Here is a 72,089-nt window from a genome sequence, read left to right as displayed (position 1 = left end):
ACGGTCGTAGTGTTTCACAATGGTGAAGAACAGATATCGAGTTTGGTATGCTTGGGAGGACAGTCTCCTTAATATACAATTCAGTTCGGGGTATTAGGTTCTTATCTGAAAAATCTTCAGTCATTTCCAAAAACTGAGCAGCACAACGTAACATAGCAACATTTGATAGATTTATATCAATGTTTACTCCATAACAGAACTTGGCAGCCAGCTCAAATGCCTCTGCTCCACCTGGAACTCCTGTCACATTCAATCTACAAGTTTTTGCATCCTTTGCTTCAAGCAGAAGCTTTTGGATTCTTCCACTCCAAGAAATTAAAGGGAACTGCAAAAGAGCAATGTTCATATTCTGTTGAAGTCTCGATTAAAAGTTCTAGCTTTTCCTTTTTCGCTCTATCAATTTCTTGCAGTAATCCTAACATTTTTTATTTGCATTTTCTTCTACCTAAAAACTTGATTTACGCATAAAGGAGACAACCAATCTTAAAAAAGAACAGAAAAATCTATGTGCTTACTTTGTGTAGAGCAAAACTTGATGTCCCTACTTCAACTGTAAGATCGCTAGAAACGTCAGAGACTGGCCTGCAGTAGGAACAGTGACATGATTGTTAATAGCAGTTAAAGAGCTTCTTCATCCAAGTTTGAAAAAATCATGTAGATACAGAAAATCTCTGAACACAAATATTTTATTTTTGCTAAATCACACCTATTCTTTATATATATAACAATCAACACCTGCAGATAATGTAATCCAATTTTGATACAATTTAGAACGATAAAAATCAAGCATCGGGAAATGTAGGACTACAGAATACCCTTAAACCACTTCTGGAATTCTCTATGATCCTATTCTTATGACGTATTCAATAAAATAACCAGTGCTACATAATTGAACCACTTATAGCACGATATTTGTAGTGCTTGAATTTAGGACCTCTACATGGCGAGATTCTTGTGTTGTGGGTAAGTTCAAATTTCAATTATACGAGATTCAAAATGCAGAGTAAGTTTAAATTTCAAGACTTGTACTTGGACAGCAGAATTTAACACAATTTGCAAGGAGTATACCATTCTATGAAATGTCTTGTGCTCGCACTTGGACGAAGAGTCCTTCTCCCTGACATGCTTGGCTTCAGTTCGGCAACTGCAGCAACTCCCATATTTGCTTCTACCAAGAAAACCAAAAATAGTTAAAACTCGGAAAAATTCAAATCTCCATCTCATAACATACATGAAAGTTGATTCTACCTCCAAGTTCACTAACACCTAATATTGGACTTTATGTGTGTGAACTTCCCCTTTCTCGGTGTGTGTTTGTGCGTGAGCCGCGTGCAGGAGAAGAAGAGAAAGAAAAGGAAGAGTATGTAGAATGTCACATGATCCATGCAAGATTAAAGGGTAGTGATTAAACTTTAACTGAGTGGTATAATTAATTATACTAATTACACACATAAAGTCAAGGTTATTATTATGCAGGTGGACCTTGCAGTTGCTTTTCGGTGAAAGGTGGAGAGTGGCTTTTTCACTACAATGTTTTGCTTTTGTTCTGTAGATATAGGCATGATTCAAGATGAGTTGCAGTGCTTTTGGGGTATGTAATCATGTATACCTACTGAAAGTTACTCAGCATAAAGATTAACTCCATTAAAATCCATATAATTATGTGTGAACAATGATCATCAAAGTAAAAATTAGGCACTCGTGGTTCTATTACTTTACTCCATTCTCTTCCTCGAAAAGTTACTCAATTTAAGCCATCGTCAACCATCAAGATTTTGCACACATGAAACCAAAATTGCAGATACTTTTTTTTCGGAGCCAAACTGCAGGCTACAGGGGACTCTTTGGCTATAACATCGATGAGGGTGGTGTGGATGTCGTTTACAAAAATATGGTTGCAGTTTTGGATACGGAAAAACTGTTAAATTCAGATTATCACACCTGCAAATTTAAATTCTCAGGCATATGTATAAATTTTATACTGAAAATCAAATATTGAACTTTAAGTATACAATTACTTGAGAGGTACTCATGAACTTACAGTCAAGCATGTAATGCTGTACCCGTGGAATAAAAGTTTGAAGTCATCAAGTAGAAATTCGTTTTGAGTGCATATAGGCTTACAATAGATAAGCATGTTCTTCCTTCTCAAGTACCGTTAACGTTAAACTTCAGAAAATGGAAAATTTTATTATGTTGGGTCCCAAATTTAATTTATAGATAGGTATCATCTAAACTGCATATCTTTATGTTCCAAAGCAAAATTTTGAGTAGCATTTTTTTTTTTTTAATTCTGCGGGATGCTTCAACCATCAAAATTTTATTATCTATGCTAAATCAGAAAATTCAGAAATTATCTATGTAAAGTGATGGCTTCGAAAACCAGAACCAATGCTTACTCTGATGTCGTAAGTAATTGCTTTAAGCTTAAACATAGCATGCTTTGGTGAAAAATGATAACTGGCAGTTAACGATACATACAGCAGATAAATGGTCTTTGGAATAAATGTTTTTTATTATAAAATGCAAAATCTGAAACTCATGACCAGATTTATAAGAAACCAAGTAAAATGTGCCCAGACTTGCTGCCTAAAAGCTAAGAGCATAATGCACAAGTAGAAAAAGTAATTCAAGAGTTTTATTAATGGTTCAGTGTGAAAGTAGGATGCGATAGATTTTTATTTCAATCAAATATTGATGGAGTATTGATTCATCACTCCCTCCATCAATTAAATGCTGATGGTCATCAATTAGTGGGGCATGCTTATTTAAATTACTTTTATTTGTTTTACTGATGTTTTTACTATATTTTAGTTCAGTTTAGATTCACTTGTAACATAAATTTTTACACACTCATATATTTTTACATATTTTGTGTTTTAGATAAATATATATATTTTAAAAAATGGGTACTAATTAGCTCCGCTCTGAAAAATTACAATTATGTATTTTTTGGATTGGACAATTTGTTGATCCAATTACCGGTCGATATTTAAACAGGAATAATTTATGGGGAGAAGTCATTCTCTTAATTTTTAAAGAATGGAAGTGATTTTGAGAAGACTATAAATTTATAAACTTTGTTATTTATATAGATTTTTCAATATATAAAATTAAATTAAGACACGTGTCAGAATATGATTCAATAAAAATCTATCCGAAAATCTAAAATTATCAACAATTTTATCAAGAAAATCTGATTATCTATAGTTTTTTATTGCTTTCGAGAATATTATATGTGGGACCGTTAAATAATAGATATTTAATCTATTTTATAAAGTAAGATAACTAATATTATGTATTATTTATTTGATGAATAGTAATTGATAGATTGATGGAGTTTTATGGGTGTATAAAATTTATGAAAAAAAATAATTTTAGGTGAATAGTAATGAATGCATTGATTCAATTGATACGATGATGAAACTAGGCTCTTGGCATAAGTACAGACCTCCTCCTAATTCTGTTCCAAATCGATGTCAAACAGAACCGTTGTCGTGCTGCCCCAAAGCTAAGGTGAAACTAGGCTTTCAACACAAGTAAACACCCGATTACTTTCCGAACCAGTGTCAGACAGAAACTTAAATGTATTACACTAGATTGGTATAGTAGTAATTGTGATTTTGCGGACAGCATAATGTCTCCATTCACACAAATGTAGAGGGGGTATATCAAACATTTAGATGGTTGACTGGTTGTCCATCCCCGTGCGAGATGGTGAACAATTTTATCCAAGGTTCTTCTACACCCCAATTATTTATTACCCAAAAATCAACACGGGTCTCTTCCACGTAATGAAAATATATACAAAGGCTTTCCCCAAAAGTGCCAATGGAAGGATAGTATACACCTTCGTATTTTGGTGGCATAACTTCTCGATATGCGACTTTTTTTACATCAAGAGAAATTATAGTACGTCAATAACCCAGTATAAAGCTCCCTTTGCGCGCACCACCAGGTACTCACTACCAGAGAAAGGAAAATCTCCAATCAATAATTCTTACCCAATTAACACACACCAAAATCAAATACATTTTGAGGGTGTTTGGAAACTTTCATTTCATTTCAAATTAGGGATTTCAAATGACAGAACTTAAGTTATCATTTCAAATTCTCATATTTATACTAATATTTTAATGTTCTGGATTTCAAATGAAATCCAAATCCAAATTCTCAAACAGCTTATTTGATTAAATCCATTATTTCAAATGAAATCAAGTTTCCCAAACAGGCCATAAAATCATTGTCACATTCATCATAGGAAAAATAATAGATCTTTTAAAACCAACAATCTAGGCAAACATCTTGATTTTCTAGTAGATGGGTTCCAGAAAACTACACAATCACCACACGGTCTTAAACAAACCAACCTGTTACAATAACCAGCTACAAATAAAATAGTCCAAAGTTTCTCATCAGGGCAGTCCGTTTTAAAAGACTCAGTGACGGGTTCATTAAGCAGAGAATGTACCGAACAAATCTTAGAGCGCCGTAAAGGGTAGTAGTTTATTTGTACATGTCTACCGGGAGATGATGGTGAGTAAAGTGAGTCATTAGTTGATTTAGAGAGGTGAGTTTTGACGAAATCATCACTAGATATTATAGACAACCATGATTTACAAACAGCCATGCAACCTAAAAAAGTTTTCAGTGGCAGCTTTAAAAATGTATCGTAGATGATATCTTGCGGGAGGCCGGAGTTAAGGTTTTGGTTTTCCTCTGTTGCCATTGGACTCAGTTACGTTATAAAAAAAAATTGAAGGCATAATATTTGAACAACATCTATCAGAGGGGATCCGGGGGTCCTGGTCCCCCTAAATTTCCAAATATCATTGAGTTTTGTATGTTTAATTTTCAAGTTGCTACTATAACCTAGATGGTTGTTAGTGTTGTGGTTTTCCCTCTAAACCAAGGATCGAACCCATTCCCCATTCCCCTACATGCATCATGGTCAACTGGTTCTTCGAACCTTATACTTTTTCATTAATGGTTTTCAAATTTTCAAGTAAAATAAAAAAAGTTTACATATGAAAGTTTGGTACAAAAAATTTTCGGACCCCCCTAAAAAAGATTTCTGCGTCCGCTTTCACCTATATACTAGAGTTTGTATATGTTTGAATACAGCAATATTATATAGGTTCTAAAAGCACAAAGAACATTAGAAAAATCTAGAATATTTTTAAGAACAATGTTATATACAAGGTATTCCTAATCTAGTATCAAAATTGTAATCTAAATTTGTTAAATACAACTGCCAAAATTATATATGATCAATAACAGATGAAAAACGGTAATATCACGAATTTTCCTAATAATAATTTCTTAATAATAAGTAGGATATGACCAGCATACATATTTATGCATACACGAATTAAATCACGCCAAATATGTGCATATTATTCAAGAAAATTTTTGAAAGCAGGTCCGTAGCACTACTCACAACATTTTAGTATTTCATGATTGCTTTTGTGTAAAATTTTAACTATTTCCTTTAATTCTATGCATACGCTATCTTGGTTGTGCACTGGGTAAATCTTACGGGTTCACGCAGTATCAAATTTTTACTAAGTTCTAATATAGAATTTGTCATTTATTTCTACGGCAATAAATTTACTTTTAATTTATTAAAGAAAATAGTTAATTTTTTTTTAACATCAAAAAAGTTTTATCTATTTCCTTTAATAAAATAAAAATAAATTATTGCCGTAGAAATAAATGGCAAATTTTATATTTAAAACTCATCAAAAATTTGATACTTGTAACTGGCATACTCATAAAAATTTGAGATAGTATTGTGTATAAATTCAAGAAAATATTGTGTATGCAAGATTTGGTGCATTAAAATAAGACAAGGTCTGAAACTAGTTAAGGGAAATTTTTTTAAAAAAAACATAGGATTGGTGTTTAGGATTCAAGAGTCTATGAGAGGAAAAAGAACTACAAAGCTAGTTAGGGTCCAGCATCTCTGCAAAACACATTAAAATATCATCAATTCGTCTATTCTGTTCCGGCGCTTCTACTGAAGGCTATCAGCTGCAGAGATAATTTTGTAGCACCTATCAATCATATTCACAGTAGCAGCTCACTAATATGAAAATTAGTAAAATTAAACACACCTCATTATGTTCCAAACCAATGTTAAGCAGAACCTCACGTTCATAATCTCTTTTTGTAGCACCAATCAATCATCTGATGTTAGTCTACTGCAACGGCCAACGCCTGACATGGTGCACATTTTTATTTAACTAAAAAATTTGAAATATTTGTATAAAAGTAAAAATTTTAAATAACCTCTTTTTTTAAAAAAAAATAGAATACACCTCAAAAAAAAGTATGCAAAAGTTTAAGTGAAGGAAAAAGTTAATTTTTTTGGTAATTTCAAGGTCCGTGAAAAGAATATAAAAATAGAAGAGATTTATTAGGTACTTTAGTTATTTAGGAAATTGAGTTAATAGTTAATGAGATGACACAATAAATATTGGTAATACAGTTCCTTAATTAATGAACCCTTAGGCTTAATTTTATAGAGTAGTTCCAAGAAGCTTCCCAAATAGCAACTTATAATTTGTGTACACATACATGCGACTATGAATGGTATATTGTTATTCTTAGAAAGGTTATCAGGTCAATACAAATGTCAAATTTTTTAAAGAAAGTTTAGGATAATATGGCATTTACCTCTCTGTTTCTCCCCCCGTATCTTTCTTGCTTCCTTAGTTCCAATCAATTTACCGCGTTCTTTTTACAGTCCCCTAGTTCTATTATTTATCCACTCAACCAATTAAACCTGTCACAGTTGTATAAATCCTTGAACAAACCCTACAACAGCCAAAACTCACATTATGGAGGGCAATATCAGCAGCAGTAAAAATAGAGGTAGAAAAGAAGGTCCTGTTTATTTATTGAATTTTTTTAAGAGGTCACGGAAGAAAAGTGGTCGTGCATGGAGGCCATTCGGACGGTGGAAGAAATCGTGGACGTTTTCAGAGTCATGTTCAAGTTTTGGTAGTTGGATTGATGATCTTTTGTTCAAGATTGTGTCTGGTTTTGAAAGTGTTGTTTTGGTCTCAGCACTCTGTTGTTTCTTCCTTTGCTGCGGATGTCGCTTTTGATTCGTGACTACGTACGTGTTTTTGCAACATTGTCGACTCTTAATCTTGATGGTAAATTTGATTATGACTTAGAAAGAAATTGATTCTTTGGCTTTTTTACTTTTACAATATTTGAATAGATTTGGACCTAAATTTCACTTGCGTAATTTTTTCAGTTACTGTTAGCACGATGCTCTACATGAAATATAAGGCCATGCATCTTAACAATTTGCAGTTTCCATGTACTTCCAAGGCCCAGCTTAATTTTGCCTATTGTGCTGAGATTCTCTTGGTTCTGGTTTTTGTCTATCTAGTATATCATCCAACACATTCAGTTGATTTCTGTTTTTCATGTAGATATCCAATTAACTAGTAAATCCCAAATCATTACATTGATTCTCTCAAGTCTTATCGGCTTCGGTTTTATATCCGTTAACACATTGCTTGTAAATCAGAAATACCTTCATTTTTTAACTTTTAAGTTAGCAATTTCAGTTTCGTTTAGCAATGGATGTGAGGTTCAAAGATTAAACTTAAATATCTTCTCTGTAAGCAGACACATCTCCTTGACTACCACAACTGACAACCTGCTTGTATAAGTCTGTGAGGCTGGTTGTGTTTCCACACAGTTGATAAAAGAAGCTCGCGTGTCATAGATATAAAATACAAGCAGGGTTATACAAGTATCCATACATAGCCTAACCAGGAGTTTGAAGATATACAAAATCTTGATTGTGCAGAAAATCGGAACGTGAAAGCAAAAGTACTAGGCACAGCTGTGGAAAAAATAAAGAAAAGTTACTAATGAAGACTACATTTATAATCTTATGGAACAGAAAAGTATATGAAAGACCATAATAACACATTCATAGTTACTAATGATAGCAAACCAGCGTCGTCAAATCATCTCTTTCTTGTCAATATTTTTGCTGCCTTCAAAATTAACCATGGTAGCCTATCGTTTATCCAGTTTCCTGAAACAAAACCAATGATTAGACCACTTCCAGCTACTGCAATTATAAATATATCTTCAGATACAGAAAGAATGTCGCCAGAATCATCATTAGCTGCAGGTGACTGCAAAGTAGCACATTTTTTAAATAAAGGAAAATCACTAAGTTCCGGATTCCCAATGTAAGAATTGTTCTCAAATGTCCTGAATTGCGGCCCTTGTGGTATGGCACCAGTCAGCAGGTTGTAATATACAAATAATGCAAGGACATTTACTTGTGCTGCTAATTGCTGAGGGATGGCTCCTGACAGCTTGTTATGTGAAAGGTCCAATGACTCAAACTGCTTTAGGTTCCCTAGTGATGGAGGAATTGGACCAGTAAAGTCATTGTTTGAAAGGTTAAGCAACTGAAGTTAGGTTCCCTAGAGATGGAGGAATTGGACCAGTAAAGTCATTGTTTGAAAGGTTAAGCAACTGAAGCGCCAATAGGCTTCCAAAAGAATTTGGAATCTCCCCTGTGAATTTGTTGCTTGAGAAATCGACGACATTGAAAACATTTTAAATTTTCCAGAACTCTGTTGTCACACCTTTGTTTGCAAGTACAAGTGAGCTTGAAGATCCGCCACTCCAGTAATGTGTCTTGAAATGATATTTGGTTATTGTTTGTTATATAGTTCTGTGTCTCAAGGAAAATATTTCATTACACTCCATTTCTTGACATATTCCACAGGCAAATTACCAGTAAAAGAATTCTGAGAGACATCTATAATGCGCAACATTGGAAACTCAGAATCAATTCCAGGAGATGCACCCCAAAATCTTTTGGCATGCAAAACTAAAACTTGGAGCTGAGGAAGATCCCCCGGTCAAAAGGGAAAGTATCTTTTAACTGATTGTCTCCTAGATCCAAAATACGAAACATTTTACAATTTGACAAACATCTCGGTACTGGACCTTCTGTTTAGCTGGCTGGTTCGAGTGGGTTGTAATTACTTTGTACCTCAAGCAACTGATTTTAGAGGCGTTCATGGCTAATTTTAAAGAAATCGTGTCCTCTCCTTTGTACCTCAAGCAACTGATTTATGAAATGTTGCTCAAATGAATGGTGTAAATAAACTTTCTGCTATGGTGGTCTAATGCTTTTATGAAACTGTGATCTTTTGTCCTTTTTCTGAGTGAATTTCAAACTAGTTCATTGAGCTGTGAATGTTGCTCTGTTTGATCATTAATTTGGTAGAAATCAAACTTGTTAGAATATAACTTCAAATGTGTAGTCCGTACAGTCACTTGGCTCTTTGTATACTACTGGTACAGGAAGGCTTCAGTTCGTTTCTAAATCAATTTCTGTCCCATCTGACATGCAGTCTATGGTTACTTTTACAATTTGGCATTTCCCTTTCTGTAATGTGGTTTCTGTGCAAGTAGTTTGCTTTTAAAGGAGGAAAATATTAACAAATATCTCTCCGGTAACAATGCTTGGTATATTTATCCTAATATCTGGCTTCTATAGCCGAAGTGAAGCATGACGGATGATGGAATACCGCAGGGTTTCTGGTGATTGGACATGGATTGAAAAATGTCAATGCTCTCATCAGCCAACAACTTTCTCCCGCCACCTCTTATATGTTCTTTCTCATTTTTGTCCTTCAAGTTCATCGGTGCAGAATTTCTATGTTACTATTATTTGTACTGGTAAATCATTATGTTATTAATGTGAAGCACAGTTGGAAACTTTGTACAATGTAATAGTAGATTCTCTAGTTGATTGTTGATCTTGTTGCATATGCAGAAGTCACATGATATGGCTATGCTGCATTAGGCAGAGGTCCGAAGCACCAAAAGCACCGGAGGGATCCATGAACTCGGCTCAATGGATTTTAGGTCCGATGGTGTCAAAATTGAGCTAGTGTATAGTCAAGTTTCATACAACAGTTTGAATTAGCTCAGGAAATGAAATTAGAGATCGGTACTATATAGTAAACCGTCCTGCCAGAGTTAAATCTTTGATCTTACCAAAGTGCTCCAGTTGAACATAGTTGAGAATGGCTGGGTCTGGGTGCCCTTTAAAACATTGTAACAAACTACAATATGCAAAATTACCGGTAAAAGAGTTGTGAGAGACATCTACAATGCACAACATTGGAAACTGAAAATCAATTTGATGTAGGAGAATTTTTGGTGCACAACGAGGCTTCAATGAGATGCGAGAAGAGTAAAGGCATGATGATAATTACATGATCACGCTACTGAGGATGCATGCTGACATGATCACGCTGCTTGAGTATATGATCATGCCAAATTAGCATAAGCTTTTAGGGGATTAGAGATTGTGCATGATCATGCTTAATTACCGCATGATCACACTACCTTTTAATTATTATCTATTTTTAAGGTTTGTTTTATATTTCGTTTTAGGGTTTTCTATTCATGTATAAACAATTTTATGATGTAACATTTGAAACAAATTTTTTATTGAAATTAAAATCCTAAGTGTTTTTCTCTTATATTTCTTGTGAATTCAAGAAAATCCTTGTGGATTCAAATTTTGTCTTGTGAATTCAAGATATTAAAGGATTTCCCGTGAGAGTCATTACACGGATAATGTGACGCCCTCATCGGGGTTAGAAAATGAGGACACACACATTTTTAAACTATGAATAAACAAGCATAAACCCCGATTAACTAATAACAGGATCAAACAGGATTAATTTTGAGACAAGATTACAACTAACAACCAGATAATATATATTACAGCCCAAAATAATACCAAATTTACATAATCGATTCCGACTTGAAACCGACAGATAACTCATCGTATCTTTACAAACTTTCCGACTAAGTGCTTGCTCACACACAACCTGTACTACCTGCTCTGGCATCTGGAAGCCTACAACACGGTAGGGGCCACCAGGTACGCTCTTACGAGCAGTGCGCCTAAGTCTGGCCATCATCTTGCTTAACTGCCATGGTTAGAACAAATCATTATATATGAGTATAAAACTCAGCAAGTAACTAAATGACAGTTCTAGGATGCAATAATCAAAATCTATTCACAATACTTTTAAGGCATTCCCTTTTAACATTCTAGGTGGCAGATTTCTATCTTTAGGCTAGAGAAGGTTTATGAAGAAATAGTTTGGCTTTCAAGAATCAAGGTTCAAGATAAGGCGAAAGCCGACATTCATCACAAATCATTAACATGGTCTCAAGGATCTTTCAAATTGGAAGCGAGAATCTATTCATCTTTGGGAATCAATTATATGATTGATAACAATATAAGAATAAGAATCAGGGTTCTCAAAGTTGTATACTAAACAATAACACAATCAACTTTTCTCAAATCATTTCAAATCATTTCATTTTTCAAAGAAGCAATTGCTAAAGCAATGTATTCAATATCTTTTTATAAAGTGATAGGGAACCCTTGATTGGACTACTTCAACTTTCAATTAATGATATTAATACGGGTGATCAACTCGTACCGACCTCCATCTGGTCGTTAAGGTACCTATGGCATAATTTCAGCCTTAAATTGGACTAGCCCCGCTAGTCTCTTATATGACTAGACTAGTCCCACTAGTCTCTTACGTCTCAATCCAATCCATCAGGAATTCATTTGGAAAACCTTGTGCTGGAAAAGAAAGGTTTTACTAAATTCATTTTAACATTACCAAAAATATGAAATTATTCAGACTCTTTCAAGTCGAAACTCATTCTTAAGTTCAATTTCAAGAATTCAAAGAAAGTGAATGAATCAAAGGTACGGAAAGTTCAATGCTAAGGATCTTGATCAAATGATCACAAGGTATACAAGTTAGGGATCAAAACAGTTCCATGGATCATCATGGAATAAGGTAAACAAATGAATGAAGGATCATTACGCAAGGGGGTTCATAAAGGTTCTTATAGGGTTTAAAAGAATTCAAGGTATCAACTGGTGATCAGGATATGAATAAAAAGGTTACTATAAAGGTTTGAACAATAATCATATCAAGTCATTACAAGAACAATAACATGGTTTCTCAAGAATCAATAACAGGCTCAAAAGGAACAATAACATGGTTTCTCAAGAATCAATAACAGGTTTACAAGTGTTATAAAACATCAATACTCTATCATGGCATCAACAATATCCTTTCAATACACAACTTATACAAGTAGGCAGAGTTACTTGCCTAACGAGAAATACTGTGAAAAACACGATCGTCTGCCAGTGGAATTCGCTTTCCTGTTTCACAAGGGTTGAACTACTGCCATCTAGTACACCTTTCCCTTTCCTAGCCTGAATGCCCTCACGCTCCGAATCTACAATCAAAAAATCAAAACCCTAATTAGATTCCCATTCGACGTTCCCGAAACGCTTAATAATTTCCCTATATCGCAACACCCTAAGATTATATATATATATATATATATATTATACTCAATCATATTCATAAAGCACGATTATACCATATACTCGTATACTTTAACCAAATAGCCATCGAATCACATATTGCGACGTAATTACAACATATAGTATATAATCCTTGTATCCAAACTCTATACTCGAGTTAAAATAATAATTATACAATCTCATATCAAGACTACTCAATCCTTCCTTTTATTTCACATTAATCGAACCAAAACCACCAAATAAACCAATTAATCCCTAGTAATCTTACATGCATTTATTTTGTGAAGTCCTATGATCAAATCAACCTCTTTTACACCCTTAACCATTCGGCCCTTACAACCAAACACAGTCAAGTGTACTCAATTACAATCATACATAATCAAACACAAATAAATCTCTTTTTTTTATCGTAGGTAACCCGCGGCCGCTACCCTTCGGGTGCGCACTGGGTAAACCCTACGGGCAAATAAATCTCTTTTAGTAACATGCAAGTACAAGAATCACTTACACAATCAAGTCTCATCCTTTTTAATCCAAATATCGAATCAAAATCATAATCAAAATCAAAAATTAAAACCCTCTTTTAATTATCAAAAATTCAAACCTAAAATCAACACAAACACCATCCAAAATTGACATGCAACCAAGTACTCATTTCGATTATCACTAGTAGATAAAGCAATTAGCATATAAGCCCACAAAATCAACTTAATCATTTTCCAATCATAAGACCCATTCGGGTTTTTAAAAAAAACGAACATGCATAGATCAATTTTGACATGCAAGGCTTTAAATCACAATTTCAACTCATTTTAACCCTTAATTAACCATTCAACACATTTTCTTTACAAATCAAATGAGTTTAGTTTGATTTGATTATACTCAAATCTTACATGCATGCCATGAAACTTTCTTAGAAACAAAGATTTATATTCAATATCAAGTTTAACACTAAAACAAATAAACAACTCATCATTCAAAATCAAAAACCCCTTTTTCTTTTAACAACAAAATTTGAACTAACACCAAACAAAACCAAAGAAAATACCACATATCATCCGCTATACTTCTTCGATGATCATACACTAAGAAATTGAGATTTTCTTAGATAAAATCAAAAGAAGTTGATTTCAAAACTAGCTTAAACACTTACATGTAAAAGGTAAACGGATAGAGAATGAGAAATAAGGAAGATTGATGGTGAAAACTTTGATTTCCAACTAGAATTAAGCTTTGCATGTAAGAGAGAGAAGAAGGGAGTGTATGAGAGAGGAAGAGCTCGGGAGAGAAGAGAGATGAGACAAAAGAGAGAAAGAGAAAGGAAAGTGATAGAATGAAATGGAAATGACCAAATTTCTCTCCTTTTATACTTACAAGTTAGTGGAAAAGAGAAATTACCCTTGTACCCTTCTCTCATTATTAGCACAAAATGCATGCAAGGATAATATGGTCATTTGGTTAAGTTGAATGGAGATAGTGGGGTAGGAAATGACACATCTAACCTTCTCTCATGTTGTGAGTGAAATTGCATGCAAGGGCAAGTTGGTAATTTAAAAAGAATCTAAATTCCTAATTTCCTTTTATCCTTAATCAAAAACGAATTTGATTAATATATTTTTGAATCAGAAAAGATAAACATTCCACGAATATCACTTTTAGAATATTGATCTTGAAATTAGCTTTTCAGCCATATTTTTAAAATAATTTTTGAGCGTACGGTTTATTTGTTATGAATTTTACAAGATTGCGCTCAAAATAGAATTATTACTCAATAAAATCATTTTAAAATACATCGATCATGAAATAAATTCGTCTATCATTTTTATATAGTCTCTAGGACTATTTTGAAGATAATCAAACAAACTTCACACCTTGAACATACTCGGATAATTTTATAAAAATATTTAAAGGTTCAATAAACCTTATTTTAAATCAAATAAATATCTTAAAATCATTTAAAATCATCCAGATCACGTAATCATGCATATAGACAAGCAAACACATGTATTCACACATCACAACTCATACTTGATCACAAAATTTTCCTTTTTATCATTACTTTCCGTTTTCGCGTAACGGGTCGTGCCTTGTCTGACGGCCCCACGCTATGCGTTTTCAGACACGCTTCATAATCATTCTCTTTATATCAACTGACACATCACTTGAATATAATACTCACTTAAATATTTCTATTTCACACAATAGCATAGGGTTGTCAAAAAAATTTGAAAAATCCGATATTCGTCCGAAAAATCTGCATCCGTATCTGATAAAAAGCGGATATTATCTATATCCGAGAAAAAGCGGATTTATCCGTATCCGAATTTGGGATATTCGAATACGAAACTAAATACATATATGATATTTAAATTATATAAATATATAATTGTATATAATTGTATACATACTTTACACATATATATATATATATATTATTTGTATTTAATAGTAGAAAATATTCTATGATCATCGTTAAACGGTAGGGGCAACAAAAAAATTCAAAAAATCTGATATTTGTCCGAAATATCCGCATTCGTATCCGAAAAAAGCGGATATTATCCGTATCCGAAATAAAGCGGATATTATCCGTATTCGAATCTGATGATTGCGGATGCGGATACAGATATAGGTATATCCATATCCGAATTATCCGTTTGATAGCCCCACAATAGCACATAGTTCACATTTAAATACTTTTAATCTCTTTTAAAATGGGTCACGTTCTATCTGACGGCCCGACAACGCAGCTTATCCCCTCAGCAGACTCATCAAACTGGAACGGGTCATCTTACGTTCCCAGTTACTAATATACAATAAAGAAAATTAACCAACAAAATCATTTATCCCTTTATTTAATCACATAATTTATAATTACACCACAAAATTATACTTTATTCACTTAATCATGTCACGAAATTCCCAGTCGTCATAATCTACCCCCTTAAAAGGATTCTGTCCCCAGAATCTAGTCTAAGCAAATAGATGGGGATACTTTTATTGCATTTCACTTTCTAATTCCCAAGTTGACTCTTCTACTAAAGGATTTCTCCACAACACTCTAACTAAAGGTACACCTTTATTTCTGAGTGTCCTCTCTTTCGATCTAAAATTCGAACTGGTTGTTCCACATAAGACAAATCTTGTTGTATTTCCACTGGTTCCAATTCGATCACATGGCTTGCATCAGCATTATATTTCTTTAGAAGAGAAACGTGAAACACGTTATGAAGATGTTACATCTGCGGGGGTAACGCTAATTCATAAGCCACTTTTCTAACTTGTCTAAGTACTTCGAATGGTCCAATATACATGGGACTCAATTTTTCCTTTCTTTCTGAATCTGGATAAACCTTTCCACGGAGATATCTTTAACAACACTTTGTCTCCGGTTTTGAATTGCAAATCTTTCCGATCTTGATCCGCGTACTTCTTTTGTCGATCTTGAGCAGCAATTAGCCTTTTACGAATCACTTTCACTTTCTCTTTCGTTTATCGAATTAGCTCTGGGCCAATTAATTTGTGCTCACCAACTTCATCCCAATATATAGGGGATCTGCATTTTCTTCCGTACAACGTTTCATGAGGCGGCATGCCAATACTCGCGTGATAATCGTTGTTGTAGGAAAACTCACACTACACCATATTTGACCTGTAGCAACACCAAAAAGTGTTAAAATAACCAAAAAATGTTACCTAAAGCCAAATTATTGGCTATGGTTACACTTTTTAAAAATAAGGGGGTGTTGAATTTGAGCTTGTTACAATAGGGGTCTACGGTTACATTTTTTGAAATTTTGGTAACACCTCTCAATGTGTTATAATATAGTACTTACAGTTACATTTTCTATTTATATGGTAACAAGTTGAAAATATAATTACAGTTTTGTTGCAACATACCTAACCCTTTAGTAACACCTAAATATGTGTTGGAATAGACACTTTTGCAACACCATATTAGCTATTGTAACACTCAATTTAATCTTTTGGTAACATTTTTATATCTTATTGTAACATTCTTTTTTAACACTCTAGTATTTTTTTTTTTGGGTAAATGAGGTCTAAGCCTCGTAAAATATATAAAAGAGAAAGAATTTACACGAGTCAATTCTCAAAATTTCTCTTAGAACAGGCTCTAAGAAAAATAAAGAGAAAAAATAAATAAATAAATAAATTACATCAAAAATCAAACATAACTTAAAATAAGAAAGGCAAAGCTAAAAGACTTAACCAAAAAGCCCACTAGCTAGCAATCTAAAAACAAACACCAGCCCACCATCTCCAAAAAAGAGAGCCAAAGACATCTCTGGCCCATATGGCCCAACAGCAACCAAAATTCCATTCGCAGCATCACAAAATTCATCTACTCGCCAGCAAAAGAATACGACCTCTACCCCTATACCCCAATACTTCAATAACCTAACAGCCCTCGTAACAAACATTTAAACAAAATCAGTATTATAGGGAGGCTGAGAAATCAAGTGCATCAGCAAAACAAGATAAAAAAGCAATTCACTCAACTAATACAACTTATAATGATTATGTGATGGTGGTGTTATAGACATCTTGGATTTAATTCTAGTGGGGGTTTATGATTGCACTTTTCTCTGTTTGTGACTTAATTAATAGCTGATATATAGCTCCTTCTTTTTGTACTAAATTCTGCAATGTTCATATTCTTGAATTGCTAATTACTTTCGGCTAGTTCTATATAAAAAACGAAATATATGGGATAGGAAATGGTGAAGATTTGATCCTCTAACTAACCAGAAGTACATGTGACACACTAAAGTGCCAAAGATAACAAGCCAACAACAAGAGACAGAACACAATAATAAAATAGTTTGGGATCTGCAATTTTGGTGATCAGCTTAAAATGTTAAAAATTCGGCCTCAACACCATATACTGACTTACTAAGTTATTAAGAGCAGCGTAGAGAGTTTGATCCGTATTTACACAAACTAAGGCAACCTAGGTTTGTTAGCTTCGAGGTGTAATCAGATATGTAATGAGTTCTAATTGAACTCAATTTTCTACAAATTGCACTAACCTTGGAAGAGGCAATTTCTAGATATTTCGCATGGCATTGCTCCAGGTGTGCTTGTGCAAGATTGTCGATACCTTACCAAAGGTCAAATTCCTTAAAACTGGAAAGAAAATAGATAAACACATGCAGGGATCGGCATGATTAAATCATGTAATAAACTGTCCAGGAATTAAACAAAAGTAATATTACAAGTAGATGTAGCCACTTATCAGATATAAATACTTGAAGACAGATAGTGAAACCATTATATAAGACCCAAACAGGACCACCAATTACCAGTACAAAATCATGACGACCCAAAATCGACATCATACTTACCATCAGAGACCAAGATGCTTCAGCTCCACTACCACGATGATGCACGTACTCATTCTGGTTATCTCTGGCTAAGGCCAAATCTGTCACCTGAAAACAAGGAAATTGCAAGCACTGATCATGTGATCGAGCTAGATAAGAGATCAATTATTTATAACCAAAATTACAACATATAACTCACCATTCCCTCCATCTTTGACGTAAATTGTCCACCGCATTATTGTTTCAGCTTTGTCAAAATAAATCTTCCATGATCATCACTAGCATTTCTATCAAAAAGCGAACGTCGAGAAAGCTTTTTCCTAATAACAATTAGAAAGGAGATGTAGATAAGTTGAGAGTTACTTGAAAACAAGTCAATAGTTTCCATGATATATAGTAGTTGAAACAGAAAAAATACTAGTAAATATACATATACCTGTAAAACTCAGCAAACAGATCTTTTTCACTAACATATGCAAGGAGCTTGACAACCTGTGAAGTCCAGTAAAAATAATTACTAATGATAATGGAAAACACCATTCTCATGACTAAATACGAAATAAACATAAAAGAGACACTGCCTAATATACTTATCCTCAAATACAAGGTACCCTAGGATAATTAAAGATTCAACATTGTCTTTCATGAATGGATCTAATAGTTTCCTTCTAAAATCCTGACATGCTAGAGAAGTTTTGTCACATATGTTTCAATTTTCAAAAATGTAACTAGTCCCTATGTAATTAGTGACATGGTTAGCTGAATTTGATATGTCATAATACATTACTCCGCTGAAGTATGTCACAAAGTTGATAGTCAAGCAAAAGGTTGTCATGTTCTCAAAAGAAAATGCAACTGCAAAATAATTAATTTGATCAACATCAATCGCAGTAAATAAATTATCTTTAGTCCTGAAATATAAAGATCGTGCTCGATGATAGCAATGTGTCTGTTAGATATACTCTGTTTAGTAGCTTACCTAGCACCGGAAATACAGATTTAACTCCACCATGCTTGCCCCTCTATGCTGGCCTTCCTTTCTATTCCCCACAGATATAGTGTATATCTTCAATGGTCCTACCAGATTCCATACCTGTTGGCATTTTGTTTTTGTTAGGCTTTCAGATCACCCCCAATAATAGAATAGTAGACCACCATTAAGGTTCCCTATTACAAATAGCCAAAGGTGAAATTGTTTGGTCGATATAGTTAACTAAATGATTACGCCGAACTATGTGTCTTCATCCTCTTCATACGGCTTGTATAAGTTACACCTATAACAGGATCTCCGTCAATCGGTAACCCAAGTAATAATCCAATATCTTCTAGAGTCATAGTCATTTCTCCAACAATAAAATACACAAACAATTTTAAGTACAAAGACATGCTATTTTCCACTATTAGCAATACAATTGTAAATAACAACACCCAAACACATACAAAAATTACTAATATATGCATACATGCGCTTTGAATCATAAAATTACTAAAAAAGCGCTATACAACTCAAACCTGCTCACTGTGACCTTGGGGAAAGTAAACCACGCGACTACCCACTGCAGGCATCGACACAAGTGGACCAGAACAAGCATGCCATAACTCTTAATTCAAACATTTCTTCTCTTCTTCCATAAAATTCAAACAAACAATAAAAAGAACCATCAATTCACAAAAAGCTATACATATAAATGATGCAAGAAGATAAATTAGAGAAGAGAATAAGAAGAAACTAAGAGCATATCCAAATAAGAAAAATCCCCAAATTACTCCAAGAAGAAAGCCACAATTTTTATAAACTCGAACCCTAATTTCCAAGCTCTAATCTCCAAGATCTGACTCGACCAAGAACCCTAATTAATAAACCCTAATCTCCAAGCTATGACTCGACCAAGAACCCTAATTTCGAACCTTAATCTCCATCGACAGAAGTTGAAAATGAGTTTGTGCTTGAGTGTTTGAGTATCCATACAGTGTTTTATAATTTTAAGAGAGTGTTTTACTTTAATTAAAATGAGCGGGTCAAATTATATCACTTGGGTCGCCCAAAATTTGGTGAAAATTTGGTTGAAAATCGGCCCGCTACTACAATCCCGCCTAAATATTTAGTTAAATGGTAACACTTATTGTAACATCAATGTTAACACTATTTTTGTGTTACAATAACAATTTTTTCATGCCTATGGCAACACCTAGTACACTCTACCGTAACACAAAAAAAATGTTACCTCAGACCTATTTTTAGTGATTTAAGGCAACATTTTTGCTTGTAACATCAAAAAAAATGTTGTTATAGGCAAAATATGGTGTAGTGTCAATCAATGGCAAATGATCGTCCCAATTTCCTTTGAAATCTATTGCACAGGTTCACAACATATCCTCGATCATTTGATTTATCCTTTCACTTTGTCCGTCGGTCTGCGGATGATATGTCGTACTCATTTTCAGCTTAGTTCCCAAATGATCATGAAATTGTCGCCAAAATCTCGAGTTAGATCTCGGATCTCGATCAGACACGATAGATACTGGAACTCCGTGATGCATCACAATCTCGTCCAAATACAATTTGACCAACTTTTCCAATGAAAATCTTTCGTTTATCGGCAAGAAATGTGCTGATTCCGTCAATCGATCGACTATCACCCAAATCGCATCATGATTAGACTTGGCCTTGGGCAATCCTACCACGAAATCTATCGCGATATGTTCTCATATCCATTCAGGTATGTTCAGTGGTTGAAGCAATCCACTTGGTCGTTGATGTTCCGCTTTTACTCTTTGGCACGTATAACATTTACTTATCCATTCCGCAATTTCCTTTTTGACCACCAATAACTCTCTTTTAAGTCCTTGTACATTTTAGTACTTCCAGGGTGAATTGAAAATCTTGAGTTATGCGCTTCCTGCAAAATCTCATGCTTTAGCTCCACAATGTTAGGTATCCAAATACGTGAGTTAACACGATTTATTCCTTTTTCATCCTTTTGAGCTTTAACTTCCTCTCCTGTCAACTTATCTTTCTTGCGGTTCATCACTTGCTCTTGACAACATCGAATCTTTTCTAAAATTTCTGGTTGAAATGTCATTGCATACATGGCTTTTCTTTCTAACTCTAGAATCTGCACTTCTATTTCCAGCTTTTCAAAATCCTTGATCAATTCCTTTGATGAAGCTAACACATTCAATCTTTCTTTGCGGCTTAATGCATCTGCTACCACATTCGCCTTACCGGGGTGGTAAATTATCATATAATTGTAATCTTTGATCAATTCTAACCAACGTCTCTATCTTATGTTCAACTCGTTCTGAGTGAAAATATACTTTAAACTCTTATGGTTCGTATAGATCTCACACTTTTCTCCATATAAATAATGCCTCCAAATTTTAAGGGCAAACACAATCGCTGCTAATTCCAAATCATGTGTGGGATACTTTTGTTCATGCGGCTTTAGTTGCCTTGACGCACATGCTATTACTTTCCCGTGTTGCATTAACACACATGCTAGCCCTTTAGAGCACATGCACCCGTTAAGGGCATCGATTCATCAATTCAATCAACGGAGTTAGTTACTATTCACGCTAAAACAACTTTTTTTCTTTATTTTTATGCACCCGCAAAAGTCAAAACTCCATCAATTCATCAATTACTGTTCATCAAATAAATCATATATATCCAATATAATACGAGAAATATGGATAATCTAAAAATACTATTAAAAGTCGAGGGTTCGTTACCGCCAATAACATTAATTATAATAACTAAAAGTATATTAATTAATAAAATTTTAAATTTTGAATCATTTTGATTATATATTATATTAATATATAATATTTATATTATCAATTTCAAGATTTTAAATTAATTTAAAATTTAAATAATATTAAATTAATAAATATATAAAAGAACTGTGTTTTGCGGGAGATTAGAGGTGGTAATTCGTAAAAGTTATTAAAATTTGATACAGTTGTGTGGGTTCCACCAATTGATAGCTATTAACAACTCCATCAAAAATCAACGGTTTGGTTGATGGATTGATGGAGCATCAATTTTTGATGGAGTAAAAATGGAACCGGTGCATGCTAGTTTTGCAAGCTAGAATTGATAATGCTGATGAATCAATGTTTTACTCCCTCCGATGCATATGCTCTTATACGAAGCATCGTTAAAGATCACAAACTCTCCCTTTTCATCTAGTAACACCAAAACTGGGGCGGTTACCAACCTCTTCTTTAATTCTTGAAAACTTTCTTCGCATTTATCCGTCCACACAAACTTCTCGTTCTTCCTTGTCAACTTAGTTAATGGGACCGCAATCTTAGAGAAATCTTGCACAAACCTTCTATAGTATCCTACTAATCCCAGAAAACTTCTGACCTCCGTATGGGTCTTGGGCCTTTCCCAATTCATTACAGCTTCTATCTTGGCTGGGTCTACTTTAATTCCTTCACTATTTACTACATTTCCAAGAAACTGTACTTCCTTCATCCAAAACTTCATACTTTGAAAACTTGGCATATAACTTTCCTTTTCTCAAGATTTCTAAAGAAATCCTCAAATGCACCATATGGTCTTCCTTCGTCTTGGAGTATATCAAAATATCATCGATAAACACTTTAACGAACTTATCCAAATAATGCTTGAACACTCTATTCATAAGATCCATAAATTCGGCTGGCGCGTTCGTCAAACCAAATGCCATTACCAAAAACTCATAGTGTCCATATCTCGTTCGAAATACTGTCTTGGGTATATCTTCCACTTTAATCTTTAGTTGATGATACCCAGATCTTAAATCAATCTTGGAAAGACAAGTAGCTCCTTTTAACTGATCAAACAAGTCGTCAATTCGTGGTAGAGGGTACTTATTCTTAATCTTCAACTTATTCAATTCGCGATAGTCAATGCACAACCTCATACTTCCATCTTTCTTCTTTACAAATAACACCGGTGCACCCCACGGGGATACACTTGGGCATATTACTCCTTTATTCAAAAATTCTTGTAACTGCGATGCTAACTCCTTAATCTCGACTGAAGCCATATGATAGGGAGCTTTCGATACTGGTTTTGTTCCAGGAGCCAAATCAATCGATAACTCGATCTCTCTATCTGAAGGTAGTCCAGATAATTCATCTGGAAACACATCGGGAAAATCTCTTACTATTGGAATATCCTCAATCCTTACGAATTCTTCCTCTATATCTTTGACATTAGCCAAATAAGCTTCGCATACTTGACGTAACAATCTCCTCGTCTGAATAGCCGTTAGAAACTTTTTCTCTTGTCTTTTCCCCTTGAATATCACTTCGTCACCATCCTTGGTTCTTAACTTCACCTTCTTACTTTTACACTCAATTTGCGCCTCGTGGTTAGACAACCAATCCATTCCTAAGATAACGTCGAATTCTCCTAACTTAAAAGGAATTAAGTCAGCAAAAAAGTGATGACCTTCTATAATCAAATTGGGTTTATGAGGGTACGCAACACATTTTAATATATGAAGAATACTTTTAGTAATAAAGGATCTAGTTGCTCCAGAATCCATTAACACTTTTACTTCTACTGAGTTTATAATGACCATACTTGCCACCACATCCACATCTTGCACGGCATCTTTCATTGTCATGTTAAAGGTTCTAGCTCTGAGTTGAGCTGTTGGTGCTGGGAGAAGCGGCGGTCCAGCAATATTAAGAACATTTGCCTTTTGAACAGGCTCATTGCAGTTTATGGCCATATGGCCCACTTTTTCACACTTAAAACAAGTTAATTCAGGCTTCCTTGCTCCATTTGAGCACTCCGACGAATAATGCCCTTTCTTATTACACCTAAAACAAGTCACATCCAGCTTATTACAGCTCCCCGGGTGTTTTTTCCCACAAACTTTACTCTCATAAATCTGACATCTACTATCCTTCCCCATTTGTCCGGTCTTCTGAAAATGATTCTTTTGAGCTCCATTCCTGGGTTTAAACTTTTGAAACTTTTGATTCAGACCTCCAACATTCTTACCAAACTTCCCTCTAAACTTTGAACTTCCTTGCTCATGCTCCGAGCTCTCAAACTTCCTTTTCCTACCTTCATTTTCTCTTTTTGCAGCTTCACGCTCTCCTTCCATTATCATTGCCCTCTACACCAAGGCAGCATAATTCTTGTTCTCCAACAGTGCCACTTGACTCTGTATCTATGGCCTAAGTCCCTGTTGGAACCTTTTGGCCTTCCTTACCTCCGTATTCACATACTCAGGTACAAACCTAGATAACTCCAAAAATTTCACTTCATATTCTGCCACCGACATATCCTCTTGTCTAAGATCCAGAAACTTCATCCTCAACCAATCTTGCATATAACTTGGCAAATACTTCTCCAGAAACATTCCCACGACAAATATTTTCCTTCAAGTAAAGCCTTAGAAGATTCCCACTAGAAACTTGCCTCGTCCTTAAGGTAATAACTCGGATACTGAGCTTTCTTTTCATCCTTAACTTCTGTTAACTCAAACGCTTTCTCCATTTCTCTTAACCACGACTGAGCTTTTATCGGGTCGGGCAATCCTAAGAACTCTGGGGGATGAACAGATTGAAAGTGTTTGAAGTTTCCAACTTTAGGGGCTATGGGTTGTTGCAAAAGCTGAGCAAGTCGGCTCATCATGGTGGTATCTTGGTTCAGTTCTTGGTCTTGGGTTTGAATTTCTTCTTCTTGGTGATTTGGTGAGTTGGCCATTTCTTACAAACTTGATTAAGCAATTATTTAGCAATACGATAGCATGGCATTGATATATAACAACAACATTTTATTACGAAATCACTTTTGCGGGTTTTAAGCTTTACCCAATTTGCATATGCAATCCTATTACTATATAATTTCTCATATCATTGGCGTTTTCTCATGGCACAGAGTACGATTTTATGAAATTTTAAACATGGTTGTATAGAGACATGGTATACAAATTAGTTGTAAAGATTTCAGGGTCCACAATAGGAAACACGATATATGATGGATTCAACAAGCCAAGGGTACATCGATAAAAAGTCTGATTATGACAAGTTCTGAAATAAGATACAAAAGAAGGGTTAAACAGAGGAAAAACTGGAAAACATCCCCCTATCTACCCCTAACTTCTAACAACCACTACTACAAAGTTTTGAAACACAATACAACATAACAAATAAAAAATGGATCCCGGCATCTGACGAAGTATCCCAAGCCTACTGGCGCTAAAAAGAAACCACAACAACTACGGGCTCCACCAGATGTCCCGCCTGATCGACACAATCATCTAATCATCCTGAATCTCTCTCAACACAACCAACATCCAGCGAATGATCTTATGCAGCCTCCGGGCCTCAGCATCAGCATCACTAGTGGACGGTCCCTCATCCAATCTCCTTCGGGAAACCTGCTCTACCAACTGAATCTTAGCTCTCCACTCCTCCTCCACAACTGAAATCCTCTACCTAAAGTCTCGAATTAACCTATCTACCAAAGCTCCCAACTCAGGAATACAGGAGTAAACAAAGTCTCGATCCTGGGCTAACGTGCCACCAACACTAACAGGCACAATCTTAGGCATCTCAGACTCTGGCTCAGGGGCTAGGGTCTCTGACTCTGGCCTCAAGGGTGATATCTGCATAGGGATCTCACTACTCTCAGATGGATCCTCCTCTGGATCTGAATTAATATACAGGCTCCTCTGAAGAGGGTAAAATGGGGTCCACTGGGGTACTAGTCAAACTAATCTCTGAATCGGAATCACTACCACTATTGGGATCCTGAGAGAAAACACAAAACAGCAACCAAGAAATAGCATTAGGGCTAAATACGACTTCCAACTGTCTCGCACCCTAACTCAAGTTGCCACTTTAACCTATTCACTTTTCTTAGACTATACCTAATAGTCAAACTAAACTCTATATGAGTCAAACACTCTCACGATATAGATATAACCCAAAATACTCTTTGATCCTAACTTGTCTCAGGGACTAGATCCTGTAGCTCTGATACCAACTTGTGATGCCCTCAATCTCGGGGTTAGGAAATAAGGACCCACACACCTTTAAACTATGAATAAATAAGCATAAACCCCGATTAACTAATAACAGGATCAAACATGACTAAGTTTGAGATCAGATTACAACTATCAACCAGATAATATATATTACAGCCCAAAATAATACCAAATTTACATAATCGATTCCAACTTGGAACCGAAAGATAACCCATTGTATCTTCACAAACTTTCCGACTCAGCGTTTGCTCACACACAACCTGTACTACCTACTCTGGCATCTGGAAGCCTACAACACGGTAGGGGCCACCAGGTACGCTCTTACGAGCAGTGCGCCTAAGTCTGGCCATCATCTTGCTTAACTGCCATGGTTAGAACAAAGCATTATATATGAGTATAAAACTCAGCAAGTAACTAAATGACAGTTCTAGGATGCAATAATCAAAATCTATTCACAATACTTTTAAGGCATTCTCTTTTAACATTCTAGGTGGCAGATTTCTATCTTTAGGCTAGGGAAGGTTTATGAAGAAATAGTTGGGCTTTTAAGAATCAAGGTTCAAGATAAGGCGAAAGCCAACATTCATCACAAATCATCAACAGGATCTCAAGGATCTTTCAAATGGAAAGCGAGAATCTATTCATCTTTGGGAATCAATTATATGATTGATAACAATATAAGAATAAGAATCAGGGTTCTCAAAGATGTATACTAAACAATAACACAATCAACTCTTCCCAAATCATTTCAAATCATTTCATTTTTCAAAGAAGCAATTGCTAAGGCAATGTATTCAATATCTTTTTATAAAGTGATAGGGAACCCTTGACTGGACTACTTCAACTTTTAATTAATGATATTAATACGGGTGATCATCTTGTACCGACCTCCATCTGGTCATTAAGGTACCTATGGCATAATTTCAGCCTTAAATTGGACTAGCCCCGGTAGTCTCTTATCTGACTGGACTAGTCCCATTAGTCTCTTACGTCTCAACCTAATCCATCAGGAATTCATTTGGAAAACCTTGGGTTGGAAAAGAAAGGTTTTACTAAATTCATTTTAACATTACCAAGAATATGAAATCATTCAGACTCTTTCAAGTCGAAACTCATTCTTAAGTTCAATTTCAAGAATTTAAAGAAAGTGAATGAATCAAAGGTAAGCAAAGTTCAATGCTAAGGATCTTGATCAAATGATCACAATGTATACAAGTTTGGGAATCAAAACAGTTCTAAGGATCATCATGGAATAAGGTAAACAAAGGAATGAAGGATCATTACGCAAGAGGGTTCATAAAGGTTCTTATAGGGTTTACAAGAATTCAAGGTATCAATATGTGATTAGGATATGAATACAAAGGTTACTATAAAGGTTTGAACAATAATCATATCAAGTCATTACAAGAACAATAACAGGGTTTCTCAAGAATCAATAACAGGCTCACAAGGAACAATAACAGGATTTCTCAAGAATCAATAACAGGTTCACAAGTGTTATAAAACATCAATACTCTATCATGGCATCAACAATATCCTTTCAATACACAACTTATACAAGTAGGCAGAGTTACTTGTCTGAATTCGCTTTCCTGTTTTACAAGGGTTGAACTACTGCCTCCTAGTACACATTTCCCTTTCCTAGCCTGAATGCCCTCACGATCCGAATCTGCAATCCAAAAATCAAGACCCGAATTAGATTCCCATTCGATATTCCCGGAACGCTTAACAATTTCCCTTTATCGCAACACCCTAAAAGTATATATATATATTGTGACGACTGAGAATTTTGCGACGTAATTAAGTCAATAAAGTATGTGTTATGTGATGTGATTATAATTATGTGACTAAGTGATGATTAATTATCTTTTCTGTATATTAGAGTATGGGAGCGTAAATAAAAACGTTCCAATTTAAAGAGTCAGCTTAGAAGTTAAGCTGTGGTGTCGGGCCGTCAGGTAGAACGGAACTCGTCCTAATAAGGAGTTAAAGAATATAAAATGTGAATTATGTGTGATTGAATGAAATGAATGTGTGAATAAAGTATTTCATCCTAAGTGACGTGTTGATTGATAATGATAATGAGAAGCGTAATCGAAACGCTGAGCGTCGGGCCGTCAGGCTGAACGTGACCCAGTACGCGTAAAAGAGGATAAAGATTAAAGAAGGATAAATTCTATGATCAGACCTGAGTCGTTACATGATTGTATATGTGAGATTGTTGTCTGTGTGCATGACTATGTGTTCTGTGACAATTTTATGAATTTTAAATGGATTATGTGACTTAAATAAAGGTTTAATTAACCTTTGCGCATTTTATAAAATCATTCGAGTAAGATAAAAATATGGGATTTGTTCTGTTATCTTCATAGTGGTCCTAGAGACTTTTTAAAAATGATGAGTGAATTTATTTGACTGTCTTTGCATTTTTAAATTGATTTTATGTGGAAATATTATTATTAAAGCAAGCTTGCGAAATTCATATATAATCAACCGTTTGCTCAAAAATCTATTATGAATAATGGTTAAAAAGCTAATTTCGAGGCCTACGTATTAAAATTGTCATTTTCAATAATTCTTGATTTCCCGAGAGAGATATATTTTATATTTAAATTTTGTTGCATTTGAGTAAAAAGAAAAGGGACAATGAGCATAAAATGGAATTAGTAAATTACAAGTTTGCCCTTATTTTTAGTGGTATATAAACCCACTTCCCTTTCCCCTTTTCTTTCTTTTCCTCCCGTGCACTCACTTCCCCTTCTCTTTTCTTTCTCTCTCGAACACTCTCACTCTCTCTCTCGGCTCTCTCCATCTCTCATCTCATTCACTTGCATGCAACCCTCAAATCTCATCCAAACTCAAAGATATTGCTACCTTTAGACTTTATTTTCGGTATAGTCTTCGATTCCTATTTGCATGTAAGTGTTTATAGAAGTTTTGTTGGTTAATCACTATGATGGTGTTCAAGGAAAACGATTTCTTGATGCAAAACCATGAGAGTGAATTCAAGCACTTTTGTGGTCATAAACTCGAGAGGAGACCCGTTATGGGCTCTCTCAAGTTCGACCACCACCGGTCATGATCCAAAGGAGAGCCGGTGGAGTTTCTATGATATGATAATTTGATTTTAGCTTTACATGTTATGGTTTCTTGAAAGCTTGAAGAAGGGCTTTGTTTTTTTGTGTTGAAACTCGAATATGTGATTGATAAAAGGATTCCATTGATTTTTTTAGGAAGTAAATGGATGTGTGTAAATGATTGTTGCTTAGAAAATCAAAAATTAAGGTTTGCATGTGAGTTTTTAATTCTGCTATATGCTAATTAAAAGAGGAATTTGATTTTTGTAAGTTGATCTTGGTGAACACTAAGCTTATATAGCCTAAAGAGTGATTGCATGTTAGTTTTAAAGAAGATCAAGTGGTGCATGTCAATGTTTAGTCCTTGAGTTGTAAATCATGTTCTTGCCGAATGGAAAATAAACTTAAAAGGGGATAATTTGGTGATTAAGTGGATGCTTGTTGATTGAATGAATTGATTAAAGCTAAAGTCACTAGGTAATGTTTGGTTTTGGTGTTTAAGTGAATGGAATGATCTAGTTAAGGACTAAAACAAGTGGGAAATGTGATATATAACCTTGCATGTCAAAATCCATTCTTGCATGTTTGATTTATGGAAAACCCGAATGGGTTCTAAGGAATAAAAGAGGAATTAAGTTGGTTTTTGTCAATTATATTAACGGCTAGTGAGAACTTGATAGCATGATAAAGATGGGGTAGTGTTTATGTTCGAATTTTGATGATTAAAAGAAGTAGTTGATTTTGGCTCTTAATGTGTTTGTGATTCGGATTTTTGATTAAAAAGGATGAGGTTAATTGAGTAAATGACTCTTGTGATTTGTATTAGTTGTGCATGATTATATGAGATTGAAATTGAATATATATGGTTGTGTTTTGTATGTATGGTTCGAATTAAAGAATAAAAGAAAAAGAAAATTTAATCGTTCGGTATTAAGAGCTATAAGTGATAGCTATGGTAGTAAAAAGAGTTATGTTAGTGTAATTGAAAATAGCCAAGGTTAAGCAAGTACGCTTTGGTTGTTAAGGATATAAAAGTTGCGAGAAAGGGTTTATGTTATATGCTATGTGCTATGTGCTTATGTGTATAAGCTATATTCGTATACTCGAGTCAAGAATATAATCGAGTTACCGTATAGAGTGATCGTTCCGAAAACGAGAGTTGAGAATCTGATTAAGGTTTGGTTTTATTGTAGATTCGGAGCGTGAGGGCATTCAGGCTAGGAAAGGAAAGGGTTTACTAGGTGGCAATAGTTCAACCTTCAGGAAAGCAAATCCAGGCAAGTAACTCGGATTACTTTTGTAAATGGTTATAAAGAGAATGTTGTTCATACCATGTAGAGTATTGAACTGTTTAATTATGAAACCCTGATATTGATTTGAAGTACCCTTGTTCTTGATAATCTGTTATTGATAAGCTTATTGATTCCACCCTTTGATAATCTGTCCTTCCTGTTCAAATTATGTATTGAGCCATGAAATATATTGAACCCACTTATTATCCTTGTTAACCCTGTTTAATGATACCCTGTTCTTCCTGATCACCCTATTGATCCCTAAACAAATGTTGATCCTTCTAACTTAAGTGTTTTGTTATCCCTGATACAGAATTCTTATGAATTGTTCCTTGCGTATCTTTGAACCACTCCCTGAAATTTGTTTCCTTAAAAATCTGAATTAAGAATGAGTTTCGACTTGAAAGAGTCCGAATGATTTCAAATTTTTGGTAATGATAAAATGAATTTTAGAAAACCTATTTGTTTTTCCAACTCAAGGTTTTCCAAATGAATTCCTGATGGATTGGATTGGGACGTAAGAGGCTAGTGGGACTAGTCCAGTCATGGTAAGAGGCTAACGGGGCTAGTCCAACTTAAGGCTGAAATTATGCCGATTGCTACCTTAAAGACCGGAATGGAGGTCGATACGGGCTGATCACCCGTATATAATGAAATGGAAAGATAAAGTGATCCAATCAAGGGTTCTAAATGATTATTTAAAAAGGGAACTGAAACTTTTAGTTCAGTAAAATGATTCTTGAAAATGGAAATGGTTTATATTGCTTTGAAAAGAGTTGATTATGTTATTGTGAAGCTTAAAGCTCGAGAACCCTGATACTTGAATTTGTTGATCATATGATTGATTCCATATATTGAAATATTGTTGCTTTCCTCTTTTGAAAGATCTATTCTGATCCTTTAATGATTTGTGATGAATGTTGGCTTTCGTCCTGCTTTGAGCCTTGTTCCTTGAAAGCCCCACATTATCCTTCAAAACCTTTCCTTAACCCAAAAGATGGAAATCTGCCACCTAGATCAAATAAAGTAGAATGCCCTGAGTTTGGTAAAGCATATTGTGATTTGATATTGCAGAACTGCTACATAGTTACTTGATGAGTTTTATACTCATTTGTTTTGTTTTAATCTAACCATGGCAGTTAAGCAAGAAGATGGACAGGCTTAGGCGCACTGCTCGTAAGAGCGTACCTGGTGGTCCTTACCATGTTGAGGGCTTCCGGTTGCCAGAGCAGGTAGTGGTAATTATGAGTGAGCTCGCGCCTAGAAAGAAGCGTTTAAAGATACAATGGGTTATCTGTCGGTTCCCAGCCGGAATCGATAATGTTTATTTAATAATATTTTGGGTTTGTAAGTTATATTTTGTGATTGGTAGTTGTAATCTTGTCTCAAACTTTATCCTGTTGATCCTGTTAGTAGTTTAATCGGGGTTTATACATATTTAATTATTAGATTAGAGGAGTGTGAGTCCTCATTTCCTAACCCCGAGATTGAGGGCGTCACATATATATACTCAATCGTATTCACAAAGCACGATTATACCATATACTCGTATACTTTAACCAAATAGCCATTGAATCACATATTACGACGCAATTACAATATATAGTATATAATCCTTGTATCCAAACTCTATACTCGAGTTAAAATAATAATTATACAATCTCATATCAAGACGACTCAATCCTTCCTTTTATTTCACATTAATTGAACCAAAACCACCAAATAAACCAATTAATCCCTAGTAATCTTACATGCATTTATTTTGTGATGTCCTATGATCAAATCAACCTCTTTTACACCCTTAACCATTCGGCCCTTACAACCAAACACAGTCAAGTGTACTCAATTACAATCATACATAATCAAACACAAATAAATCTCTTTTAGTAACATGCAAGTACAAGAATCACTTACACAATCAAGTCTCATCCTTTTTAATCCAAATACCGAATCAAAATCATAATCAAAATCAAAATTCAAAACCCTCTTTTAATTATCAAAACTTCGAACCTAAAATCAACACAAACACCATCCAAAATTGACATGCAACCAAGTACTCATTTCGATTATCACTAGTAGCTAAAGCACTTAGCATATAAGCCCACAAAATCAACTTAATCCTTTTCCAATCATAAGACCCATTCAAGTTTTTAAAAAAAACACACATGCATAGATCAATTTGGACATGCAAGGCTTTAAATCATAATTTCAACTCATTTTAACCCTTAATTTAACCATTCAACTCATTTTCTTTACAAATCAAACTAAACTCATTTGATTATACTCAAATCTTACATGCATGCCATGAAACTTTCTTAAAAACAAAGATTTATATTCAATATCAAGTTTAAAACTAAAAAAAATAAGCAACTCATCATTCAAATAAAAACCCCGTTTTCTTTTAACAACAAAATTCGAACTAACACCAAAAAAACCAAAGAAAATACCACATATCATCCGCTATACTTCTTCTATGATCATACACTAAGAAATTGAGATTTTCTTAGATAAAATCAAAAGAAGTTGAATTCAAAATTAGCTTAAACAATGTAATTACATGCAAAAGGTAAACGGATAGAGAATGAGAAATAAGGAAGATTGATGGTGAAAACTTTGATTTCCAACTAGAATTAAGCTTTGCATGTAAGAGAGAGAAGAAGGGAGTGTATGAGAGAGTAAGAGCCGAGAGGGAGAGCTCGGGAGAGAAGAGAGAAAAAAGAGAAAGAGAAAGGAAAGTGATAGAATGAAATGGAAATGACCCAACTTCTCTCCTTTTATACTTACAAGTTAGTGGAAAAGAGAAATTACCCTTGTACCCTTCTCTCATTATTAGCACAAAATGCATGCAAGGATAATATGGTCATTTGGTTAAGTTGAATGGAGATAGCGGGGTAGGAAATGACACATCTAACCTTCTCTCATGTTTTGAGTGGAAATGCATGCAATGGCAAGTTGGTAATTTAAAAAGAATCTAAATTCTTAATTTCCTTTTATCCTTAATCAAAAACGAATTTGATTAATATATTTTTAAATCAGAAAAGATAAACATGCCACAAATATCACTTTTAGAATATAGATCTTGAAATTAGCTTTTCAGCCATATTTAAAATATTTTTTGAGTGTACGGTTTATTTGCTATGGATTTTACAAGATTGCGCTCAAAATAGAATTATTACTCAATAAAATCATTTTAAAATACACTGATCATGAAATAAATCCGTCTATCATTTTTATAAAGTCTCTAGGACTATTTTAAAGATAACTAAACCAACTTCACACCTTGAACATACTCGGATAATTTTATAAAAACATTTAAAGGTTCAATAAACCTTATTTTAAATCAAATAAATACCTTAAAATCATTTAAAATCATCCAGATCACGTAATCATGCATACAGACAAGCAAACACATATATTCACACATCACAACTCATACTTGATCATAAAATTTTCCTTTTTATCATTACTTTCCATTTTCACGTAACGGGTCGCGCCCTGTCTGACGGCCAGATGCTAAGCGTTTTCAGACACGCTTCATAATCATTCTCTTTATATCAACTGACACATCACTTGAATATAATACTCACTTAAACATTTCTATTTCACACAATAGCACATAGTTCACATTTAAATACTTTTAATCTCTTTTAAAACGGGTCCCGTTCTACCTGACGACCCGACAACACAGTTTATCCCCTAAGCTGACTCATCAAACTGGAACGGGTCATCTTACATTCCCAGTTACTAATATTCAATAAAGAAAATTAACCAACAAAATCATTTATCCCTTTATTTAATCACATAATTTATAATTACACCACAAAATTATACTTTATTCACTTAGTCATGTCACGAAATTCCCAGTCGTCACAGATTAACACTGGCTTTTCCTACGCTTCCGTGCTATTTCAGTTGGCATCAGAGCAGGATTTTTCCTGCCATTTTCTCTAATTGATTCGTTACCAAAGAAGATTTTCGGGAGGTTACGACGGCTTTAACCACGGCTGTGAAGGTTTTCACAAATTGAGTGGATACTTTGTCGAACCAAGTAAAAAATAACATTAACAATGTAGAAGAGAAAGAGAAGAACAAAGTCGAGACAAAGATAACAACAACAATGTAGAAGTGTTGTTGCGATTTGGTGGGATAAGTTGGTTATGTAGAGGAAGAGACAAAGAAAGGAATCGATCAAAACATGGAAATGAATTAGACCTTTGATGATGGGGAAGTTTTTACTAGAGAATTATAATTATAAGATTCATAAAGAGCGTATACAGATGAATGATACAGTTTAACATTATTAACTCGATAATACTTACAATATGTTTAATGTTTGTCCTTAACCAAAAAGGGTAGCTTGTTGTGTTTCAAACATGAGGATGATATGGTAGAGTATTATGGACTTGATGATAATGTGTCAGATGAATGTTCTCAATCAAAAGAGGATAATCTATTGAATATATAGGTTGAAGAAGGAGGTGAGACAAGTGGTGATAATTTTGTATCTTCTCAAGTGGGCCAAGATGACTCAGTGATAAAAAAGATAAGAATAAAGATGTAGAAGAACACATTAAATAAGGCCTTGAGAATGTTTATGAAGACGAGAATGAGGGTGTTTTGAAACGTTTTTGTTAAAAGTGTGTAAACAATGTCCTTGAACACTGAATGTAGATGATTTACAACGTGAGAGTTAACTCCATCATTGTGTAATGTGAGCCCCCAAACATTCGAGATTGTAGTAGATTATGAAATTTATGAGAACTTGAACATGATGTGGGTGGTTCATGAAATTAAATTACTTCCATAAAGTTATTTAGCATCATTTAATATAATTTGGGATAATCCATTGGTTGACACTTACGTTAGTAAAGAATTTGTTATTGACATTGCTAGTTTGAAGTACAAAGATGTTGTGGTTTAATATATATATATATATATATATTCATGTGAGTTAATATTAGGTATAGCATATCAATATGATTTGAATTATTGTCACAAAAGCTGTGGTGTGATAATTGACTTCAAAAGTGATAACATGGAATATATCTTGTCTCCATTTAACAATAAATTTGTTTTGAAGTCATCATATGAATGCACATTAGTTTTTGGTACAATATATAAGTTTTGTAATGTTGATTTTAAATTTGTGCTCACAACATTTTATCATGGTTGGTTCAAACTGGTTTTAGAGATACCCTTATGCTTAAAAGTTATTTTAATGAAGGATGTGAAGTACAAAGTTACAACAAGGTCATTGCCTTTAAAAGTACTGCCATGACGAGACAAATAGCAAGTCGCGTAATTGTTATTCTAGATGAGAACTCGAGGTCAAGTTCTTTTGAAGTGGAGGTTTCAGATGTAGGAGGATTTTTGGTGCACAACGAGGGTATAATGAGACACGAGAAGAGCAAAGGTATGATCGCTGAGGACTGCATGATCACGCTACCGAGGATGTATGATTACATGATCACACTGCTGGACTACATGATCATGCCAAATTGGCGGAAGCATTTAGAGGATTAAAGATTGTGCATGATCATGCTTAAATACTGCACGATCACGCTGCTTTTTAATTATTATCTATTTATAATTAGGATTTGTTTTATTTCATGTTAGGATTTTCTATCCCTGTATAAACAATTTTATGATGTAACATAAAATAATTATTGAAATTAAAATCCTAAAAAAAATTCTCTCATCTTTCTTGTGGATTCAAGAAAACCCTTGTAGATAAGAAAAATGGTGATGCCTAATTCACTGACCATAGTATGAGGAGACTAGCTTCTAAGAAATTTTCCAGAGCTAGCCTAATTATTATCAAGAATGATACACATGGTGCATGCCAAAAAAAGATCTGTCAAAATTATGTATGTATAATTAGCTATGTACTAGCTAGCTAGATAGGTTTCTAAAAATTGCAAATTTAAGTACATAGAAAACTAGTTATGCATCAAAGTCTAATGCAAGAAATAAACTTGACGAGGACACACCTTCGAGGGTTACTTAAATATTTAGCATGAAAATTCTTCTCCACATTTTATTTTAGTACCTTATACGTAAATCTTAAATTATTGCTTACTGCCCAGAAGAATTTGATGAAGGGATTGCTCAGAGCATCTTTAATGCTAAGAGCATCTCCAACCCATTATAATATTTTGAAGTAATTTCTAGATCAAGATAGTGTAAAAACTACACTATTTTCAAATTCTACTTAAACTCATTGACACTAAATTTTACACCATTCTTGTACTAAATAGATTGTTATATTACTAAAGTACAAAAATAAAGTTAAAAGTAATAAAGTGACGGAATACAAATGAAACAAATTTATTTTAGTAAAGTCGTAAAGAAGTACAAGGCCAACGTGAGAATATATAAAAATTCTAAAAATTTAGCGTAACATCAAATTTGGTGTAAATTTAGGTGTGACACCAAAATGGTATAAGAACATAATGCTCCAATATATAGATGAAGCGAAACATGGAATGAGTGAAGGCTTCGAAAACCTAAAACATTGCTTAGTGCACTAAAATAAGTGATTGATATAAACTTAAATTAAACACAACATACTAATTTGGTAGAAATGATAACTGACAGAGTGACAGTTAATAACGATACTATATATAAATGATCTTTGGAATAAATGTTTTTGATTACAAAATGCAAGATCTCAACTCATGAAAAGATTAATTAGAAAGGAAAACTCATGAACAGATTTATAAACTATAAAGCTCCGGTAATATTATAAAAAAAATAAGTAAAATAAGCCCGAACTGGTCCTACTTTCTCACTCGTAGCTTCCCCCAAAGACTAAGGTAAAACTAAGCTCTCAGCATAAGTACACACACCTCAAAATGGATATAAAGAAGAACCCTTGTTGCTTCCCCAAAGCTAAGGTGAAACTAGGCTCTCAACATAAGTACACACATCTTCAAATTCTGAACCAGTGATTTATGATTTTGAAGACAACATTATGCCTATATTCACACAAATGGAGATGGGTTTTATATAACAATCTGTTGGCAGTGTTAGTAGTCCATTCCCATAAAAGATAGTGAACAATTTTGTCCAAGATTTTTCCGCACCATAATTATTCATTACCCAAACATCTACACGGATCTCTTTATGGACATTATAACTTGCAGAAAGGCTTTTGACAAAAGTGCTGAAGGTTGCATGATATGTACCTTCTGCGTATTTCATTGGCAGCAAAACTTCTCGATAAGTTCCGGTTTTTATATTAAGAGAAATAATTATCCCCTCTTTAAAATTACCATTGTGCATAACAAGAACAACAACCCAGTAAAAAGCTCTCTTAGTGTACACCCTCACATACTTATGATTATCATCTAAAGAAAAATCTTCAATCTTTCTCCAAGAATCTGACTTGGTACTATAAACAAACAATGAACAATTGATCTGACCCCAACACACCCCAAATACATTAAAATCATTGTCCTGATCATTATAGCAAAAATAATACAAAGTCATACATCTTGAAGCTATTAATTTAGGCAATATTCTTGATTTCTTAGTAGACGGATTCCACGAAAATACAGTAAACAAACCAACTCATTACGGTAACCCATTACAACATTTCAGAGTTTCTTATTAGGAGGGTCAATTTTAAAAGACTCAGTGATGGGTTTATAGGCAGAGAATATAATGAACAAATCTTAAAATTTGGTATTGGTTTATCATTAGAATATTGTTCTGTGAAGAGATGATGATGAGTAAAGTGAGGGTCATTAGTTGAATGAAAGAAATAATTTTTGATAAAATCATCACTAGAAATCATATACATCCATAATTTATAAACCAAAATACATCTTAGAAGAGTTTTCACCGGAAGCTTTAAAAGTGTTTCGTAGATGATATCTTGAAGAAGGCTAGAGTTTTCATTGGTTGCCATGGGATGGATTCTAGAAGTGGGCAACAATTCATTACAATTTTAAAAATAATTATTAATTTAATGATATTGATTATACACTGGAAATTTAAATTTTCGATTATATTAATTTAAGATTATAAAATCTGAAGTAGGTTGATTTTTAAAAATTAATTAGATCCTGTAAATTTTATTAAATTATGAAATTTACTGAAGATTACTTTCATGTGAAAGATAATATACATTGATCAACATTACATTATTTGAAAGAAAACTTGCAATGTGATTTTCGCGAGCAATGCCGAATTTAGCACATTCATTAGAGGTGCAAGAATGAAAAAGCTCCGCAAATTCGAAATATCAAGATGTGTTGTTGTTGCCCTCTAGTAGCCTTAGGGATGGCAAAATAATCCGATCCGACGGAGACCCAATCCGAAACCCGAAATTTTGGATTTACCGAACTCGATTTTTTGGATTTGGATTTAATTTTTAAACCCGAAAATTTTTGGATTTGGATTTAGATATTAGGTATACCGATCTGAAACCCGAAACTCTATCCAAATCCGATCCGAACCCGAAATCGGAAAAAACCCGAATTATTATATATATATATTAATTATATATATATTATTGGAATTTTAGATATTAAACATTATAATATTATAATATATATATATTATAATATAAATTATACATATTATTATATAATTTTTTAAGCATATATTTTTATATTTATGTTAAAAATTAACTAATTATAAAGTTTAATGAAATATAATTATTCAATCATTTAAACGGGTGATAAGGTTTATAAGGTAAATAAAACATCTTTTAGTGATAAATCTAAAAAACTGGTTATAATTGAGTTGATTTTTTAAATATTATCTATACATATAATAACACAATTAATGATGTGGTGGAGTGGTTGAAAATGACACGTTAAAATTCCTTCTATACAAGTCGCGTGTTCGATCCCAAACACTTGCAATATCAATAATTATACAAATTTACAGATTTCGGGTTCGGGTTCGGGTTTCGGTATGAATATCCAATTCAAAAAAATTTTGGATTTCGGGTATACCCGAATCCGATCCGAAATATGATGGATCGAGTTCAGGTATTCATTTTTGGGTATTTTTCAGGTTCGGGTCGGGTTCGGGTATGGATAAAATTTTCGGGTTTGGATAAGGATTCTGCATTACCCGATCCGATCCGACCCGATTGCCGTCCCTAAGTAGCCTCACCAAGTATATTAGGCACCTACACGGCAAGAATGTGGGGCTATGGAGAGAATAATTTAACAAACAATGAAGAACAATATTCTCAACATTGATCTTACCATGATCCAACAGTATATAATCAAATGGTATCAAATAAACCACACTGAAGTTGCATTTGTCATGATTGTCGTTGAGTAATTGAGATGCAGTTGAATCAAAGGTATCGTGGAGTAATTGAGACGAATTAAAAGTATCACTGGGGAAAACAGAATCTCTGATATATTCAAGACGAATACTCAGAAATTCTTTGACAAGCCCAATTATCACAGTTGATATCATAAAAAAACTTAGTTGGCCGACTAGCAACCAGTGACAACAAACTTACCGATAAAACAGCCAAGTCAGGAAATTGCAAGCAAATAAGGTTTATGCACCACATAGTCATAGCAAATATACAATTCAGTCCAAAGTTAGTGCCCAATTATCATAAGCTCATATAGAACCAAAAATTATAATTATGGTTAAAAAAAATCACAAGAAAAAATAGTACCAGACTACCGATTAAAAAAATCTATTGAAGTAAAGATTAGAAGAGCGTCAAAAATAAAAAAATTAGAACAAACATGTAATAATTGATTTAAAATTGTAGTCAAGCATTACCCATTATTTTTGTACCCGATTCATGACTAGAAAGTTTTTCTGACACTTTATTCGGGTTAAAACTCAGAAAATGAAAAATATCAAAATAAGAAAATTTATTGATTGGGCGATCAACTTTTTCGAATAAAGTAAATTTGTTGCTTGAATATTGCATTATTTTTAAGAGAACGTGCAATAATTGTCGAAAAAAATAGCAAAAAAAAGATTTATCGTTGAAAAAAATAATAAAAAGCGAAATCCTTGTTTATTCTTAGGGAAAATAAATTCATTAGTCCTTAAACTATTAGGTTTTTTTGGTTCAAGTCCTTAAACAAAAAACCTTATTTCTTAGGTAATTTAATTTCCTAATTTTCTAATTTAGGTCATTCCGTTAAGATCCAACTAAACGTCCGTATATATTTTGTGTTTTACGTGTTTAGACTCCAACTGTTCAATTTTTATTTTTTTACACACGTATTCACGACGATTAAAAACTCTCTTTAAACAACTAATTAAAAGACTAGGATTTTGCTTCAATCATTTTGGTAAAATTTTAAACACTTTCAATCATCAATCTATGTATGTTTTTTTAACAATGTTATTGTATGTTCTTTCATCTTTAATTCATTTTTTCCTAATTTTTTAATTTAATTCAATTATGCAGCAAATGGATTCAGGAGTTAAAATGGAGATTCATCATGGTGGCGAGTTTGCAGAAAAAGATGGAATAAAATACTATAATGGAGGTAAAGTTTAGTACACTTGTAATTAGGATTTAAGTATTCTCTCTCTTTCTTTGTTTGAGAAATACGTAAGTAATGAGTTAGGCTATAAAGATTTCAAAATTTATTGGCATAAGTGTGGTGCACTGTTTAATGAGTCAGGTTGTAAAATTTTATGGAATGATGATTGTGTCTCAGATATATGCACATATGCATTACACATTGGGTCTATTAATATATATATTGATCATACATCTGAGACTGAGGAAGACAATTATAGTACTGATGATTTTAGTGATGAAAGTATCGATGAAGAAAGTAGTGAGGACAACGATGAAGAGAGTGTGTACGGAGAAAAAATAATGAAGATATCTCTAGCAGTGAGGATGAGTAGTGGTGTGAAATAAGAAAAATTAAAAATCTAGTTAAACAAGTTAAAAGAAAGCCAACAGAATTAACTAGTAATGGTGAAGATAACCGATATTTTGAAATTGATTATGAGACTGACTCATTTAATGTTGCGGAACTTGAATCAACAGATTCTAGTGATTTTGAGGTGGAATCTGTGCAAACCAAGAAACTAAAAAAATTAAGAAGCGGTAAAATGTATACAACATTTAATCCTAAGACTCCAATGAAAAATATAAACTTTGAACCTGGATTGTTGTATACAAGTGTGCAAGTGCTGAAAAATGTTATTATAGACTATGCAGTGGAGCAATAAAAAGAGATAAAATATAGTAAAAATGATCTTCAAAGGGGTTCATGCAAGGTGCAGGGACAATTGTCCTTGGTACTTGTTTGCAAATAGAACTGATGCAGATGGAGCATTTCAGGTTAAAAGATACACTAAAAAACATAGTTGCGTAATGGTATATAAGAATAAGATTGTTAGATCTGATTGGATTGCAAGAAGATACGGAAGTCAGATAGGGCTAATCCCAAATGGAAACTTAGAAATTCAGCAACATATAAATTAATTACATGGTCTAATAATTACAAAAAATCAATGTTGGTTGGCAAAAAAGAGGCTCTTGCTGAGATTAATGGAGAACTGACAAAACAATATAAAAGATTGTATGACTATGGTAGTGAAATTCTGAGGTCCAATCCGGATAGCACAATCAAGATAAAGGTTGAGAAACCAGACTTGAATAGTCCTTCCATATTTCAGAGACTGTATATTTATTTTGCCGCATTGAAGGAAGGATTTGTCAAGGTTTGCAGAAATGTAATAGGTTTAGATGGTTGCTTTTAAAAAAGTTATGTGAAAGGTGAGTTGTTATCCGCGGTTAGTAGAGAGGGGAATGATCAAATGTTCCCAATAACTTGGGCCATTGTAGAGGTTGAATCAACGGACTCTTGAAAGTGGTTTATTAAGCATTTAAAGGAAGACTTAAATCTGGATAATGGTTTTGGATTTACTCTAATGACCGGTCAACAAAAGGTATAATCATATTTATTTATTTAATTACTTGAATTATATGCTTACTCTAATCCGGAAAATGACTGGGTGTCACCTTCTCGAGGTGGCATCCTTATAACTTCAGATTTCATCATCCTCCGTATAGGGACTGAAATAATCACAAAGTTGGTCATTGATGGGTTTCAACCCTTGAATCTAAGGGGGGTGTATAGCCTTTGCACGATTGTTGAATTCCGCATCCTTGATTATAATCTTTGAATCCATATCCCGGATCATCCATGGTTTTTGTCATAATGTTAATTCGTAGCAAATGTGTTTGACTTTTGCGCCTAACAATGATGCATCTGATGTGCTAATTTATGAATGTTCTGCAGAAGACCATGCAAGTTATTTATGATGTTGCGGGAGGAAAGCTCGGCTTTGGAGCTCAAGGGTGTGCTTAATTAGCCTAACTACTTGTCTTGTTAATATTTGTAAGATAATACTTGAATGATTGGAGTTACAAAAGTAGAGTAAATTCTATAGAAGTAAAGTGTATACATTTTATCTATAACTTAAAACAGTTACTTTGATTAAAACATCTGGTACAATGTCCTTATTTTCTAAGTTTTAATATTTTTAATGTTCCTTATTTGACGGTTGTTGAGCCTACCAACTACTATTTCTTAACACTCTTTCTTAAACTATTAGATTAGTTTTAAGGTTTAAAATGTTGAACGAGTGCAACATAAGTATAAATAAGATATGTATGAATATGTTTGAATCATATGCCACTGTGAAGTACAACAAAAATCATTTTAAGGTTTAAAATGTTGAACGAATGCAACATAAGTATAAATAAGATATGTATGAATATCTTTTATACTCTGCATACCCATTTTAATGAATTTTTATTTGAAGTAACATGTCAATTTTTACACAAATAATACATTTACATCTTTTAGATATTACCTTCTGTTTGTACGGCTATAAGGGTGACAATACAATACTAAATGTTAAAATTTTATTTATTAAAAAGAAAAAAAAGGATGATAAAGATAATTAAAAGTAAACGGCCGTTTGTTAGGATCTTAACAGAAGGATTAAAATCAGAAAAATAAAAAGTTAAATAATTTAAGATAGCGGGTTTTTTGTTTAAGGATTTTAACTAAAAAAATCCAAATAGTTTAAGGACTAATGAATTTATTTTTCCTTATTCTTTTTTTAGGTAAATTATATTCCCTTACTCTTATTCTCTGCGTGTGTAAAAATTAAGCAAAGAATAGTTTCATCTCAAAACACACAAAGCACAAACACACACTAATTCAAATCTCGAAAATGAAATTAACAAAACTTATCACTCACCTCAAACACTACAATTCATCTTCAAACAAATACACACACAATTTTGTATCTATTATTCAACCTCCATTACACACTCACTCTCCAAACCCTAGCTTCACGCTTCCCAAGAGATGGCACGGCAGTCATGTTCATCGCGATCGCCGATCTGAAGAAGGCGAGAAGATTTTCCGGTTAGGTCTCGCCGCCGATATCGGATTAGCTGTCGGAAAAGCGCTCACGGGTTATGTCTCCGGTAGTACTGCGATTATTGCTGATGCTGCTCATTCTCTTTCTGATGTGGTAATCATTTCTCTTAGTGTATCGTGTACTCGATAAATTGTTAATCCGGATGTCAAATTAGTAATATCGATAATTTTATAGTGGAATAGTTATGTAAGTTGTGTAGTGTATATTTAAGGTCGACTTAATTATTTTATATCTCGATATTGAATAGTAATGTAAGTAGTCTAGTGTATGTTTAAGGTCGACATCTGTAGTTAATTTATGTCATCAAATTTATTGATCTCGAATTAGATAAATTGATGATCTCAATATCTGATTAATAATATAAGCAGTCTATTGTCTATTCGAGGTTGATTCGATAATCTGATAATCTCGAAATTGAATAGTAATATAAGACTTATTGAATTTCGTAGTGCCCCAATCACTTAAACTATTGAATTAATTATGATTTTTGCCTATAATTTAATTTTCATTCATCCGGTTTTGTAACCGAAACCGAGCCGGTTAAAACCAAACCGGGATTTTTAAACCGAATCCGAACCGGCGGTTGCGGTTTTCGATTTTAGAAACTGGAGATATATGGTTGCGGTTTCGGTTTTGACCGGAAACTGAGCCGAACCGGCCATGCTCTCTAGTGTAGTGTATATTTAAGGTCGACTCAAAAATTTGATATCTCTTTATTGAGTAGTAATATAAGTAGTGTGGTGTATATTTGAGGTCGGCTCGATAATTTGATTATCTCAATATCGAATAGTAGTATTAGTAGTCTAGTATGTATTCAAGGCCGACTCGATGATGAAATAGTAATATAAGTAGTTTATTATGTATTCAAGGTCGATATATGTAGTTAATTGATATATTATTGTTTTTTAGCATTTAATATAATGTTGTAATTGTAGTCCGTAGTCGAGAAGTCAATAATCTCAATAGATATTAGTTTTTCTCGGTTCTAATATTATAAGTGTAGTGTGTATTTAAGGTTGATATCTGTAGGCGACAATTAAAAACTCCGTAACTAATACTAGTTCCTACTTCCCGTCCCAAATTAGTTGTTCTTTAGCGTTTCGAGCTATGTATTATATGCACCTTAAAATACGTGCAGAAAGTCAAAGGGACAACAAATTAGGTAAGGAGGGAGTAGTTTTTCTGGTTCTAATAAAACAAGTGTAATGTATATTTAAGGTTAATAAATTAATAAGCTCGATAAAGTTGGCAAATATGTACATAAATTCTTAAACCTATATATGCATTTATTTCGTTTTGGTTAGGTTCAGTAGGTTACTTGAAGATATGTTTATCATGAATTATTGCGAGAAAGTGGACTGGAATTCGTTTGAATGTAATATTAGTTGCATAAGATAGTAAGAGTTAGTAATATCTTTAGTCCCTTTGGCATTGTGTCGCTCCAGTATGCCTTGCAATATACATATATCTTGATCTGTTCAAGGTTTTAGGTTAAATTGGTTACGAAGAGACGTGCTTGGTACGAAACTGTTGGTAGAAAGGCTAGTAGAATTTGCTTGTATAATATTATGGAAGAACTTTGGTTGCGTCAGTCAGCAAGTCACAGGATATATGTTCATAATATATTAAACAAAGCAGTGTTTTGCTAATATCGTTAGAAAACAAATGCTGATAGCCGATAGGCAAATGGTTAAGTCAACTAGGATCTGTTCGGAATTGTGGTAGTTAAGTGATAGTCTATAAGTGCTGTTATGGTGTCTTGTAAATGCTGGGGTCTGGGAGTAGTTAATACGCCTGGCATTTTAATATTTCATTGCTCCAGCATAAATTAGCTAAGTTTAGGTTTTAGAGGAGGTGATTAGATTCTTTATTTGCTAAATAAAGAATATATTTGCATGTATTGTTTATGAGAAAATGTTGATAACTTGAAGTCTAACCTAAATCGTTTCATGACAATGTCGCTCTAAAAAGTTTCTTTCAATTGACATGGTTGAACAGTAATTCAGCATTGGTAGGGTCTAGGCGCAGCCTCTAAAAGCCAACACCCAACAAACACCTTTAACAGTTTAAGGGCCTTGTCAATTATATTTATTACATTTTCCCTGACATAAATCCTTTAAATTGTCTACGTAAGCTATGATGTACAATTTTTTACCAGTATAGTGTAAAAGAAATGACTATGCTGAGATATGTAGTAAAATGATTTCAATTAGGACAAGGATCACATTGATATATCTATAAATGTGTCATGCGTGTGTGTGTATCCGTGTCTGTGCATGCGCATGTGTAATCTCTATAAAATCTTTCAGGATGCATTTTATTTAGCATGCAATCTTTTTTCTTGAAAAAGAGGACAGCCTCTAATTTATTGAACAGTAATTTTTGTTTCTATTCCACAAACACCTCTGTGAATGTTGTTTCTCTTCAATGTTTGCAGGTTCTTAGTGGCGTTGCCTTGTTGTCATATAAAGCAGCGATGGTTCCCAAGGACAAAGAACACCCATATGGTCGCTTTTGATCTGTACCTACATTCTGCTACCCTTTATATTCCTGTAATTATATCATATAATGATAATAGTTATATTTTCTGATCATATATGTATATATGGGTTGCGATCAACTTAGAACCAATCCTTAAAATAGAACCTTAGAACCATTACAATATAAGGCAAATTCTGGTGCAGATGCCTAAATTTTTAATACACTATTATGATCTAAACCTATATACATGTTTTTTGCATCGTTGTGTATGCTTAAAAATGTTTTCAAAATATAATTGTGGATTTCTGCTGTAGAACCCTAACAAATAAGGCAAAGTTCTGCAGTTGAACTCTTACCTAAGATGTGTAGGTTCTAAGAGTTCTAAGAGGAGAGTGACTTCTATATATATATATAAGTGCATGATTAAAGTAAACCTACTGTGTCCCGTAAAAGAGTTTGCATCCTGATGATGTCTAAGTATATGTAACCCATAGTATTAAAGAGTTTGCATCCTGATGATGTCTAAGTGTATGTAGCCAATAGTATAATTTAATACCTTTCAATCTGTTTAACTACTTAAGTACTTAGTTCTTGTGTTGACAGAGTTTGGTGGGCCCTCAATGTATTATCTTCTATAATCATGTTTCACTTTTATTGTAGAAAATAGATAATCTGTTGACAAAAGGTCTCCACATAAGTGGGCATGTGTAAGGGTCAAACTGGTACACAGGTGTGATGGCTTTTAAAATTTCTTTTCCTTCTCTTACAGGTCATGGCAAATTTGAATCACTAGGAGCACTTGGAATTTCAAGTGTGCTTTTGGCATCTGGCGGAGTTATTGCCTGGCACGCATTTGATATTTTAGCGGTATAGATCTCTTCCAAAAAGATATGGAAAATATTACTAATGTATCATCGTCTTTTATTTCTTGAATTAGTTAATCATATTTTGATTTCCGTCACCTATTTGTTATTATTTTATCTGCAGGCATTGTTAACAGCAGCACCACAAATAATTGATCCGTCGGCTCAATCACACATTCATAGCCATAGTGGACATCATGGCATTGACATGAGTCACCCTGTATTAGCAATAAGTACGATGCTGGTATCAATTTCAGTTAAAGAAGGGTATTTGTCAACTAAACCTCTGACTTCATAATATAGATTTTCGTATCTCTAAGTTTTAGTGTGATAATGAATGCAGTTTCACTTTGTCCTATTTCTAGTGTTTGATCTTGATTTACTTGTTTTTGTTCTCTTTTTACCTCTAGACTATATTGGATAACAAAGAGAGCAGGAGAAAGGTCAGGTAGTGGGTTAATGAAAGCAAATGCTTGGCATCATCGTGCAGATGCTGTTTCATCCATAGTTGCTCTCATTGGTGTTGGTAATGACTAATGACCTTCATCCCCGTACATGTTTAGAAAAATTTTAGAATATATGATCTATTGGTTGATGTACTTACAAGGGATATTTACTAGTGTTTGTTATCTGCATCTACGTTAGTGAGTGGAAACTTGAAGTTGAGACAAGTACAAATGATATGTTGCTAGATTTGATATTATTTGTTTGAATAGCTGAAATACCAATAAATTTTTTAAAATGTACTAGAAGTTAATAAAATTTCCACTGACATTCAGTTCATAACATATATTTTTGAAGTTTATATTATAGAAAAAAATGAGTGCTATTGTAGGAAATTGGAGTGTTCAAACGATTTAGTGGAAGATATGGGAATATGTATTAAGATAGTTGGATGTACTGAGTGTATGCTGAATGTAGATGTATGTACCTATGAATATATTGAATTGAACTTGGGAAAGGAAAGCATAAATACTTAGATGTGAAATGCCTATCATCTGCTGGTTGAGACTGTTTGATTTCGTGCACCAATGTCACAATGACTATTTTAAGGGATTCTAAATCATATATCTGGGTCTGTATGTGAGAAGTTCTGCTTCTGTCTTCAGTGTTTGTGGTGTTTATCTATGTATAATTTGCTTTGGTATTATATACCATTTTTTGCCCCTTTGGCCTTTCCAATTCATAAGCCTCCTATTGTGGTTGAAAGTTGCTCCTTTCTGATGAGGGCTTAGTTACTTCCATCAGGAGGATCAATTGTTGGGGTGAAGTTCCTGGATCCTCTTGCTGGACTTGTTGTCTCAGGCATGATTATTAAAGCTGGACTTGAAACTGGTTATGCAAGGTATTTTTTATCCGTGGTTCTTTTGTTTAATTATTGCTACCGTTTGGCTGTTGTTATAAGTCAATTTCTGTTCAAGGATGATATACCAATACCTTAAACTTGCAATTATAAACCTAATTTTTTAGTTCATTGTTAATCTGTGAGATTGATTTTTCTTGATAGCATAAATAATGCCGCTAGCTTCTTTCTATATTCTCTGTTAAGACATTGTATGGGAAGTTAGTTTTTACAGCCACCTTAAAAGTAAACAGAGGTATTACGTAGTGAAACATTTGTGTAGCCAAATCAGGTATCCTTTTAGTAGTTTCTTTTTACTGTTTATTATAGCTGTGTGATATGAATCCTACCGCTATAAAAGTATAGCTAACAGTTGAATTAAGAGTATCTAGTATGTACTAATTAGGCTATGACAGATTATAATTAACAGCTGTCTATACTCTGTATCTGGATTTATAGTGTATTGGAACTGGTGGATGCTGCAATCCCAGCTCAACTTCTTGATCCCTATAGGCAAACAATTAAACAAGTCGAGGAAGTGAAGGCAAGTCAATTTAACCCCTCCTCCTAAGGAAAAAAATGTCATGTCCAGTTCTCTGTTATTGCCATGTTTTTCTAAATATATTACTACCTCCGTTCATCTTAATTTAAATTTCTGATTGATATAAAAATATATAAAATATAACTATTTTCTTTTACACCTTAACATGCACGCAAAGTTGTTCAGGGGCTATTTTTTTGCAACTGAGAAAGTCTCAAGTATCTACTTTTTTTTATTATTAGCACTATGTTTAAATGCTAGCTTAGCTGTTCTTTGTAATCTGTAGACCAACATGTGAAACTAATAAATTTTGTTATCTTTGCTGAAAGTCTGAAACTAGTAATTAAGGTCTAATATAAGTTGTGTTTTTAAGCTGAATAAATACTAAAGAATTGTATTGATTCTGGGAATAAAAGGTGGATGCAGTCCAATAATCGAAGTTGTACTTCATCTGTATTCTTTCAAGCTCTAGGGTGGAAAATGAGTAGTTCACCCTTAGTTTATATGAGCCTGATCTTAGATTAATAAATCTTTCTCTTCCCTAACATTAATATTATATTTTTGGCATTTGATTTGTGTACCGACATCCTGCATGACATTTGATGTTCTGGGTTTTTTTTTTATGCTAGCGCTTTTGTCTTTAAACGGGGTCAAGAGTGTGGATAGAGACGGGGGAGGGAGGGGTAAACTGCGTTGCTAGTATGATTTGAAATTCTTATGCTTAATTTATTTAATGATTATGTGGTGTGTTTTATATGGAGAGTCGGAAACTTATGACTCAATTTAAGTTGAAGGATGTTCACTATCTACAGTTTGCTTTGTGGTCTGTTGTAATGCTACAGGGATGCAATCATTTAAGGGGAAGGAGAGCTGGTTCATCAATGCATCTTGATGTAAATATTGAGGTTGTTCTAATGTTGTATGATTTATTCTTCACATACCTAACACTTTCGATTTTATGCACTTGTGACTTATGTGCTATTTTTTCTAAATTCTACAGTGGTTACTCTATAACCTCGCAGGTTGATCCATTTTCTAGTGTTAGTGCTGCACATGAGGTTGAGGAAAATGTTCGTCGTGCAATTCTAGAGTCCCATCCTGAAGTAGCTGAAGTTTTTATTCACATAGGTATACAAGTTTAATCTCTGATGTCACATATAAGTTCATCATGGGTTATTATTTCTATTCTATTTTTAAGTGGTTCTATTATGTTTTTTAATTGTTTTCTTATTGTAGAGAGTTCTAAACAGTCATCTCTTACACATGGTTTGAGATTGCATCAAAAGCTAATTTAATAATTTATCCGATGGCCAACGTAGCTCGCTTAGATTTGAAATGTTTATTTCTTATAGATGACTGAAACTGTGGCTAATAATGTATTAGATCTATTTGAAAGGCACCTGATCTATGATTGCTTGTGACCCATTCTAAAATTTGCTCATTCCGTCATTCGTAACCTTCTCAATGCTGCCTTCAGTACCTAAAAAAGGGGTATGGAATACGAGTGGGCTTGTAATATAGACCATAGCCCAGCTGCATTCTCGTTCTTGTATACTGTTACATTCTGACTCTTCTATATTTACTGATTCACCACTTCTAACTTTGACTATCAAGTAGTACTAATTTGATTTGTGTTCCAGTTTGAGATATAGCTATATTATTTGCATCCATTTTATGGTAGAAATAGCTGGTGATTTATATTTTTTCTTATATGTGAGTATATTTTTCACTAATCTGAATTGCTACAAGGGCTAAATTGACTTTTTATATCCATTTTATTCAAAATAGTGAATTTTGAGATAGTTTTTTTACTTTGACTAGCCCATGTGAAGCATTGGGTTTCATGGTGTCGTAGAAAGAGGTCTATAGGATTATTTCAGTGATAAATTTTTCCCTTTAATCATTATTATTACTCTATTAAGCATATCTATTTATCTTATTTTTTTCTTTGCAGAGCCTTGGCTCTCAAACATTACACTTGACGTAAAAGATCAGCAAAATGATATGAAGGGATCATATCATTTAAAGAGTAGTGTATCTTCCAAAGATAAAGATATTGAAGACATCATCCATGGATTGTTAGCAGCAAAATATGCAGAGGTATATCTTTCTATCATCTGGAAACTTCGCCTCAAATCGCATCATGTATATAATCCATTATTTGTTAATGTAAAGGTGATGATCTATTCTTACTATATACTGTAACATTTTAGTTTAATCTTTGCATAATCTATGAAAGAATAATGTTATATACTTTAAAGAACGCATGATATATCTGAGAACCAGCCTAGTAATTCCACTAGATAGAAGAGGATAGAAGTTTAGTTACCCAGACTCTTCATTTTGCTTCGAGTACCCGTATCAGACACTCGACTCTCGGACATGGGTATGGACACTTGGACACTTATTTTAGGCCAAAAACATGTAAATTTTTCAGAATATTGCCGAGTCCGACACTTGGATACGAACTCGTATCTGACACGCATACCCGAGTCCGGGTAACATAGGACAGAAGTAGGGGTGTAATCGAGTCGAGTTGAGCCGAATACTGCCAGGCTCGGCTCGACTAAAATAGTTCGGGCTCGGGCTCGACCGAGCCTTTAATTTCAAGTTCGAAGCTCGGCTCGTAAAAGGTTCGGTAGGCTCGAGTTCGGCTCGAAAGCTCGAATTAATTCATTAAATATTAACAAAAATTCGAAATATGATCGGTTCAGCTCGAGTTCGGCTCCATAAAAATAAATAATATATAAAAAATATTAAATATTTACATAAAAATATATTTATAATAAAAAATTAAAAATAATAGAGGCTCGATAAGGCTCGTGAACCTTACGAGCCGAATAATTTGAAGCACAAGTTCGGGTCGGTTAAAAATTAGAAAAGCTCGAGCTCGAGCTCGGCTCGATTATTTTTGAGCTGAATCCTAATTTTTTACGAGCCGAGCTCGAGTATCTGAAGAACAGTTTGGCTCGTTTACACCCATAGATAGAAGTAACAATACTTCATTTTGATTACTAATTGTTCATAGCGGATAGAAGAGCCTCAAAACTATTATTAGTCCAAAAACAGGGTTTTCTTTACTACATCAAGTATTACTTTGTAATAGTAAAATGTGATGATAACTACCACATTTTGAGTCAAAATTTATTTCAAACCCCACTTCAACAAATTGAATTTCATTAGGAAACATGATACAACTGTGCAGTTTCACAATTAACTACATCCTAAAAAGTAATTTTGACTCAAGTTAAAGTTATGATGGAGATTTGTTTGTCCTGGTAATTAATAGGAAGATCGTAGAACATCTGTAGCTTCCGTGTCCCTCATAGCCTCAGCACTCTTTCCCTAATTCCCACATACTGGTCTTTAAACGTTGTAAGGTTATTGTTTTCCATACACACTAGCAAATTACTGTTGACAACTTTGTGATTTTGCATGTACTCAGCAAATGGCTGTTGAACACATAACATCTCATATTCTGCAAGGCAAGACTTTACTTCAAGTAGAAGTATCTATGCCACCAGACATGTTAATTAGGTAAAACTCAAATAAATTGCATCTTTTGAATTGTCAAGTCTCTTCTGCTCCAATCTAGTATATTTTCCTTATCTTTTGATATTCATTTACAGAGATGCAATAAAGTTGGCAAAAGATGCAGAGAGACACATTAAACCGGCTGTCTCAGATGCTGTGCAGGTCTGCTTTCAGTTACAACTTGGTAGTGCTATCACCGAGTTTAACAGTGAAATGTATGATAGTAACAGAGAGGAAAAATGAATTCATCAATAATAGCACTTTCTTTTTCCTTGGCAAATAGCAGCCCTTTGTTTAGAACAAAAATTATTAAGCAAATCATATAGAATGTCAAAAGTACTGGGTCCCTGAGATGGCAGAATATCATGTAAGCATCATAAGCAGTAGAATGCTGCATTTCGCAACTGGAACTATGCAGTATGAACCATCATTTCATATTATTAATTATTAAGCAGTTTATAATACTGCATCATAAGCAGGTAGAATGTTGAGCATCTTTTCATATACTAAAGCAGTTTATATTACTGCACCCAAACTATGTTGGAACTGTTTTGTTATCTCTACCGCCCCGAGATTGTTTCTATTTTCAGTAAATCAAGCTTGAATCTGATTTAAAACTTATCTTCCTTTTAAAAGATTGCTCAAAGTTGAATTAAACAACTTTTTCATCAGTTGGGATAAATATGAATTTTTTGCTTCGCAGGTAAGAAATATTATCATGTTTAAAAAATTGAAGTTTCTTTTAAGATGTGGGATATATTTTTCGTAGTTAAAACTAGAGCCCAGACTTTAGTTTAATTGTATCTTTCAATGGCACACGTTTTTTTCAATTTTTAAAATGAATCCATTTTGTATAACAAATTAACGAAACTCACTTTTATCAAATACAAACAAAAACTAATCACCAATATATAAACTAAAAAAATTGGGCAAGTTTTTAAAGTCAAGGTTAACAATTATATCAAACCAAACGACCCAATAAAATATCACTCAATCAACGGGAGGTTTTATATCCAAAACTGGATAAAGATCATTGAAACCCAAAAAGGATTCTGAGCATACAACCCAAAACATAAACCCTAAAACACAAAATTACTACCAATTGAATATTAATCTAACCTTAAATTCACGAATTAATATAATTACAGTTAAATATTACTCCCTCCGTCCCCCTTAATTCTTTACATTGGGGGACAGGGGCTAGGCACGCACTTTAATGCTCTTATTAAATATAGTTGCATAATTTTTTTAAAATATTTTTTCTTTTAAATAAAAATATAATGTTAAACTTTTATACAAAAAAATAAAAAAAATTAAAAATAAATTACGGAAGTATACTTTATAATTGCACTAAAATACGTGTCAAGCGTAAAAAAATGAGAGAGACAGATGTAGCATTTATTTTTATTTATTTAAGTAAAAAAAATTATTTATAAATAAAATTATTATAACTTGTAAGTATTTATTTATTTATTCCTTTTAAATCTCTTATTCATTTTAAATTATAAATTACTTATTTTAAAATTTACTTAACAGGCGCTTTATTAACGGAAAATCTTTATTAATCAGCTTAAAATATCACAAATCCTTCCCTTCAAAATAAGTGCAACTTTTACCACACATCAAAATATAATAACATATATTTATCAAAATCCAGTATCCACAAACCATCGCCATCAAAAAGTATAGTATAAATTTATATGGTACAAATACAAATTTCAATAAATAAATATGAAGGTAACTGAAGAAAAGAGAAAGAGGAGAAGCCATTGGTCAGATAATTGTAGTCTGTTATTTAAATCGACATGATATTTATTCCGTATAATCAATCCTCACCCCAACAGCTTCTTTCTTCTAAGTCTAACAAATACTAACAGATTCATTGTAGAACAAGACACATCTTTCTCAAAGTATTCTACGATCTTACAGTTACAGCTTCTATTATACAGAATACTTTGAGAAACATGTCTAATTCTCGAGAGAATCAAAACAACAAAATCATGTAAAAAATATATGTATATTAAAATGAATAAAGAGGAGGCTCAGAAGGATCCATTGGTAAAATTTTCTCAATCAAAGAGTGGAGAGAATGAAATCCCCTCAGAAAATAGGTAGGTTTTCATCATCACTGCCTCCTCATTACAAATATTATATCAGAAAACAAAAATCTAAAAAAAATGAGAAACCAAAAAATAAACGCAAGTAATGTTGAAGTGTTGAATCGGCCCTCAAACTCCTGGGTGTTTTGATGGGAGTCTTTGTGTGTGCATATATAGTTTCGATTAGGGTTTCGATACGCACGTTTAGTGAAATTACTGGAACATCCTTGGGCTTTGTGTTAATAAGTGCTGGGCCCAATTTGTAAGTGCCAGGCCCAATGGCCCATGTTGGCATTATACTTTCGTGTTTAGTTTTTAAAAAATTGGACAAATGTTACAAAACTATTGCAGCTTTATTTACGGAAAATAATTATATATTGTAGCGTGGAAAATAATTATATATTATAGCGTGGCAAGTATTAATCTCTTCTATATATAAACAAGGGTATAATTTCATGAGATTAAAAAGTCTCATTTGAAAAAACTAAATTATTCATGAGATTAAAAAGTCTCATGGTTTGTGGGAATCAAACTCAAGTTATTTTATTCAACTATACAACCTCTTACCACTACACCATATTGTCACATCTGTTTTTTTATCATATTATGTATAATATGTAACTGTGCTAAATTAATATTTTATTTAACTTTAAAGATACTTACTTGAATTCCGTAAAAAAAAAGATAATTAGTTGAATATTTGTACAGTTAATTTTAAAGAATTTAATTTCATATATAAAATTAGGCATAGAACATAAATGAATTATTATCTTATTTATTAATCATTTTTTAGTTTGAAAATATATCTCACATATTTTTAACATATTTTTTATTATAAAAAGTAATTAAAATGTACATATATAATTTTTAAAAAAATATTGAATATAGAATCGCTTATATATAAATAATCTATATTGGTATTACATATTTAGATAAGTTCGAGTTATAATGAGTCAATGCATTTTAGAACTTGACCCATTATTCAAAAAATACTCGAAATTTGACTACATGACTCGGCTGAAAAACATCATCATATTCTACTTTTAGTAATATTTAAATTACAAGCTCGACGATAATATCTTACCAATAATGTGAATTTTTTTAATATCTTATGTTAATATAAATTAATGTGTTTGAGGTCTTTATAGGATCAAGTCAATTGATTATTTATATTAAAATTACTAACTTCACTGGTAACGCATTATTATTTTTGGGATTTGTCCAAATTTTAAGAATATTTGAAATTTGAAATTTGAAATGAGATCTCACTAGATTTGTTAAAACTATGATTATATATTAAATCGATTTATTTTACATTTTTCACTTAAAAAAACTAACTTTTTAAAAAGAATTCTTTTAGATCAACAATATCCATTGATCAATATAATATCGTACAAATATTTTGAATTATTCAAATAAAAGTTATAGCTATACTATATTGTAGCATTTGATTCAATACATTTTATATTATTTAAGAAAAAAAACATATATTGTTCAATAATTTGAAGAAATTAACCAGTTCAACTGATATTTATAAAACTTTACCGAACTGAAAATTTTTAATTTTAGAAGAATAATATAAAATGTTATCAAATTATTATATGAAGAAATATTAGAGTCGTAATGAAAGAAACTTAAAAACGATTTAAATAACGATATAAATACAATTGTTCTTTCGAATTCTTGAAAAAAATCATGAATATCAATAATAAGTCTTAAAAAATATATAATTCATTTTTATGTTACAACCATGATTGATACCCGGTTGCGTAAAAAATAGATATGGATTGTTTGTCAGTTATAATGTGAATACCATATATAAATTATAGAAATTTATTTCTTACATAATTTTAATTTTTGAATAATTATAAATGCATGTTATTTAAGTAATCAATTATCTCACTAGATGTTAATAATGATTATACATGTACATAAATCAGATATTTAGCATATAAATAATTAAAACCATAATAATTTACTAAGAGATGTAACATACAATAATTTACATTCTAACACACACATACATGTAACTTAATATTACTTTGTTAACAGTAGTGTAAATAAAAAACAAACATTTTCCCATACATATATACGTTGAATTTCAAAAACTAAATTTTTATTAAAATCAACTTTAATATTAACAATAATATAACATTTACATTATTGTATATTATGATTGCAAGTCATTCTGACTTCAGTTATGCATTTTTTATCCTTTTAAATTGAGTAAGTTAATTGTAAGTTAGTAGTTAACTCAATAATAATATAGAGCAGTACATATAGTTTATTTAAATAAAATTCAAGATTTTGGTCAACTATGTATTCAACATATATGTTAATTTGTAGCTTTTTATTTGTAAACATACTAACGAGATTAAGTTTAATCGTTTCGTTTTAAATGTACACTTACTACCCTGTTTATATTCATTCATTAAATATAAAATAACAGATAAAAAAAATATAATATAATAATAGTTGAGGGGATATTCACTCATAAAAGTGAGGAAGTATTCAAAACTCCTAATGTCATAGGGGGGCATGGAGCTTGTTGAAGAGAAATTTTATCTCCATTTTTTCAAAATTTGACTCAAGAGCCTATATACAAATATTGTTGGAGTTGCTCTACAAACATTATAATTGAATGATGCATAAAAAAATTCTAGAAAATGACATGTGCCTCACACGGGTTATTATGCTAGTTATAGTTAAAAAAAACCTACATATATATCTTATTGAAAAAATCTTATACTATTTTTTTTTACTTTAATGGAGGTGTGATTGCCTCCTAAATTTTTTTAATTTTATTTTGGCGTAATTTATTAATCGATGATCTTCTACTTTAAAATTCATCCTGATATTTTAGAGAAAGGTAGTGCAAATGTTTTTAAAAAAAATTATTTGAAATATGCAATTGGCGAGTTCATATCTTTCTTTATAAAAGTTGACTCTACCACACCATATAGTTATATAGTTAGCCAATCATAGATTTTTTTTCATAATTTTCATCCAATCAGAAGCCATCATTTCAATTTCGAACAATAAAAATTCACGAAATTATTTCTTTTTTCAGAGACTTAACCATGATGTTAACCATCTCGGGTTAGTCTTAAATCACTCTAATTAATGTTTACACTTTTATCATTAATTCAAATTCAAAAACATTTCCTTTTTGACTTTTAAAAATCACTTACAAATTTAACAAAATCATTTTCTTTTTAAACTTTTTACCATTACTAACAAATCTCTAATTTACAAATCTACAATTTCGGACTTTCTCGTCACTAATAAATCTATATAATCTTAGAGGCTACTATTACCCATATAAAATTTATCCATAAATTTACCCATGACCCATGATCTATTTTATTTTCTTACACATAAAACTTTATATCATACACGTATCCATGGATCTTTTACATAAATATTCATCTCAACCCATTAACTTACCCCTGAACTGCTCCATGATTATAACAAATTAGCAACTGTATCTTATCATCATTCTAAATCAATTTTCAAAATTCAAAATTATAAATCATTCTATCTCTCAAGAATAGCGTTACACACAATTAGTTTTTTCTTCTTCTTTTTCCTTCTCCTTCTTCATTTTTATTCTCTCTCAATATTCTGCTTATCTTGCTTCTCTTCTGTTTATATATTGATGTATACACTTTTCTTAGAACTCTTTCAAGAATGGCGAGACATACAAAATCATTAATATATTTTTTTTTCTTTTTCCTTCTTAGACTTTTTTCTTTCTCCCAACTTTTGTCGCCTTCTTTTTTTACATATTTTTGTATATGTGTGTGTAAATTGTTTAATTTGTGCAGGATGAAACGTATGTCAGGATTAAACCAGGTAAAAATTCTTAAATGGAGACAATTATATTAATTTTGTTTATGGGGTTTATATGTTTAATGAAATTTCTAAAAGAGATTTGTTTTTAATTCTCCGCCTTAATTTAGATTACTTGAAATTTAAATTGATGATAAAGATGTTTTGATCATTTGTGGGTCAGTTACGGATATAGATCCACCCTCGACAAATTCATCCTCGAGATCCTCACTTACAGGTTTGATTTTTTATCAAAGTTTAATTGCAATTTTTGTGGCCATGTGGAAAATGAGTAACTTCTGTGTGTTGTTTTCTTTAGGTTTAAAACATAGGATTTAGAGTAAAAACTCAGAGAATGTTCATCCCAACATTTATAATGCCACCGTGGTTGGCTAATGTACTATTCTTACTATTTTCCTGGATTTGCTTTTATTTTATGTCTGATTCAAGTGTAATAATTTAATTCATTTAGATGATTTTATAACTCCGTTTAAGACATGTTGTCAAGACGCCTCAAACCATACTAATGCTACATCAATAAGTAAATACTTATCAATTTCGACATGATTGTTGTCTGGTAAAATGTAACGTGCTTAATTTGTTTCCTCTATGCCTTATTACTTTTTACAGATATTGGTGACGGATATAATTGATAAGTAATCTCCCTTCAAGCCCAGAGTTTGATTCACTTTTATCTGTTTCCCGTTTTAAAGCCGGGAGCGGTTCTGCTTGCCCATCGTCTCCTTCCTCTCAAACCATTACCAGGTCATACAACAATGATGTATGTAAATATTTCTACTAGGAATTCTTGATTTAACTGTTTACATATGCTTTCTTTATATCTTATTTTAAAATACTTTTCATATTTTTTTGATTCAATTGTAGTTATTATTCAAAAGTATATTTTTCAATCACAATGATCATAAGTTGGGTATATGGATCTACTTAATTAGCTAAAACTTTTTTAGACACTAAGTAATGATTTACTATCTAGAGCCTAATGTCTCATCTGTTTGAAGCATGACTTTTGTAGTTTTTATCGATATTTATAAATTTTATAATGCAGGTGTAAATGTACAAGTTTGTTGATTATTTTCTCGGGCAACTTCTATTGTCTAACTTTGTATTTTCTCAGATTTCTGTGTCTTTATCTTCTTGGATAATTTTTCAGTTGTTTTTGTAATTAAATATGATTTATGCCTATATATTTTTCGAACTATATGTATCTGTGTTGATTGTAATTGGTCGTGATTGTGGAAAGATTCTTTGCTTTTGAAACAAAAGTTTGCATATGTGTTTACAATTGTAGGTTTGTTTGTTTTCTTTCTCTAACTCATTTTTTTCCTTATGTATATTTTATTTTTCATTTTTGTTATTTAATTTATTTTTTTCAGATACACATTCATGTTACTTACTATTTTCATATTTATTTCAGGCCTTGATATGGCAAGGCAATGGAAGTAAAAATTTAAGATTTATATAATAACATGATATGGCGTATCATCATATTCGTCATTCATCATTTATATATTATTTTATCTCTGCACGGCAGAATATGACGTATCATGATAATGCCAAATATTGTTGCTCAAGAGTTGATGCTTGCTTAGACTGTTGGCATTCGATGACTGTTGTAGTTAAAGTTCTCGACACTTCCCTTATAGGTTTGTACATAACGTTTTCCAATTCAGTCAAAGATTATTTGGTATCAAAGTATAGTTTATTTTGTTTGGATCTATCTATGTTTAAGTTGTACTACTGAATACATAATATGAGTTTTTCTGTAGTTATGTGCTTATAAATTTCCCTGCCCCAAGTTGGAATCTGGAATTTCTTGGAAGACATTATTAATTTGAGTGTTATATTATTTTAAAAAGGCAGCAATCTTCTATGTAGCAATTGACGTTGTCGTTCATACTTGCAGACACATTATTAATAATTTTTCATCACCAACTCAGATTGTAAACTCAAATGCACCAACAATTTAGATTGTGAATCTTAAAGAATTAAGCGAGAAAACAACATCAGATTTTTTAAAGGTATTATTATTTACAGTGTTAATTACTTTGTTTTTATATTAATATTGTACGTTAAACTAATGTTTCATGTTTCAACTTCTTGGTGCATTTTGTGATTGAATTAATGGGCATTCTATGTTATACTGCCACTAGGGGAAAGATCATAAGTGAGAAAGGTGTAGGGACTTTATTGTTTGTTACAACAAGCCTCAAACAGTGCATTAAACAGCGGGTTAAATATTAAAGTGATCACTCAACTGAACGCCATATATCAGTTTAATCATCAAAGTTAACGGGGTATCATTTGAATCACTTAAGTCATAAAAAATATCATACATATACCTCAAAATACGTGCTCAAAAATTAAAATTTATTTTATGGAGTTCTATATATTTTTCTCGAATTTTATTACAACCAAATGAAAATGTATGAATTCTAGTATTTTCTATAATATAATAAGATTTTTTAAAATTTATCTACTATTTATTTTTAATTTTGTAGTCATTTGCTTTATTTAAATAAAAATAATTAGTAGATAAATTTTTAAAAATCTCAAAAAGTCATCTAAAATACTATGAATTCATAACTTTTCATTTGGTTGTAATAAGATTTTAAAAAAATATTTAGAACTCCATAAAATAAATTTTAATTCTCGAGCACATATTTTGAGGTATCTATTTGATATTTATTATTACTTTAGTGATCCAAATGATACCCCGTTAAGTTTGATGATTAAACTGATATATGACCTTAAGTTGAGTGACCACTTTGATATTTAACCCATTAAACAGCTTAGAAAGTAAATTATCTGAAGGGGGTAAAGATCCAGATCCACAACCATATTTTAGAATGTTCCATGCCACTCAAGCTCACACAAATGCGCAGATGAATAAATTTCTTTCTACAATGGTTGAGTGGTATAAATTTGCTGACAATAGGAAGAAAATTGTCAATTTTTGTATATATATATGTGTGATTTGTGATTTGTTTAATTTATATAATTATAAAAATTTGTGCAGGATGAAGGGATAATGGACCTTACATAAATTGTTTTGACAATTATATTTGAGGTTTGTGTGTGTATATATACATATGATACATTAAGGTTTGTGTTTGTTTATATAGATATGATATTTTATGTCCCTTCTACTTTTTTGATTTACTATGGTATTTTGATTTTTAAATGATGTTTTTCCATCCTGTAAGAATATAAGTTTGTATATGTGTATATATATTTGTATGTGGCTATGAATTTATGAATGGATGTTGAGTTTAAGATTTATGTGGTTATGCCAGACTATTTTTTGAGTCACCTAGGAGAATTGTGATGCTGCTCAGGAGGAGGAGGATAAAGGGAAATCCATAGAAGTAGTTGATGAAGGTATTATATTATTTTTCTGGTTTTTGTTTGTGTCAGTGTATCCAGTGGAGTGTTTGACACATTTTTAGAATGTTAAGTGTCATGTTTATAAATTCATTTTATAGTCTGCTGGAGTCTGGATGGATCCTCTTATCATACAAAATACGAGGATGATTGCAAAACCATGAACTGATCTCGGCCTTATGTCCTGTTCACGGTTGAAAATCTGAAATATAAAATTGTCAAATGGGTACAATGTGCATTTTTCTCTCTGCATTTTGCCTTCATATGTTAAAATTTCCCTGTGGTATATCTTGTAGTAAGAAGCAGTTGCAAAATACAAGATTCGCTTAATAAATTTATTGGACAATTAATAAAGTAAGGCAAACCTCTAATTTAGTTGATGAACGGGATGGTGGTATCCATAGATCACCAAAAATTGACCAATTAAATTATAATTTGACAAATCCACAAGGTGGAGACAGTAACTTGAATAACTCTTTTGTAGATGGTACATCTGGTATGTAGGAGATTGATCTTGAGGATCCCTTTGATATGTGTCATGGTAAGGATCTTGTTATGCCCAAAAATTGGTATAAACAATATTCAGATTGAGATTGATAAAATAGGCAAAATTGAAGGAGAAACGCCTAAAATCTAGGAAAAGATAAGATTGACTTTCCATAAAAGAGAAGGCGCGCCCTAAGAACGCGCCCCATTGATTGAGTAGCTGATTAACAATTATGATTATCATGTCTTAAAGGCACGCCCTCAAACATAATGAAGGAGGCGCACCCAATTACTGAAAAGGGGGGAGAGGAATTCCTTGATTGGAATCTGTCCAGTGGTGAGCCTTAGGGCGCGCCCTAGGTAAGAAAGGCTCCTTGGACGGATTACTCCGACATGATTACTTTGACAGACTCACACCTTGGCTTAGACAGAATTAGAGCAAGCCCTAACGATGAATAATTTAGGGCGCGCCCTATGATGTAGAATGATAAAGGAAGAGATCAAAGGCTGGTGACACAGGGCGGCGCCAACATACATGAATGTTTGGGCGCGCCCTTAACTTCTACTTGGCACACAAATACATCTTTGACATGTAACTTGGACGCACTCTTTAGAATAATCAAGGAAGATGGAGAATGTTATTACTAACCTATTTGATGCAGGTACTCTATTGAAGAACTCATCCCTGTAGCACATCTACGAGAAAGGCGGTGTCCATGATCAGAGACCTCCAGGGGTATGCCTGGACTGAAGGCCTCCTCCTGTAGTCAATGGGTGTCCTCATTGGGGATGTGAGGTAAAATTTGGTGTGTGCTTTGGGAGCTTTGTCTCTGTAGTCAACGGGTGTCCTCGTTGGGAGACTTCGGAGTATCCTGCACTTTGCACCCAAAAGCTTGGGATCACTTGTCCTGCAATCTGGTAGGGGCTCCTTATGGGGGACAAGGATGCGTCTAACATTTAGCGTGAACCACAGTTATACCTGCGTTCGCGGACTAGAGAAACAGCTGGTAGCGGAGAGTTATCCTTGGCCAGGGAGATGCCTTATCCGTGAAGTCTCGAAGCCACGGACGAGCCTTGGGCCTTTGTGGTTGGGCCTCATCGGCGGACATTCCTAAAGCTAGTAGAAGACGGTTTTCAGTGGGTTTCCTACTGGGCCTCGGGATGAGAAATCTAAGCCCGTTAGGTTTCTTGTTCCCCAAGAACTACGTGGGCTTGATCCCCTATAAATAGGGGTACGTAGGCAAATTGTAAGGGGTAAGAAGCGAGAGCGCAAAGGAGCCACCACTAACCCTAAGCAATCTCAGCCCCCAATAATCACCACCACCAAACACTGTTCATCTCTTCCGACGAATACTGTTCATCGGATCCACCGATTACTGTTCACGTTTCCGACGAAGAACCGCCATCACAGATCTTATTTCCGGCTACGAACCTCAAGTTTTGTTGCTCCCAAATTCCTCCGTCAACAAATTGGCGCTAGAAGGAGGGGCTAATCAAGATCTGAATCTGGGAGGAAAGATGTCTCAATATCGTGATGGAAGTTTTTATGATGGAAGTTCCGAAGAAGATTCTGATCACGGCTATGAATATGAACCCTACGTTCCGCCAATGACTGATCATCCTACGCCGGACATTGGGGGATAGCCGCCTGTGCTCATCAGCAACGCCGACTTGTTGGAACAACTGTATCGCATGGGCGATGCTTTGTATGGTTTCGATTCAAGGTTGAGCACCATGGAGCGACGCAAGGCCAGGAGGGGTCTTCGCCGTGACCGTGCAGCTCACGCACCTGGAAAATCACCCATGACTGATAGGGATGCCTTAGCCGGCCATGGCCACACCGAAGGAGGATGTGTGCCGATAACCCCGCGACGTCTGGACTACTCCAATGACACATCCCCAATCATCGAGCTGTTGGAAGAAGATGTTGATGGTTGGGAAATTCTGCGGGCGGATAACCAGGGAGCCACCCATCCGCACCGGTCTGGACGTAGTCTCGAGGAACGCCGACAGGCGGAGTCGATGCCGGAGAATCAGCAACGGGGCTTCGCAGCTTTGAAAGATCACTTGGGGATCCGCTTGGGCGATGATGATTTAAGAATGGTGTTACTTGAATGGCAGAAAGAAGCTGATCGTGGAGATGTGACGCCCCATGATACAACGTGTGTGCCCCTGAATTCCCAGGAAAATCGGGAGCGGCACCGCGATCCAACGCGTGTGCCCCTGAATTTCCAGGAAAATTGGGAGCGGCACCGCGATCATGAGAGAGCTCCTCCCCGCAGATCGCAGGATCGATATGGGCATGGGTATGGAAACGATCGTTGGAGAAGGCCTCAATGGAGAGGAAAAGGTGGAGGCTGAGGTAGATACTTAGAGGGATACCGTTGCGACAATTACCGCGGTCACCTTGATTCCCGCTGAAATAACCAAGCAGATAGCTATGACTATGCGGAACATGATGATCGCAGAAATGTAGAAAACTATGATCGCGGTACGGCTCGGGGCCGCGGCCAAGGTGAAGAAGAGAATCGAGGGAGAAATCAAGGACGAAATCCTGAAGTAATTGTGATACCCGAAGACGCCCAGAATACGAACCAGCAGCAAGCCCCTCCCGAGGGGAATCAAGTGGAGGTACCTCCATTACAACCCCAAGGTCCGCAGCCTCAAATGCAGACCATTCCAGGCGTGGGAACTTTCAATGTGGGAGATCTAAAAAGGCTACTTAACCACCTGGAAGGCAGGGTGACGACCACAGCTGAAATCTCTTCCCCATTCTAGGTGGCAGTAAGAGAGGCACAGTTGCCGGCCGGATATCGCAACACTACTAGCGATCTCCGTTTCCACGAAAACTCAGATCCGGTGGAATTCCTGGCTCGTTTTAATATAGAGATGGATGTGTACCAAGTCCCGGACTTGGCTCGATGCCGTCTCTTGGCAGCAACCTTTAGAGAAAGTGCCCAGCAGTGGTTTCAAAAGCTCGGGCCAGGAGTGATTACTTCATGGGATCAGATGAAAACTCTGTACTTAACCAAGTTCCAAGCCGCGGTGAGATACGCGCCCTCTGTCACAACTCTTACCAATGTTAGGCAAAGGGAAAATGAAAGCTTGACATCGTACTTCAAAAGGTTCAACGCTGAATCTACTAGCGTGAGGGGAGCATCAGACGAAGCCCTGAAAAGCTTCTTGATCACAGGATTAAGGGTTGGCTCGGACTTTTGGAAGCACTTGCAAGGGAAAGACCCGGCTACTCTAGCAGATGTCTTCGCTTTGGCAGAATCTTTTAAAGCTATAGAACAATATCTGGCAGAGGTGCAACCGATTTCACAGTCAAGTCAGAGAAGCAAAGGAAGGAAGAGGGATAGGTCTCCAAGCCCAAGGTACAGAAGAAGTAGTCGAAGCCCAGACCGGGTAAATACCGCAAGCACGAGGAGGGGATGGAGTCCTCCCTCAAACTATGACTACAGGACAAGCCGGTACACGCCTTTGGTCGCATCTATCGAGCATATCTACGAAGTAAACAAAAATAAAGGGCTATTTAGAAAACTAGAAGCTTTATCATCATGGCAAAGCAAAGACAAGAAAAAATATTGTGAATACCACGAATCATCTGGACATAACACGAATGAGTGCCGACATTTAAAAGATGAAATCGAAGCACTTATCAAGGAAGGATACCTTGGAGAATGGATAATCAAGGAAGTAAGGAAGCACAAGAATGACATAGCGAAGGAAGAAGAAAGGCGAGCCCCGCGCGGGTCGAACAATGATACCCAGGAGGAAAATAAATTTGTCAGGGATGGCAGTATCCGAACAATCTACGGGGGAGATCCCGGGATGGAATGCAGCAACCGAGCCTTGGCAAGATATGCCAGGGACGCCCGGTTCAGGCCTCTCACGGACATTCATAGGGTGGAAACTCGGCCGCCCAAAGTATTTAAGGGTGAATCCATGGATATCACCTTCAGAGAAGCGGATGCCCGATGGGTACATCATCCCCACAATGATGCGCTGGTTATTTCCATCCAGATCGGAACCAAGAATGTCCATAGAGCCTTCGTGGATAATGGAACTACCTGATCAGGATATGTCGGGGGAAGACTCGTGGGTCTATGGCTTTTCAGGCGCAGGAGTTAGAGTCATGGGATCGATTCGGCTGCCATGTACTTTGGGGGAAAGCCCATTATCGGTAACGAAGATGCTTGAATTTAAGGTCTTGAATCAGGAATCGTCCCACAACTTGTTGTTGGGACGACCTTTTCTGCGGGAGATGAGGGTTATCACCTCAATCCACCACCTAACCATCAAATTTCCAACGCCAAATGGGGTGGGGAGTATAAAGGGTTCTCAGTATGACTCTCGGGAGTGCTACAGGCAAGCCATGAGAGGCTTTAGAAAAGACTCCCACGCCGAAGATACTTCGGACGTAGATCAAGAAAAAAACGTTAAGCAACCAATCGAGGAAATCCGAGTCCACTATTATGTTGGGCAAGAAGATGAGCATCCCTCCGGGCTGCCCCCAACAATGTTGTACTTGGAAGACACAATCAGACTTGAGATGTTGGAAGAAGAGGAGGCAATGGACACCATAGTCCAAACAGATTTCAATGGGGAACGGTTAGAAAGGAGATTCGATGTCTTGCAAAGCCTCGAACAGGATGATGCCCTTCCCCCTGAAGGAGCACCCTTACCCGCAAAACATACCAAGGAAGTTGATGCCCCTGCTATGCAAGGCGCGCCTTCTAAAGAAGTCGACGCTCCTCCTAAAGGGGATGCGCCTTCTCTACAAGACAATGAAATCCATGATTCTCCTGACCTGGATCTTGCGATACCAATGCCGATGGAAAAGATGGGCCCAGCAGAAGATACGATCGAAATTCCCGTCGATGAAAAAGATCCGAGTAAGGTTTTGAGAATAGGATCCCAGTTGGCACCAAGGTTGAAGGAGGGTCTTTCAATATTTCTTTTGGCGAACCTTGATGTATTTGCATGGAGCCATTCTGATATGGTAGGCATTGATCCAGAGATAATGTGCCACCGATTGAATATCGACCCCAAGCATAAAGGGGTTTGACAAAAATGAAGGGCCGTAAGCGGAGAAAGAGCTATAGTCCTAGCAGAGGAAGTAGAGAGGCTCCTGGACGTCGGACTAATCCGGGAATCCTTGTACCCAGAATGGCTAGCAAACCCGGTGTCAGTAAAAAAGCCCAACGGCAAATGGAGAACATGCGTAGATTTCACCGATCTGAATAAGGCGTGCCCGAAAGATAGTTTTGCCCTACCAAGAATTGATCAGTTGGTCGACGCCACGACAGGACATGCTTTGCTCAGCTTCATGGACGTATACTCCAGGTATAACCAAATCCTAATGTATGAGCCTGACCAGGAGCACACCTCTTTCATCACTGATAGAGGGCTCTACTGCTATATCGGAATGCCATTTGGTCTGATTAACGCCGGTGCCACTTATCAAAGATTGGTAAATAAAATGTTCAAGAAGCAGATTGGGAAGACGATGGAAGTGTGTGTGGATGACATGCACGTAAAATCAAAAAGGGCGGAAGACCACATCGCTGACTTAGCTGAAATGTTCCATATTCTGAGAAAATATAAGATGAAACTAAACCCGCAGAAGTGTGTGTTCGGTGTGGAGTCGGGGAAATTCTTGGGATTCATGGTCAACCACCGGGGGATTGAGGCTAACCCGACAAAAATCAAAGCTGTGCTAGACATGAAATCTCCCACCAGCGTCAAACAAGTACAGAGTCTGACAGGAAGGATTGCGGCCCTGAATCGATTTGTCTCAAAGTCATCGGATAGGTGCAAAGAATTCTTCAAGGCAATCAAAGGAAGGGGGAAGGATTTTCCGTGGACTCTTGAGTGTGAAGAAGCTTTTCTGAAAATCAAAGAGCAGTTGGGAAATCCTCCGATGTTGGCCAAGCCTGAAGACGGAGAAACATTGATTCTTTATTTGGCGGTGTCTGAATATTCCATCAACGCGGTATTGGTAAAGGAAGAAGCAAGCCACCAGTGGCCCGTATACTATGTGAGCAAAAGGTTGTTGGATGCGGAAACCAGATATACCAACATGGAGAAACTAGTGTACACTCTTATTCTTGCAGCACGAAAGTTAAGACCATACTTTCAGGCTCACCGAATAGAAGTTCGCATCGCTTATCCGCTTCGGCATATTCTACATAAACCCGAATCATCAGGAAGAATATTAAAATGGGCAATGGAGCTAGGACAATTCGATTTGGAATATTATCCTCGCACGACAATCAAGGGACAAGCGCTGGCTGATTTCATACTTGAGTTCGATGCAGAAGTTGATGATAAGGCCATAGTGTTGGCAGAATCGACCTCGCAAGGAAGTCATCAGGATGAAAAGAGGCAGGAACTCCCACACCCTTGGTGGATATTACATGTGGACGGGGCCATGAACAACAATGGATCAGGTGTCGGGATTTTCTTGATCACTCCGGAGGGACACCATTTGATGAGTGCTATCCATTTCAAGTTCTATGCTACTAACAATAATGTTGAGTATGAAGCCTTGATCAACGGTCTGAAATTAGCTCTGGAGGTAGGGGCCGTGAATCTGATAGTTCGGAGCGATTCCGAATTAGTTGTGAACCAGGTCAACGGAGGTTTCCAAGCCCGGGGACCGCGAACGGAGCTATATATGAGATGTGCGCAACGCCTACTGAAAAAAATTTCAAATGCCAGGCTAGAAAGCGTTCTGGCGAGAAGAAAATAGTAATGCGGATGCTTTGGCCAAGACGGGTTCACAGATGGACAGCGTTCAACTTGGACAAATCCCTTTGGGAATCCAAGAAATCCCAAGTATTCCGGAGGTGGAGGAGTTTCAAATGCAAGAAATCCCACAAGAAAGCTGGATGACCCCCATTCATAACTATATTCAGACAGGAGCTGTATCAGAAGATAAACTACATGCTCGATGCCTTCGGTACCAGGCCGCAAAGTATGTCGAATATGACGGGTACTATACAAGAGAGGATGTAAGGCGTATGTCATAGCCTATTTGTATATTCGAGGATTCAACTCAACTCAAATAAGAATGTAATAAGTAAATAGTGGATCTACCGTCAAAGAGATCTCGGAAAGTAATATCTGTCAAAGGATTCAGAAACAAGGTTCATCTACAGACTTGAGGAATTAATTCACTGGAAGAAGTTCAAGAAATTGATCATGCCTCAGTGATATAAATCAAGATTGTGGATTTAATCAAGTGACAGAGATCTCGTCAGGGTATCAGATAATTACAAGGATTTAATCTGAAGAAAATCAAGTATCAAAGTCAAGACATGAAGAAACGTCACGGAAGTTAGTCACTCATGAACCAGACAGTACATCGAGTGTCAACATTGAAGTGGTGGAATTGATTCATAATTTTCAGTGATTTTCAGAAGATATTCAGAAGAATGGTTGATGCTCAAGATTAGTATTAATTCTCTATTAATTAATTAAGTCATATAATTTAATTAAGAAAATAAATTATATCTGCAAAGATTAATTTATTTATTAATTGAATTAATTGATTAATTAATTCAGAATTAATATTAAGGATTTTCAGAATTTAAATTGGATTAAAATCTATTTAAATTCAACAAGACAATCTGATTGTACTAATATGACAATCGGTATGACAATCAATAGTCATACCGAAAGTCATGCTAGTACAGATAATTGTCTTGCCGAAAGTTACACTGGAAGAGGATTGTCTTGCTAGTTCAATCAGATTGTCTTGCTAGTACAAACAATAGTCATACCGAAAGTCTCTCCAGTTCAACAGATTGTCTTGCTAGTACAATTGGATTGTCTCACCGATTGTCACTCCAGTTCATTCAAGTCTGTTGATTGATTTAAAAAGAAGAGAAGCAGTCATTCTATCATCCAAAAAATACAACTCAAGAACACAGAAGCAGCCACCTACAATATTTTATATTCTCTGCTAATTTCAAGATCAAATTTCTAGTTTGTAAAGTTAAATCCAAACCACTAGAAATCTTTATCTTGTTCTTGTGTAACAATCTAGCGGATCAAAATCCATAGAACTTAATCTCAAATCGCGGTTAGCATTTGATTCTAATTATTGCAAAAATAGAAAAAGTTCATGTCGAATTTATTCTAGATTTGTGATAATTAATTTGAGATTAATTCCTTGTAATCGATACAGTTGTTGTAACACCTTTCAAGTTTAATAATATTTTTATTTAACTTGAATTTTGTTTCAATTTTTATTCCGCACTAAATTCGATTATTCGGTATAGTTTGTATTCAACCCCCCTTCTACAAACTCATTGGGACCTAACAATTGGTATCAGAGCCTTCTGATTAACGAACAAATCAAGATCATAGACTTTTGTGATTTTTCAACTCCTTGAATTTTTATTTATTAAAAAAATTCATAATGACTTCACAAAAAGTTGGAACCGTTAAAATTCCACTATTTGATAAAGAAAATTATATCATGTGGAAGAAGAAGATGCTCTTGTTTTTACAAGTTGCAAATCCCAAATATCTGAACTTGTTAAAGAAGGGTCCAACAACTCCAATGGTTATTGAACCAGAGGTGATAGTAGATGATGTTGTGATTACCAAAGCTAGAACCTATCCAAAAGAGCCTGAGGATTTTTCTCCTGCTGAAAAAGAAGAAGCCTCCTTGGATGCCATCCTTCAGTTAATTTTAATTGATTCCCCTGATCCCTTGATGAACAGACATGTGATGAACTGTAAAAATTCCAAACACATGTGGGAAACTATTGAGGTGATTAATGAAGGCACAGAGGAAGTTAGGGAGAACAAGTTGGAGATCATAACCTCTGAGTATGAATATTTTAAATCAAATCCAGGAGAAGGAATTACTGAAGTGTTTGAGAGGTACAATGCGTTGATCAACAACCTGAATATAAATGGGAAATATTATTCAATCAGGGAGGTCAACAAAAAGTTTCTTTTAACACTACCAACTCATCTTGAACATAGAATCACTGCCATTAGAGAAGCTAGAGATCTGAGTTCGATTTCTTTGGATAGACTCTATGGTGTGTTAAAAACCTATGAGTTGGAGCAGATTCAGCAAAAGGAAGTCTACGGGAAAGATAGAATGGTCAGCACATCTACTGCTCTTGTAGCTGAAGGTCAACAACAACAACAATCTCAACAGTCAGAGAGAATGGTACAGTTTTCCAAGGCTGAGGAAAATATGTTAGTAGCAGAATATGATCCTCCTACTATAAATCAATCCAGTGATGATTTTTATTCCTTGGAAGAGCTGGAGAAATTGGAAGATGAGTCAATGGCCCAAATTGTCAAGAGATTCTCCAATGTCAGATTCAAGAGAAATCCCAAGTTCAAGTACAAGTCCAACTACAACAGATTCCAGACAGGTGGATCTTCATCCTCTAACACCAGTAATGGTGGATACAAAATAGGGATGGTTGATCGGAGCACCATTAGATGCTATAACTGCAATGAGTTGGGACACTTTGCCACAAAATGCAGGAAGCCAAAGCAAGTAAGGAAGAACTCTTATGATTCAAATCAGAAGAGTAACTCTGAAAGGACTTACCTGGAAAAGGGAAGAAGCTGGGATGATACTGATAGTGAAGATGAAGAAGATGAGAATCTTGCTCTTATGGCTATTGATGGAAAAGCTTCATCGTCAAGAAAAGAGGTAAAATTTACTGATGCTGAATTAGTTTATCATCTAGGAGGTTCCTTAGATTGTGCTCGTCATGATAATGAACTGTTAAGTCAGCAGATCAAAGACCTTGAGAAAGAGGTCAATGAATTAAGACTTGTGCACATTAATCAAGACAAGTTAAAAGAACAAGTATCTTTTCTAGAGAATAGAGTTGACTGTTATAGAAAACTCGAAACTATTCTCAAAGACAAGATCACCGGTCTTGAGA

At 34.3% G+C, this 72,089-nt stretch overlaps 3 protein-coding genes and 2 non-coding genes across 7 annotated transcripts in view; 2 read left to right on the top strand and 3 right to left on the bottom strand.

The window, feature by feature from the left end:
• Positions 1-1,400, bottom strand: part of LOC141688933 (BTB/POZ domain-containing protein At1g03010-like) — a 3,306-nt gene extending 1,906 nt beyond the window's left edge. The window contains exons 1-4 of one of the 3 annotated variants that reach the window (XM_074493083.1): positions 1,249-1,400; positions 1,069-1,165; positions 516-582; positions 1-325 (exon numbers count right to left, since the gene is read on the bottom strand). The exon at positions 1-325 is cut by the window's left edge and continues 872 nt beyond it. In XM_074493083.1, the coding sequence (XP_074349184.1) occupies positions 1-325; positions 516-582; positions 1,069-1,160 (484 nt within the window). In that variant the 5' untranslated portion in view covers positions 1,161-1,165; positions 1,249-1,400. The other 2 variants (XM_074493081.1, XM_074493082.1) reach the window with 2 other exon arrangements.
• A 41,896-nt stretch (positions 1,401-43,296) lies between these two features.
• Positions 43,297-52,814, top strand: LOC141692324 (metal tolerance protein 2). The gene is made up of 12 exons (XM_074497104.1): positions 43,297-43,668; positions 46,013-46,082; positions 46,826-46,923; positions 47,044-47,186; positions 47,330-47,445; positions 48,168-48,264; positions 48,721-48,805; positions 49,645-49,707; positions 49,825-49,930; positions 50,757-50,902; positions 52,248-52,339; positions 52,432-52,814. Exons 1-12 carry the CDS (start codon positions 43,363-43,365, stop codon positions 52,577-52,579), a joined length of 1,470 nt encoding a protein of 489 aa, XP_074353205.1. The 5' UTR covers positions 43,297-43,362; the 3' UTR covers positions 52,580-52,814.
• Positions 52,815-54,103: 1,289 nt separating this feature from the next.
• On the bottom strand, positions 54,104-54,179 carry LOC141694471 (small nucleolar RNA Z155). Its single transcript, XR_012563776.1, has one exon. It is a non-coding gene; the product is annotated as a small nucleolar RNA Z155 (small nucleolar RNA).
• Positions 54,180-54,371: 192 nt separating this feature from the next.
• LOC141694465 (small nucleolar RNA R41) lies at positions 54,372-54,474 on the bottom strand. The gene has a single exon (XR_012563770.1). It is a non-coding gene; the product is annotated as a small nucleolar RNA R41 (small nucleolar RNA).
• A 10,569-nt stretch (positions 54,475-65,043) lies between these two features.
• Positions 65,044-66,231, top strand: LOC141691690 (uncharacterized). The gene has a single exon (XM_074496452.1). The coding sequence runs from the start codon at positions 65,044-65,046 to the stop codon at positions 66,229-66,231; it is 1,188 nt and encodes a 395-aa protein (XP_074352553.1).
• Positions 66,232-72,089: the final 5,858 nt, after the last annotated feature.

The sequence above is a fragment of the Apium graveolens genome, chromosome 10, assembly GCF_009905375.1.
Source record: "Apium graveolens cultivar Ventura chromosome 10, ASM990537v1, whole genome shotgun sequence".
NCBI classification, from domain to species: Eukaryota; Viridiplantae; Streptophyta; class Magnoliopsida; order Apiales; family Apiaceae; genus Apium; species Apium graveolens.
The sequence above is the reverse complement of the archived record's forward strand: the minus strand, read 5'-3'. Positions and strand labels throughout refer to the sequence as shown.

Bases quoted from the DNA above. Each gene is read 5' to 3' on its own strand.
- LOC141691690 (XM_074496452.1), top strand. From the start codon at position 65,044: ATGGATGTGTACCAAGTCCCGGACTTGGCTCGATGCCGTCTCTTGGCA.
- LOC141692324 (XM_074497104.1), top strand. From the start codon at position 43,363: ATGAAATTAACAAAACTTATCACTCACCTCAAACACTACAATTCATCT. The intron at 49,708-49,824 runs GTTGTTCTAATG...ATAACCTCGCAG, and splicing joins ATCTTGATGTAAATATTGAG to GTTGATCCATTTTCTAGTGT. The intron at 50,903-52,247 runs GTATATCTTTCT...GCATGTACTCAG, and splicing joins TAGCAGCAAAATATGCAGAG to CAAATGGCTGTTGAACACAT.